The following is a 72,089-nucleotide window of genomic DNA, read 5'->3' as shown; positions in this document are numbered from 1 at the left end:
ATACCACCAGCCTCAGCGGACCCTGCTGCAGCGGCGGCCTTTTGACCGCAAATCAACGGGTGGCGTAGTCGACACTAAGAACACTAACAACATCTGTAAAGACTGCCACACACTGAGCTTGACACCCTGGGCACGGACCGGGTCGCCGCCACTCGGAGACTACAACCCCCATCTGATCCGGCTCCGGGTATTCCCCAAACAGCACTGGCCCAGGGGGCGCGTCAACTTTGGCATAGTCGGCAGGATAACGTGCCCGCAACAACCGGGTACTGCGTGCCTGAAGAAAAGTTCACCGTTACCTCAAAAAGAAGTCTCCCGCCGGTTCCGGAGGGTCCCCGCCAATGGACCCCATCACAGGTCGTTTCCCGCCGGTTGTCCGCCATTTGCAGCTTTTTGCCGCCATCCATGGAGTTTCCCGCCACTGGGAGACGATTCCCGCCATTTCCAAAGATTTCCCGCCTTGGAAGAGCGGACGCCATTATGGGCGTGCCAGAGGGTGGCAAAAGGCCACCTCCCATCGTGGGCCAGGTCGAAGAATGGCGCCAAAAGCAAAGCAGAAGCCGCGGCCGCGATCCCTGTGACGTCACGCGCCTCAACCCTGAGCGCGGCGAAGCAGGAAATACCATCGGCCTGGTCGCAAGGTCTAGTACCTCCGGGCGCCGCAATTCCAACAGCGCCCCCTACCTCCGCGGAGCCACCGGCCTTGGCGCAGGGCCGAGTACCCCCGGGCGCCGCCGTCCTTACGGTGCCCTTTACCTTTAGGGTGCCCCAAGCCTGGTCGCAAGGCCTGGTCGACCCGGGCGCCGCTACCATCAACGCGCCCTCAACATCTCGAGTGCCGCACCTGGGCGAAGATCTATTTGCCCAGCACACGTGCCCGGATGGGCAGCCCTTTGTATGGCCCCAGGAGTACTACCAACTGGAACTCCAAAGAGCAAGGCCCCTGTGCGAGCCCCTGATTCCGGCTCCGAAGCCCGTCAGGAGAACCCCGCTCCCGCTAGAAGAAGCACAATTCAAGTGGGACCCCACCGGAGGAGACCTCATGGGGTTCACTCAAGAAACGCGGGCAGCCGCAGCAGAGCGAGTGGAGTGCTGCCGCCAGCAGTTGGCAGCCTTCGAGCAAGAGGACCCGGAAGGGTCTGAAGACAAAGAAGGAGCAGGAGGACGCCGTCGTTAAAGTACGGTAAAGAGACTGTAAATAGTTACCCGTCGGGGTACAGTGAACTGTTGCTGCTTTAAATATGTCCCCGTTGGGACAAGAGTGAACTGTTAACCCGTGTGTCCCTTAATCCCACTGGCCGAGGACTGAGAGCGGCCATACCTCCCCTTGTATATAGTTGCGCTTTCTAAGGCGCCCCTTATTGGTTTTATAGGAAAGCCGTGTTTTTCTACAGGAGACTGTCGCACTTTACCCGGTCACAAGTTGCACCGTGGCCGGAGGAACAAGAAAGTCTACAAGAATGTTATTTATGAAAAGTTTTATATGACAGGTTTATTGCTGATGATATATATATAATGTTTTATATGTTTATGTTGTTATGAAAATTTGTATGTTTGTGGATGTTTTGTTCTCTTACAGCCCGAGGACGTGCTGTGATTTACCAGGGGGGAATGTAGCACCCTGAGGATTCGGCTGCTACAGGGGTATTGCACCTCAAGCCAGAGGTGTGATATTCCACTCCCGGGTAAGGATGGAGTGTGGAACTGAGCTCAGTTAGCTGCATACACTACATACATCCCATTTCCGAGGGACAGACCGATGGTACTCCCACTAGGTATATGTGCAGGTACGACAGTGTCTGTCCCTGGCTGGAGTGGGAGGGGGGTGAAACATCCCAGTAGTGTAGGGGCAGATAGGGGGAGCAGTCTGGGTAATGCTAGGAGCTCATTGGGTGCTGGTCACCTGAGATCACACATAGAGGGAGTATATAAGGTGGGCACCATCTTAGAACAGGGTCTTTTGTAGAGAGGTCCAGGAGAGCCTGCAGAGAGAAGAGAGAGAGGAGGAGAGAAGGACCCAGAGGGGAAGAAGAAGGAACCCCAAGAACCCAGAATTAGACCAGAAGGGTGAAGGGTTGGCACAAGGGTACCGGATCCCAAGCTGGCAGAGGCAAAGCACACCTTAGCCAGAGACCGGAGGTCGTGGGCAGGATCTGCCACGACCCTCACCAAGTCCACAAGGAAGGCACACCAGGTATAGGGTCAGGGAACCCCGAAGAGGTGCACCCACCAAGAGGCCCGAGGGAGCCGGACATAAGTGGACCCCTGGTGAGAAAGGCCAGTAGAAAGGAAAGTCAGAAAGGGAGCTCAGGACCACGCTCCAGAATTGCTTGGGGGTTGGCCGAGTCCAGGACCTGGTGGACGCAGCACGGCTCGGGCGGTCACTCAAGGCCAGAGTGACCAACAGAACAGCAGTAAGTAAAAACCCTGAACTGCACAGCCCGACTCTGAGTCTTCTTACCATCCACACTGCACCTCCACTACCACCATCCTCTACACCTGACCCCCTGAGGCTATACCCCTCCCGTTGGGGGTTATACTATCACAGCTGCACACATACCACCAGCCTCAGCGGACCCTGCTGCAGCGGCGGCCTTTTGACCGCAAATCAACGGGTGGCGTAGTCGACACTAAGAACACTAACAACATCTGTAAAGACTGCCACACACTGAGCTTGACACCCTGGGCACGGACCGGGTCGCCGCCACTCGGAGACTACAACCCCCATCTGATCCGGCTCCAGGTATTCCCCAAACAGCACTGGCCCAGGGGGCGCGTCACAACAATAATAACAATTATAATAATTATGATAACATTAATAAAGTGACAATAAGTCCCGTAACCTGGTGTCCATTTCACCGATGAAGGAACATGAGTAATGTGAGGGACCCGCCTGAAAACCCTCAACATAGGCCCTGGGCGTGGCTACAGGGCATAGGTGATCCAGGTGCTGGACCACGTCTTCGGCCACACCAAACGGGTTTTTGTTCTGTGGTCACTTAAGGGGCAGTCCAGGGAGTGCAACTATGTACAGGAACAGTTTTTGGGCTGCTCACAGTCCTCAGCCTACAAGTCTTTATACCCTGACGGGTAACTAAATAAACACATATATTTCAGTTTATACAATAAACATAAGTAGGCAAGACCCCACTGGGTAACTATTTACACTGCAGGTATTTCTAACTTATTCCTTGTACCTGGCAGGGATCTGGCCTTTTGTACTGCGTGTTGACCTACGTCGTAGTGGGGTGTTGTTGATGTCTGTGTTTGCACTGTCTGCTACCCTGTCAGATCTACGTGTGGGCAAATTATAGAACTGTCTTAACCTCTCGATGGGACTGGCAAGTACACTGGTTGCTGGGCCTACTGGCTCTGCTTCTACTGGTGATCCTTCTTCCGGGGATTCTTCCTGAGCAGGCTCTTCTGGGGCACCCACAGGTCTTACTTGCAGTGGAGAGTCTTCTGGCTGTTGGTAGAAGTGCATCACAGGTATTATTACGGCTCCATCCAGTTGAGGCCAATCTGCCGGGAAATCTCCTAAAACAGTATGGAGTACATCTTCTTTGGGTTCTTCAGTCACTATAAGAGGTACTTCTTCCTGTGGCTTCAATAGACCTGGGCACAGCTTCAAGTGGTCTCTTGAAACTGTTACAGCTGTCTTTCCTCCATCTTTACTGATTAGACAGGTTTTCCTATTGTCGAATCTGGAATTCAACACAGTGTAAGGCTCTCTTTCCCACTGGTCGTCAAGCTTGTGGTTTCTTCTCTTTCGCTTCAGCACAACTTCTCCAGGAGTCAAGGGTTCGGCTGGTGCACTCTTGTTGTACTGTGCTTCCTGCTTATCTCTCACCCTATTTAGACTGTCTTCGACACAGGCCTGTACTCTCTTGTACTGCTCCTGTCGGGTCGTGTCCCAGTCTTCAGTGGACATGTCTGCTTCCAGCTCTACCACTTCAAGCTCCAGGTCCATGGGCAACTTTTCGGGTCTTGCTCTCATGAGGTACGCTGGAGTACAATTGGTGGAACTCATAGGTATGTGATTGTACAGATCTACCAGGTCAGGTAGTTTGTCTGGCCACTGATTACTTTCTTCTAGAGGTAAGGTCTTCAGCAGGTCTATGACGATATTGTTCATCTTTTCACATAGACCATTTGTTTGAGGGTGGTACGGCGTAGTCCGAATCTTCTTACACCCGTACAGATGGCAAAACTCTTTGAACAGCTCGGCTTCAAAGGCAGGGCCTTGATCCGTCAGCACCTTATCCGGGTATCCATGGGACCTGCAGAAGAATGCTTGAAACGTCCTTGCTGCAGTTTCTGCCGTCAGATCCTTGACGGGGGCTACCACCAGGAACCGGGAGTAGTGATCCACCATGGTCAGGGCATAAGAGTAGCCTGACCTGCTGGGTGACAGCTTGACGTGATCCAGAGCGACAATCTCCAGGGGCTGGGTTGTCTTGATGGACTGCAAACGTGCTTTCTGGCTGCTGTAGTCTTTTCTTCTGAGGCTACAGGGTCCACAATCCTGGCACCACCTCTCTATGGAACTCCACATTCCAACCCAATAAAAACGACTCTTCAGGAGGGTTTCCAGCTTCTTCCGGCCGAAGTGCCCTGCCTGATCGTGGTAGGCCTCCAACACCATCTGGATGTCTGTCCTGGGCACTACGATTTGCCATACCATCTCATGGGTCCTAGGGTTGACGTACCTTCGGCACAGCTTCTCTCTATAGATGAACAGCCGGCTTCTCTCATTCCACAGTTGCTTGGCTTGTGGAGAAGCATCGTTCTCCAGGGAAGAACCTTCCTGGGTTATCAGTTCTTTGATACGGCTGACAACCGTGTCGCTGTCCTAGGTCTCCTTCCAACTGTGATCAGGTAAAGGGTTTAGTGTCTTACCACAATACCTCCTGGAGGTGCGCTGCTCGTGGACCATCCCATTTCTATGGAAGGCAGGTAGCTCAATCTCCTCCAGGTCATCCACTCCTTCTTCAGTGTCCGACTCGTGAGGCATTCTGGATAAGGCATCGGCGTTGGCATTCTTGCGGCCTGCCCGGTACTTGATGGTGAACTGATAGTTTGACAGTCGGGCCATCCAACGCTGTTCCATGGCTCCCAACTTGGCTGTCTCTAGATGTGTCAGGGGGTTGTTGTCAGTATAGGCCGTGAACTTAATGGAGGCCAGGTAGTGCTTGAATCGTTCAGTGATTGCCCAGACCAAGGCCAGGACCTCCAACTTGAAGGAGCTATAGTTTTCAGGATTCCTCTCGGTAGGACGGAGCTTCCTGCTGGCATAGGCAATCACCTTCTCTTTGCCATACTGCTTCTGGCTTAACACAGCTCCTAGTCCCTCGTTGCTGGCATCAGTGCACAGCAGGAAAGGTTGGCTGTAGTCAAGGTAGGCCAGGATTTCTTTGCCAGTCAGGATCTCTTTCATCACTGCAAAGGACTCAGCCTGCTCTTTACCCCACTGGAAGGGTTTTTTTTGCCTCTGTGGGACAGGAGATCTTGCAAAGGCGCTGCCTTCTTGGTGTAGTGCTTTACAAATCTTCGGTAATACCCGACCAGTCCCAGGAACTGACGTACCTCCTTGAGATTCTTCGGTTCCGGCCATTTCTGGATGGCAGTGACCTTCTCCGGGTCTGGTGCTACTCCTTCTGGGCTGACGATGTGCCCCAGGTACTGAACCTTCTGTTTGAGCAGGTGGCACTTGGAAGGCTTCAATTTCATCCCATACCGGGACAATGCTTCAAATACCTCCGCCAGGTGCTTCAAATGGTCCTCATATTATGTTTTATAATATGTTGTAAACTGCTAAGGAAACCTGCAACGTTTAAGTAATGTGCCTCCCATAAAGGGAAGAAAATTATCTTCTATGTGAATGCATTCTCAAAATTGCATGTCTAAAATGTGTTTTTACTCTGTTCCAGCCCGCGGGCGTGCTGTGTTTTACCAGGGGGGTATGTGGCGCCCCTGCGGGTTCAGTCACCACAGAGGTACTGCATCTCACCCAGAGGTGTGGTACACCACTCTCAGGTAAGGAAGGAGTACTGCCCGGGACCCTAACACCTGCATCCAACACTACACTACTACAGACCAGCAGGAGGGGCAAGATGCGTTGCTTCCCTGCTGAGCCCTGTCCCTGGCTGGAGTGGGGGGAACCAAAGTAGGGGGAACTATGTAGTGGGTGTGGGTGGAGGAAGAAGATCAGGGGAGCACTTGTTAGGGATAGTATAAAATGAGAAGCCATCTTGAAATGACAGATCAGTCTGAGAGGAGAAGTAGAGGGAGCAGGAGCTCTGTAGGAGTTCTGCTCAGGAGGAGGGCCTAGCCAGAGAGGCCCAAGACTGAGGGGAGAGAGAGAGGAGCAGGAAAGGCTCCAGGAACGTGGAAGGGACTCCAGGGGTACGGGTAGTGCTGGAGGCCACCCGTACGCCCGAATCTACCAGGAGGTGGAGGGGTCAGGTCACACAGAGGTGACCGGTCCCTAAACTAGCAGAGTTATTTAAGCCTCAACTAGGAAACCGGAGGCTGCAGTATTTCAGGTACAGCAGCCACAAGCCACATCTGTCTCACCAAGAAGGTGGCCATAGAGGACCCAGGGGACAGAGAAGACGTCGCCCGGCAAGGTCCGCGGTCACTGGATTGGGACACTAGGTGTGAGGTGCAGGAAGACGGCCAGAGGGAATACACGGAAGGGGGTCCCGTTACGTATTCCGGAGAGACCTGGGAGTTTGCTGAACCCCTCCCTGAGTAAGCACAGAGCGCCGTGGGAAGTTACTCTAGTACTGGTAACTGGAAGTCTAAGAAACCGTGAGTAAACCCTGAGGACTGCACCTTACTGTCTCTGTGATCATTACAGTTATATGAAAAAGTTTGGGCACCCCTATTAATCTTAAGCTTAATGTTTTATAAAAATTGGTGTTTTTGCAACAGCTATTTCAGTTTGATATATGTAATAACTGTTGGACACAGTAATGTTTCTGCCTTGAAATGAGGTTTATTGTACTAACAGAAAATGTGCAATCTGCATTCAAACAAAATTTGACAGGTGCATAAGTATGGGCACCTCACCAGAAAAGTGACATTAATATTTAGTAGATCCTCCTTTTGCAAAAATAACAGCCTCTAGTCGCTTCCTGTAGCTTTTAATGAGTTCCTGGATCCTGGATGAAGGTATTTTTGACTATTCCTCTTTACAAAACAATTCCAGTTCAGTTAAGTTTGATGGTCGCCGAGCATGGACAGCCCTCTTCAAATGAAGATGTTCAATGATATTCAGGTCTGGGGACTGGGATGGCCATTCCAGAACATTGTAATTGTTCCTCTGCATGAATGCCTGAGTAGATTTGGAGCGGTGTTTTGGATCATTGTCTTGCTGAAAGATCCATCCCCTGCGTAACTTCAACTTTATCACTGATTCTTGAACATTATTGTCAAGAATCTGCTGATACTGAGTGTGTTTCACCCTGGCCTGGATGCCACAAATATAATAAAGCTGTGTCTGAGAGCAAGGGGGAGGTCCTCTAGTCAAGGACCATTAGCATGCAGCACCTCCTGTCCCAGACCAGTAGGGGGATCAGGCTGCCCCTATAAAAGCTGGAGCTGTGGGCAGGGTTAGAGAGAACTGGACAACCTGTCTCTGGATTGAGAGGTGTCCCAGAGCAGGGACAGACAGTTGTGTTGCAGCCTAAGAGGCCGTGTGGCAGTAGGAGAGCCACGAGCCAGGGACAAAAGGCCAAGTGAGCCTGTCCTGGCAGATAAAGAAACTAATCTACCAGACTTTGGTGTCTGAGGCTGGGAGGATTCCAAGTCCTACAGCAGATAACTAGTCCGCAGGCGACTGTATGTTCCTTGGCCTAAGAAGCCCGGAGGCTCCGCCACAGCAGAAGGGACTAGCAAAGCCGTACCAGGCCGGGAGTAGAAAGGGACCCAAGTTGCAAGCCATACGGGCGAGAGGACACGGTGAGCTCGGGAACGTGGGCTGTTACACTGCAAGGAGGGAAATAGCCAGAAGGAGCACAGAGAGCACGGTAGGCCTACACCCTCACCCTGACCAGGGTCAGCTTCCCACTTGTTCTCAGACATCCAGGCCCCCTCCTAGCCGGACCTGTTTCTGGGTCATTTTACCTTTTCTAATAAAGACCCTGAACTGTTTAAGAGGCCTCCGTTTACTGGCTATCACGGTCGGAATCATCCCCTCCATCATCCATTATATATACTGCCCTGGGGCCATACTCCTCCCGTGGGGAGTTGAACTATTCAGTGCTGTACATTTATATCAGCCCCAGCCATCTGCACTGCAGCGGCGGTTAGCCCTGACCGCAATCCACGGGTGGCGTAGTCGGACATTACCTACAGCACATCATAGACTGCCACTGGTCTGACCACCCTGAGCCACGGGACCGGGTCGCCACTACTACTCCCAGCATTGCCCTGAAGCCCGGTCCTGAGTGCCCCATGGCCCAGGGGGCGAGTCAAGTGGAATCCATGGGTCCCTCAACTTTAACAAGATTCCCGATGCCGGCATTGGCCACACAGCCCCAAAGCATGATGAAACCTCCACCAAATTTTACTGTGGGTAGCAAGTGTTTTTCTTGGAATGCTGTGTTTTTTTGCCGTCATGCATAACGCCTTTTTGTATGACCAAACAACTCAATCTTGGTTTCATCAGTCCACAGGACCTTCTTCCAAAAAGAAATTGGCTTCTCCAAATGTGCTTTTGCATACCTCAGCCGACTCTGTTTGTGGCGTGCTTGTGTAAGGTGCCCCAGCGAGGTAGTCGTGGGCGAGCTGTAGCCCCCTCTCGCTATGGCACCCTACAGACAATACGTGTCCTCTCTCTGAAGTGTGGCTGTGTATGTAGTGCTCTTCACTTACTTCACGCCATCCGATCGCGGCTGTCTCCAGGCAATTTTCTTCTGGGACCAGGGCAGCAATAATTTCAGAGGACACGAGGTTCTTAACCAGAACTTGGACTTTACTTGGGGAAGAGGAATATTTACAGTATTTACAGTCAGATATAATGGATAAGGCCCGACAGGTAATCATCTCCCTCACAGGCGCCGTTAACTGCTTCAGCCCTGGTTCCCTCTTTAAGCGGAGCATCTCTGTGGCTATAATTCCTGTCCCTAGAGACTCCTCTGTATTAACAGTGAACGGATCCGATATCTCTCCCCCACGTCTTGGCTTGGAGTACTGTTTAGCTTCCTCTGCTGCCTGCAGACCAGAAGTGCCCCGTGTCCTCACTACGCTTTGGTGAGTTACTACGGCGAGCGAACAGGACTCGTGCTCTTGCGTGGGGAGAAATGCGCACTGGGATCTCACTGTCTGAGGGTTCGGAGCTCCCGTCTACCCTAGCAGCCACTATAGTAAGGCTGTCTCATCAGGTCGCAATCCCTTCTTGTACTACTCTATCACTTCCTGATTCAGGAAATTAAAACAGAGACTTTCCTAATATGCCCACCCTCAGTGAGCTGTCATCACAGAACCTTAACCCATCACTGTCTATAGCTCGGCTAGCAGACTCATCCTGACATCTGCACCCCGAACAGTGGCATCTTGTGGCTGTTTTCAGGTACTACAGCCCAGAAGGAACTATACCAGGAACAAGCTCTATATCTCTCTAGGCTTGATAAGGGCACTAAGTTCCCCCTCTGCTCTACCAACCGGACCACTAAAGCTAACCCCCTTAGCTTGGCCTACCACAGTTGGGGAGGTCTGTCTTCAGGAACTCTTCCTTTTACTCTCTCAGTCTCAAGGGAAGGCTACGCCCTTCCCCACTATTACATTCCCCGACACTTTAATGTTGGTCGTCCCTGACCACACTAGGCAATAAACATCAATCAACAGTTATAAAATTACATTACTAAATTTTACTAAAACATTCTTAGTAAGCGACTGGTCCTGAGGTCATCTTCTTGGATGGAAGACCGGCCCTTCTCGGTTAAGGGCCCTGGAACAGCAATTCAGGACAGTCCACTATCAACTTTTTCAGAGGCACCGGTCCTTCTTGGTAAGGACCCTGGAAACGAAGTGTCCATGTCCACATTTTTAAATCAGGTCAACTCTTCAATAGCCCTTAATCCCCTCCTGGGGCTACATTCTGAGGCACACCGTCACAGGTAACACCCTGTGAGTCTCTTTTCTTCTTGGCCCTAGCGGGGGTCACCGGTTCTTCCCGCTAGGCCGCAAGTCTCTTAGATTCGGAGGATATCCATCCTCAAGGTGTGCCTCAGCAATTTAAATTCCAGCAGAAAAAGGCGCAACAAGCGCAGCAAAAAGAAAACAAAAATAAAAACAAAAAGAGCAGCTCTCCCGGGCACGCAACTTTTGGGTGCTGCTTAAGGCCTTCCTGGCCTAGGAGGTAGGGGAACAGTCCTCCATTTTTTTTTTTTGTTTCAACTGAAGTCAACATGGGGCACTTCGCCCCCACTGGGTAACAGTCCCAAACTACAGAAAGGACCACCACCGATGGGTCCTAGTAGGAGAAGAAGTGAAAGGTCAACGGACCTTTTAGCCCACTTAGCTCACTTCTTCCGGGCCTCCCTCTGTTCCCTCATGAAGGCGGCCCATGCTGCAGATGAAGGTGGCTTCCTCCACTTCCACGGCTGATCGGGGTATCTGCTAGGCCCGGGGTCCTCGTCCGAGGACGTAGCACTGCCACAGTCGACCTGGGTAGGGCCGTAGCTGGTGACAGAAAAATGATGGACCTCCTGGCTAACACCAGCCTGAGTCTCTCTAGCAGCCCCCTGCTCAACTGCCTCAGCCCCTCCTGGGTGTTGTGGTGCCGACTCCTTCTCTGGCACCTAACTAAGGAAATCGGCTTCCTTGCTGCTGGCGACATCCTCCTCCTCGTCGCTCACAATATCTCCCCACTGCCGCCTCCCAGGCTCCTCTGTCGGTGGAGTACTGGCCTTAGGTGGGGGCAGAAAGCCTTTAGGGGCTTCCCTAGCCCAGCGTTGCTTAGCCTCTCTTTTGGCCCTCCTCTCGAAGACCTGTCGGTCCTTCTCTAGGACGTCTTCCCATTTATATGGGCGGGTGACCGCAGCCGCATACCACCCGTTTTGGCACTCACATTTTACAAAGTGCACGATGTCCCCCACGTGCAGGTTGTGTAAACGGTCAGGCAGATAGTCCCGTTTTACCGCCTCGTGGGACACGAACACCTCGTGCCCGGTCCATTCTTCTTCCAGAAACCCGTACCCCTCATGGATACGGAATTCTATGACCCGCCCCCGGGTCTGAGCTTCCTCCACTGACTCCCTTCTTGCCGCGTTGGACCCCTCCAGCCAGCCTCTCAGGAAGGTATCGGTCCATCGCCGCTGTTCTCGCGCGGTCATTGGGGGGTCCCGGGTAGCCCACTTAGGACTCCTGGGCTCGGCGTACCACTCTGCCGAGGGGGAATGTAGGGCCTCCAAGGCCAACGACCAAAAATTCTCCCGCGGGGCCTTTCTTTTAGGGGGCTTCCCTTCCGCACCGTCCCCTGAAGGCCTGGGGGCCTCTGTTGCCACGGAAACTACTGGGGCAGGTACCGCAGACGTGACCGGCCGCTGGGGCATGGACCGCTCACCTTCTGTAAGCTTCGCTGCAGCTATTGCTCCGGCCCCACCTGGATGTTCTCCTCCCTCAGCCGAGGGGGACGTTTCCTCCGGCATCCGGCTCCAGCACCACATGTGAAGCTTGTGGACTAGCAGGCCCAGCTCCGGATCAGGCCTAGTGGCCCACTGAACAGCCACTGGGGGTAAAGGCAGCGGATCGCGGGCAGCGCCCGCCGGCGGACGACTTCCAGCCGCGGCCCCTGGTGTAGTGATCTTCAGGGGTTCCTCCTCACCGCTTGCCTCGCGCACGTTGTCAGGCTCTGGGGCTGCCATCCTCTCAGGACGTCTGCTGCCGCACCTCCTTCTCCTTACGTGCCGGACAGAAAATGTCGCCGGTCGCTTACCGGTGACGCGCGTCCTGCGCGTCCAGCTCCGCCTCTTCCTGGGCCGGACCTCTGACGCGACCGCCGCGTCACTCGTCACTCTCGGCCGCTCCGCCTTCAGCCGCGCCCCCTCTCTGCGCGCGCTGATACTCACGGGGCCGGACTTCACTTTGCGCCGCGCCCTCTTCCTCACTGGACGTCCCATCCTGGGGCGCATCTTCACCGCTGGGCCCATCCCTCTTCGGGCCGGAACTCGTAGGGGCTGGACATCTTTTCGCGCTCTCCAGCGCCGTCCACTCCCACGATGGGCGGTTCTTCTCCCAGACTTTACCGCCGTCGTCACCATCTTGGAATCCATGCTTCGGGCCGCCATCTTGGGCCGCATGCCTTCCAACACTTTCTCCTCAGTGTTCTGTGTCGGCTCTTCCCCGCTTTCTTCATGCGAGGAGCTCGCATCCTGCCGACTACGCCAAATGTAAGGTGCCCCAGCGAGGTAGTCGTGGGCGAGCTGTAGCCCCCTCTCGCTATGGCACCCTACAGACAATACGTGTCCTCTCTCTGAAGTGTGGCTGTGTATGTAGTGCTCTTCACTTACTTCACGCCATCCGATCGCGGCTGTCTCCAGGCAATTTTCTTCTGGGACCAGGGCAGCAATAATTTCAGAGGACACGAGGTTCTTAACCAGAACTTGGACTTTACTTGGGGAAGAGGAATATTTACAGTATTTACAGTCAGATATAATGGATAAGGCCCGACAGGTAATCATCTCCCTCACAGGCGCCGTTAACTGCTTCAGCCCTGGTTCCCTCTTTAAGCGGAGCATCTCTGTGGCTATAATTCCTGGCCCTAGAGACTCCTCTGTATTAACAGTGAACAGATCCGATATCTCTCCCCCACGTCTTGGCTTGGAGTACTGTTTAGCTTCCTCTGCTGCCTGCAGACCAGAAGTGCCCCGTGTCCTCACTACGCTTTGGTGAGTTTCTACGGCGAGCGAACAGGACTCGTGCTCTTGCGTGGGGAGAACTGCGCACTGGGATCTCACTGTCTGAGGGTTCGGAGCTCCCGTCTACCCTAGCAGCCACTATAGTAAGGCTGTCTCATCAGGTCGCAATCCCTTCTTGTACTACTCTATCACTTCCTGATTCAGGAAATTAAAACATAGACTTTCCTAATATGCCCACCCTCAGTGAGCTGTCATCACAGAACCTTAATCCATCACTGTCTATAGCTCGGCTAGCAGACTCATCCTGACATCTGCACCCCGAACAGTGGCATCTTGTGGCTGTTTTCAGGTACTACAGCCCAGAAGGAACTATACCAGGAACAAGCTCTATATCTCTCTAGGCTTGATAAGGGCACTAAGTTCCCCCTCTGCTCTACCAACCGGACCACTAAAGCTAACCCCCTTAGCTTGGCCTACCACAGTTGGGGAGGTCTGTCTTCAGGAACTCTTCCTTTTACTCTCTCAGTCTCAAGGGAAGGCTACGCCCTTCCCCACTATTACACTTGCAGAAACAGCTTCTTTCGCATCACTCTCCCATACAGCTTCTCCTTGTGCAAAGTGCGTTGTATAGTTGACCAATGCACAGTGATACCATCTGCAGCAAGTTGATGCTGCGGCTCTCTGGAGGTGGTCTGAGGATTGTCCTTGACTGATCTCACGATTCTTCTTCTCTGCCTTTCTGATGTTTTTCTTGGCCTGCCACTTCTGGCCTTAACAAGAACTGTCCCTGTGTTCTTCCATTTCCTTACTATGTTCCTCACAGTGGAAACTGACAGGTTAAATCTCTGAGACAGCTTTCTGTATCCTTCCCCTGAACAACTATGTTGAATAATCTTTGTTTTCAGATCATTTGACAGTTGTTTTGAGGAGCCCATGATGCCACTCTTCAGAGGAGATTCAAACAGGAGAACAAATTGCAAGTGGCCACTTTAAGTAGCTTTTCTCATGATTGCATACACCTGGCTATGAAGTTCAAAGCTCAATGAGGTTACAAAACTGTATCTGCGCCATCCTCTGCACTACACCATAACAGCAACAACTACACTCCCCTGGAGCTACGCTCTGCCTGTGGAGAGCTGAACCAACTCTGCTGCATTCACATCAGCTCCAGAGGACCTGCTCCGCAGCGGCGGCTCCATATAGCCGCATACCACAGGTGGTGTCACGAACATTTCATAAAAACTATAATCCCCTTTTATTGACCACCCTGGGTCACGGACCGGGTCACCGCCACTGTGACATCCCCTGCACCGACTGGACCGGCACCGAGTACCCCGCGGCCCAGGGGGCGCGTCACTTATGCTTCGTATACCCCTTTCACATGTAAAGCTCCATGGAATAAATGGCACTATAATAATAAATAATATTAATAATATGGTATAAATATTGCCTCAGGCGCACCATGTCATCCGCACACCGCTGACGCCTGGAGGGATTAATGCCACTTCTGTCTGGGAGGTGGTCACGGAAATCCATTAGAAGAAGTTTGTGGAGGTTGTTCACAGCCTCCAATCTTTGTTTCCTTGGCTGTGCAGACACTTCTTTACTTGAGAAGATAATGATCTGCAGAGTTACTCAAGGCACAAAAGAAATGTGGATCTTAAAGTGAAAACTGAGAGGAAGCTGGAGAGGTTAGAAAGCAGGCGATGATGAAGAGGCGAGGTGCAGACCTTCAGAGTGCAGAGGACAATGCGTGGTTAATGTCTCTTCCTAAACTAATAATGGAATAGGTTCACTTACTTTCTGTATGATATTGATAGTGATACCACAGATGTGTGTGGGCACAGAAAGTAGATGAGGTGGCAGACCAAATTCTGAACTGAAAAGCTAAGGCCACCAGTGACGTCACTAGAGAGGATGATATCACAGCGCCGATCACTGGTTACAGAGAATCTTAAGCATATTGAGAATTAGAATAGAAACCATAAGGGGCGGTGTACCCCCACAGCACCAGGCACAAGAAACACCAGCCCGACCCAGAGAAACACGGCACTGTCTCCATGGAAATCTTGGTGGCCGGCATTCATCAAGCTGCTTCATGCTCAGATGTATTTAGGATTATCCCAGGATTGTGGAGACCACAAAGTTCTTGTGATGTGAATATTCCTCCTGTGAATGTTATTAAAGAGGTGTCATAATCATATAACAGTGACGTCTTGTCTGATGGGAACCATTCATGGCCTCAGTGATTATCAGATTTGCTGTTTCTCTTCTCCATAATCCTCTCACAGGGGAGAAGTGACCTTACAGCCCCAAGAAGATCTGATTCTTTCAGCCTTTAATCAGAAAGCTCCGAGAACAAAACCTAAATGATGAGCGTGCTAATCCCATCACCATGTTTGTGAGGTGGCGGCGACCTGAGTGTAACACATAGACACCATGACACTGAGGACACACTATCTCAGACAGGGGCCTGGACTGCTCTGTAAGCATAACCTGGATGATTACTTCTTTCCAAAAACATAGCAAGACAACTTGGTGTTGGGTGAAGAAAGGTTAGCTTAGTCATGGAACCCTTCCCTCCATCTCAACCAGAGGAGGGTAACGGCTCCAAGAAACAAATGGAGGACTGTTGTCAGAAGCTGCAGGTGGGCACTGACTCCACTCCCTCACACCAAAAACAGGGAGTCCACCAGGTGGTTCAGGAGTACGAAAGAGTCTTTAGCAAACACCCGCTAGACTTTGGGCGAGTAAAGGGGGTAGAACACCACATCCCCACGGGAGACCATGCACCCATAAAGGAAAGATACCGGCCTGTACCCCCTGCACACTATCAGAATGCCAGGGGAATGTTGCGAGAAATGAAGGAGGCTGGGGTAATCAGGGACAGCTGTAGCCCCTGGGCAGCTCCACTAGTTCTTGTGAAAAAGAAAGATGGCACCATGAGAATGTGTGTAGATTACAGGAAGGTCAACCATATCACACACAAAGATGCGTATCCGTTACCTAGGATAGAGGAATCTTTAGCTGCATTAAAATCTGCTAACTTCTTCTCCACTTTGGATCTTACTAGCGGGTATTGGAAGGTTCCTGTAGCAGAGGCAGACAAGGAGAAGACCGCGTTCACCACCCCGATGGGTCTCAGCAAATTCAACTGCATGCCGTTCGGGCTCTGCAATGCACCAGGAACCTTCCCGCGGTTGATGGAGTGCTGTCTGGGGCACAGGAATTTCGAGACTGTCCTGCTATACCTGGACGATGTCATCGTGTATTCCAAAACATATGAGGACCATCTGAAGCACCTGGCAGAGGTGTTTGATGCCCTGGCAGGCTACGGCCTAAAGGTGAAACCCTCCAAGTGTCATCTACTGAAACCAAAGGTACAGTACCTGGGACACATGGTGAGTGCTGACTGAGTAGCTCCAGACCCCGATAAGATCACGGTGATTAAGGACTGGCCAAGACCCTCCAGCATAAAGGAATTGCGGCACTTCCTCGGGTTGGTAGGCTACTACCGAAGATTCATCCCCGGGTTCACCAAAATGGCAGCCCCTATGCAAGACCTCCTGTTGGGTCAGTCAAAGACCAAGAATCAGAAGCCGCCCTTCAGGTAGGACAAGCTGGAAGAGGAGTCTTTCTGCCAGCTGAAGATGGCCCTCATGGGGGATGAGATCCTGGCTTACCCTGATTACGGCCAACCTTTCATCCTCCACACGGACGCCAGTAACGTGGGGCTGGGAGCCGTACTATCCCAGATCCAGCAGGGCAGAGAGCGGGTAATTGCTTACGCCAGCCGAAAACTACGGCCCACAGAAAGAAACCCTGAGAATTATAGCTCCTTCAAGCTAGAGTTCCTGGCAGTGGTGTGTGCAGTGACGGAACGTTTCAAACATTACCTTGCCTCTGCCAAGTTCACTGTGTACACGGACAACAACCCGCTGACGCACCTGGACACTGCAAGACTTGGTGCCCTGGAGCAAAGATGGATGGCCCGGCTGTCCAACTATGAATTTATCATCAAATACCGGGCGGGACGCACAAATACCAACGCAGACGCCCTGTCCAGGATGCCAAACTTGCCGGACGGAGGGGAAGATCCAGAAGAACTGGAAGAAATTGAACTCCCTGCGTTCCACCGTCATGGGATTACCCAGTATTCCCACTGTGTAAGGGACAAGCACTCTGCCACGTTCAATCCCTTACCCCACTACAGCTGGGCGGAGACGCAAGACAGTGACCCAGCCGTCCGCCTGGTAAAAGAGATGCTGACACAGGCTGATGCCCGCCTTGACCCAGACGCTCCGGAAGAGACCAAACAGCTGTGGAAGGAGAAGAGTAAACTGTTTCTCTACAAGGGGAAGCTGTGCCGGAGAATTGTCAACTCCCGGACACATGAGCTGACCTGGCAGGTAGTGGTCCCGAGACGGGACGCGGCTATGGTCCTGGAGGCATACCACGACGGAGCAGGGCACTTTGGATGGAAGAAGTTGGAGTTCCTGTTGCGTGAACGGTTCTTCTGGGTAGGCATGAGAGGGACCATTGAGAGATGGTGCAGAGACTGCGGCCCGTGCAACCTGAGAAGGAAGGACCGTGCCAGCCAGAAGACTCCCCTGCAGCCCATCATCACCAAGCAGCCACTAGAACTGGTAGCCCTGGACCATGTGAAGCTGGCTCCAAGTAGGTACGGGTACGTCTATGCCCTCACCATCGTAGACCACTACTCCAGGTTCCTGGTGGTGATCCCTGTCAAGGACTTGACGGCTCAGACAGCAGCTAGAGCCTTCCAGCAGCACTTCTGCCGTCCACACGGGTATCCGGAGCAAGTGTTGACTGACCAAGGTCCAGCCTTCGAAGCGGAGGTCTTCCAGGAGTTCTGCAACCTGTATGGCTGCAAGAAGATAAGGACAATGCCCTATCACCCCCAAACCAACGGATTGTGCGAGAAGATGAACCAGGTGGTGATAGACTTTCTGAAAACGTTGCCCCTGGAAGAACGCAGTCTGTGGCCTGAAAAACTGCCTGATCTGGTGGACTTGTATTACCACATCCCAGTAAATTCCACCAACTGCACCCCGGCTTACCTAATGAGAGCAAGACCTGGTAAGCTGCCTATTGACCTGGATATGGGAGTCCTGACACCCGAGGACACCTCGCCAGAGGCAGACTGGGATACAGAACGGCAGCAGCAGTACCGGAAAGTGCAGGAGAGTGTTGAGAGAAGTCTGTCTCAAGCAAGAGAAAGGTAAGAGAGGACTTACAACCAGCATGCTCCCGCTGTTCCCCTGGCACCCGGAGAGCAGGTCTTGAAGAGGAAGAGGCGGCTCCATAAGTTGGATGACCAGTGGGAGAAAGACCCGTACACAGTACTGCCCTCAAGCCATGAAAATCCGAAAGTATGCATTATCAGTAAGGATGGAGGAGAGACCACAGCCACTGTCGCCAGGGACCACTTGAAGAAGTGTCCCGAGCAGCTGCAAAGCACTGATGAAGACCAAGATAGCCCTCAACCCGCAGAGGAAAGGGAAGAAATGGTCAGTACAGTGCTCGGAGAATTTCCCCGGTCCTGGACACAAATTAACGCTATTGTGGTACCCGTCCTTACCTTTCTCCAGCCAGCCCCTCAAGGGCCTACAGAAGAGCAAGTAGTGTTGGAAGAGCAACCGGCCCCGGAGGCAGAAGATTCCATACCAGCAGCCCAGGAGAATCAACCCTCTGCTAGTAGTGAGCCTGCCGTGCCCATGGTAAGCCAAAGAGTACGCAGAAAGCTGCCCAACCTACCCATAACATCTCCAAACACCTGTAGTGCAGACACTAGCGAGCCCACTACACAAGTACGTAGGTCCACCAGGAGCACTAGAGGTCAGATGCCCGCTCGCTGGAGAATCTAAAAAGTGATATATACCTGTACATTGCAAATGTTGAAATGTTTAATGTTTGTTGCCTGCATAATAATTGTGTTTTTCTAGTTACCCGACAGGGTCATGGACTGACAGGTTATGGACAATGAATAACCGGAACTGTACCTTGTAAATAGTTGCACCTGTTAAGTGCCCCTTTTTGTCCAGACCACAGAACAAAAACCCGTGGAGGTGGCTGAAGACGTGGTCCAACTCTGGATCATCGATGCCCTGTAGCCACACCAGGGCCTACGTGGAGGGTTTGGGACCGGTCCCTCAAAGTGCATCTTGGGTGACATGGACACCTGGTTACGGAAGCGCCGTGACCTATAAAGACTAAACTTCTTGTATATATGTTGTGTTATTGCTTATACCCTGTTATGTTATGTTTTCATGAAAATGTGTTTAGTCCCGGAGTACTAAAATTCACTAGGGGGGAATGTGGCACCCCAGGGGTCTGGTTGCCACAGTGGTAGAAATACCATGTTTGAGAGAGAGCATGGGTTTTCCTAGTCAGGAGCACTTTAGCATGCAACACCTCCTGCCCCAGTCCAGGGAGGGGAGGAAACTGCCCTTTATAAACTGGGTCTGGGGTGGGGTTAGTTAGTCAGAAAAGAGTCAGAGTCTAGGAAGGGACAGAGCAGCAAGGAGCTCTGTAGGACACCGGAGCAGAGAGCCAGGGATTGGAGCTGATAGAGCTCATCCTGGCAGAAGATGCAGAGAACCGGACACCGGAGTCCGAGGCTGTGGGGATTATACATCCAGCAGCAGAAACCACACGGCAGGGGATTTCAGGTCCTCTGGCCATAGAAAGCCCGGAGGCTCAGTCACACGCAAGGGACCGGCAACGCCATCGAGGAGCGGAGGCTACCAAAGACCCCAAGTCACCAGCCATACGGGTGAGCACCACACGGTACACTCAGGGACATGGGCTACTACACGACTACAGCAGGGTAGCCAGGAAGAGTGCAGTCAGACGGGAAGGCCTATATCTCCACCTGGCCAGGGGGACTCTTGTCCGCTCACAGACTGACCAGGTCTCTAATGTTAGCCAGTACTCCCGGCAGGGCCTTCTTCAGTACCAACAGTAAAGACCCTGAACTGCACTGCACGGACTCTGAGTCATTTCTGCTGCGCCCATGCACCACGACCCTCACCATCTATACACGCTGCCCTGAGGCTATACTCCTCCCGTGGGGAGTTATACTACTCTTTGCTGCGCACCCAACATCAGCCTCAGTGGTCTGCCCGCAGCGGCGGTTCTTAGTGACCGCAATCCACGGGTGGCGTAGTCGGACAATTAAACATTGAAAACCAAATAAACAGATCCGCCACTGGTTTGACCACCCTGAGCCACGGGTCCGGGTCGCCGCCACGGAGACTGCAACCCCCAGCATTACACAGAGACCCGGCTCCGGGTATTCCCCCACACACGGCCCAGGGGGCGTGTCACTGTCATGTCCTTTAACCCTAGAACGCATGACCATAAAATCTACTTTTTCACATACCTGTGGCCTTTTAGGCCCGTGTGCAAATAACATGGAATAACTCAAACAAAAATGACAAACAACTATATACATGAGGAATACCTAGAGTTTCAAAATTCTAACTAAAGTAATCTTGTAGAAAATAGAAAACAATTAACAGGGCGGTCCTGTGAGGCCCCAGGTATGCGTTCTAGGGTTAATAAAATAAAACTTAAAGGACACGTCAGGGTCCCCCGGACTGCAGAGGCGCTGCAGCAGCTGAGTCCAGAGGAATGTTCAGCTAAGCACAGAGAAAGAAATGAACTAGAGTGTTAAGTGCACACACAAGTAGTAACTAACAAGGTATAATGCTGGGAGTTATCAACACTCCAGAAACAAAACTAATAAACTTCTGCACTGCAAGACACCGCTGTGCAGAGCAGGAAGGATTTGGCAGCATGAAACGCCTGAGCACTAGATGGCGGCGTATAGAGCTGCAGATAGCTGCAGGCCAGGAAAGGCCTGGCACCTAAGATCCTAAAGAGGAAGAGGATCTCTGCAGCACCCAACACATGGGTGTAAAAGCGGCAGTGTGACCACACATACAATGGTGGACCCTGGAATACTGGATCGGTAGCGAGGACGCCTCCGTGGCATGGACACCAACCGGTGAACCGACACGGTAGAGCGTGCTGCTCACAGCATTCCCCTAGCCCTAATTGATGACTAGGATGACTAGGGAGCACACAGCAGGAACCCTTGACAACGACTCTCACACACCGCATTTACTGCCAGAGACCTCACCCCAGGTTAGAAAGAGAGAGACTAGGCACCGGGACGGAGCCCACCGAGCCCTAAAATACACTAGAGACAGCCCCTGCCCCCCAAAACAACCAACCACGCTGTACCACACAGCAGGGGCATGGCTTAGCGGCACATGACTGCAAGGGGGCATGGCTTAGTGGCACATGATTGTAAGGAGGCGTGGCTTGGCTGCACATGACCACAAGGGCGTGGCTTCGAGGCACGTGAGCAGAAACGCAAAAACCACACTTAGAATCCCTAGAACGGAACCTAAATGCTGACAATTACTGACCAGCAGGAAAGGGCCTGGCTGGACGCCGAGAGAAAGCCCTTCTCCTGCGTACCGGCCTAACAGAGGCTGTCTCTAGGATCCAGCGGCTACCTCCCACTGGCTAATTAACATCCTTCCTGGGTGTATAAATACCTGCTATGTTTCAGAGGGAGGTGCTGGCGATATTCATTAGTACTTATGAAGGCTTTAGCAAGAGCAGTACTTCGTCCTCTCTGGAGCTTGAGGACGTGTGTACATTTGTCTGGATTCATCTAAAGCTAAGCAATTTTCCCGTTTGTGTACCCTTGTTGTCTGTAGTGTTTAGTGGAGATCGACTAGTGCTCATTTCCTTCCTTCCCTAGCATTAACCATATGCCAGAGAAAGACAGGGCAAGGCACGCGTGTGGCGATTGGTGAAGAGCCAATACAGGGACGTTAGGGGAGACAGGCTGAAGAGTTGTGGACAGCTCTGAAAAAGCAGGCTGATCTGTGGCTGACACCGCTGAACCTACAGCCAGGCATGGTCGTGTGTGACAATGGCCAGAACCTGGTGGCGGCTCTGAGGCGAGGCGAGCTCACACACGTACCATGCCTGGCCCATGTGCTTAACCTCATGGTCCAGCGGTTTCTCAAAAGCTACCCGGAGCTGCCGGATCTACTTGTCAAAGTATGCCACCTGTGTGCCCATTTTAGAAAGTCAGCTACAGCTTCTGCCGCCCTTGCCATGCTTCAGCAGCGTTTTCAGCTTCCGGCTCACAGACTGGTGTGTGATGTCCCCACGCGTTAGAACTCTACACTGCAGATGTTGGAAGGATTTGTGAGCAGAAGAGGGCAGTTGTTGAGTACCAGCATCAACAAGGCCATCAGTATTCAGTTCAGACTCCACACATAAGACCTCAGGAGTGGACATGGATGTCAGATATATGTACCATCCTCCAAAACTTTGAGGACTCCACCAAGATGGTGAGCGACGATGACGCCATAATTAGCATCACCATCCCGCTTCTCTGTGACGCGCCCCCAGGGCAGTGGGGTACTCGATGCCGGGCCTATAGATGCCGGGGGAGGGATATGTCACAGTGTCGGCGGCCCGGTCCGTGGCCCAGGGCGGTGAACAAAAAGGGGAGAAATATTTATATGGGATTTGTAGTTCTTAGGAAGTGTTCGTGACCCCACCTGTGGTTTCTGGTAATAGGTACCAGCGCTGCTTCAGACCTCTGGGGCGGTTGATAGGGCAGCTAGGTTGGAACGGCTCCCCACAGGTGGAGCGGGCCCCAGGGCAGTGTAGAATGGTAGGTGGTGATGCTGGGGCTTATAGTGCAGGAGAGATGGCGCAGCGGAAATAACTGACGGAGGCAGTGAAGTGCAGTCATCCGCGTTTACTCACAGTTCTGTTTAAGTTCCTCAGGTACACTGTACGGGTGTCAGCCTCCCGCGTCGCACTGCGTCTACCAGCCAAGGGGTTCAGCACTTTCTCAAGTATATCGTCAGCGCTTGATGGAACCCCTCTCTTGTATGTTCCTTTCTAGACCGACTTCCCGCGCTGGGTCTTCTCCCTCCTGCCCTGCACTTCCCCACACACAGTCCCGATCGGGTGCTCTGAAGTCCCTCTGGGCAACCTGGAGTTCCCGGACCTACTTGATGCCCTTCACGGTGACTAGGGTGAGACTGTGGCAACTGTACCATGAAAGTGCAGAAGCCTCCGGTTTTCCAGGCGAGACCTGGAGTAACACGGCTGGTCCAGGGACCGGTTCCCTTCCTGCGGCCTGATCCCTCTGACGCTTGGCAGATTCGGGCGTACGGGTGCCGTCCTGCACTCACCGTACCCCCTGGGATCCCTTATGTTACCGGAGCCTTTCTCCTCTGCTCCCCTCCTGGGCCTCTCTTACTAGGCCCCAGTCATGGAGCAGAGCTCCTAAAGAGACTCTGCTCCCCTCCTTTCTCTCACTGAATCCACTCTGACTAGCTAACTCCTCTAAGATGGCTTCCCTTTATATACACCTATAAAATTGCTCCCCTAAACTGCTTCCTCCACCCACACCCACTACTGGTTCCCCCTCTCTTTGGTTCCCCCCACTCCAGCCAGGGACAGGGCATGAGAAGAAGTGCATAATGCCCTTCCAGCCGGCCTGGAGTAGTGTAGTGTTGAATGTGGGTGTTGGGGTCCCGGGCAGCACTCCCTCCTTACCTGAGAGAAGGAGACACCACACCTCTGGGTGAGGTGCAGTACCTCTGTGGCAACTGAACCCTCAGGGGCGCCACACTCCCCCCGGGTAAAACACAGCACGTCCGCGGGCTGGAACTGACCAAAACACGGTATTTTAAACATACAAAATTTTTAGATGCATCACTTAGAAGATTATAAAACTTTTTTTCTTCCCTTTAAGGGAGGCACATTCCTTAAACGTTACAGGTTAACATTATCAAGAACAATAAAAAACTTTTCACTTGAATATACATATTTTCTCATGTACAGCATTTTCAACATTTTTCAAGCAAATTGTAGTGAGATCCCAAACAGGGTGTCCATCTCACTGGTAAAGGTGCAAATCGAGCAGCATGAGGGACCCGTCCGAAAACCCTCAACGTAGGCCCTGGGCGTGGCTGCAGGGCATAGGTGATCCAGGTGCTGGACCACGTCTTCGGCCACGCCAAACGGGTTTTTGTTCTGAGGTTGCTTGGTTGCAAATATAAAACCGATAGGGGGCACTTTAATAAGTGCAACTATTTACAGGGGAAAGTTTTTGGCTGCTCACAGTCCTCAGCCTGCAGTCTGTATACCCTCACGGGTAACCAAATGCACACATAATTTTTCAGTTCTCACACTAATAACTGGTTGTACCCTTACGGGTAACTATTTTACACAATGTTCAGTTCCACTCACTTTTGCTTAGTGATGGTATTCCCGCCGGGGGTACTCCTGATTTTTGCTGGCTGACCCAGCTGGGTCATCACCCATGAACTGCGGGGGCATGTCCTCTTCCTCCTCGACCACGCGGTATACCTGGAGGGCATACCACCCGCGTTCCCCGTGGTGCCTAGTATAGGTGACACGGTCACCGGGGTACAAATTCCGGTCGGGGTGGCCCTCTCCCAGATGGGGCTCAACATCCCGCCGGTTGATGAATATGTCTCTGCTGAAGTGGGGATCGCAGATGAAGCCCCACCCAGCCCCCAAGTCAAATTTGACGACCAGTCCCTCTTCACGGGGACTAGGACGGGCAGATTCCGCTTGCCGGACTTGGGCTTTTGCGGCCTTGTTCCGGGCCTCCAACCGCTCGCAGCGCGCCCGCCGGGTGCGGCGCTCCTTTTCCAGTTGTAGGAGATACTGTCTACAGAACTACTCTCTTGCCAGCGCTTGGGCTTGGGTCTCCTGTGGGAACCCCATCAGGTCCTCCCCCTGGTTGTCCCACCTATACTCTTCTCCTCCTGGGCAGGCAACCGGGGGCGCTGGTGTCGGTGTAAGTGGGGGTCGTTGCTGGTCCTCCACTTTAGCGGACCAGTCATAGGTGGCGTGCCCGTACACCCGCGCGGGTGCAGGGGCTGGCGGTTCCGGGAGCGTGTCGAGCAGCAGGTCCGTGTGGTTGGTGCCTGGGATCAAAGATTCCGGGAGGGAGCTGAGCGGCCGGTTCACAGAGTCGGCGCCTGGGGTGGGCGATGCCTGGCTCAGGAGTTGCTCCAAGGCGTACGTGGCTGGGGACGGCGGGCCCTGCAGGAGGCCCAGGAGCAGGTCGGCGCTTTCAGCGCCCGGGACAGGGGAACTTTTCCTACCTGCTCCTGTGCTGCACACAGCCTCCTGGTGCTCATCTGGCTCCGCCTGGGCTGGGGTGCCGCTGATGGTACACGACTCTGGCTGTCGCCGAGCTGCTATCTTCGCCAGCAGCTCCTTCTTCCACCTGGCGACCGCTGCTTGCTGGGCCCATTCCACCTGCTGGCTCAGCTCCTGGATTTCGTTCTGGAGGAATTCAGCATCCTCCAGGGATAGCTTGACGTTTGTTCCCTCCAGGGTGAGGGGGGTCGCCAGCTCTTGCAGGCCAGAGGCGGAGGTCTGGTCCTGACCTCCTTCCATTCTGGCTGCCGGGTGCGGTCTGTCTAGACTGGTTAAGACTAGTATTGAGCGAGCATGCTCGACACTGCTCGGTACTCGCCCGAGCATCACGCTACTCGGTATGTTCGGCGAGCACCGAGCATTTCTGGGTTACTCGGGCGGGAGCTCGGGTCTCCGCCCTGCACGTTTGGCACTCTTTACAGAGCCAATGAACATGCAGGGATTGCCAGCCAGTCACTGTAATGCCGCAGCCATGTTGTTTGTGGGCATTACAGTGATTGGCTGGCTGCACAGCGTCACCTCGAGTATTTAAAACCGGGCGCCGCCATCTTGGACACAGTTGCTCCGGATCAGACAGTGTAGGGACAGCGCTGCTGATTTAGTGAGAGATATATCCTGCGAAATAGTTAGTGTAGGGTCTGTAAAGGCTGCCAGATCAAACAAACAGTCCTTCTCAGGACTAATATCCATCCCAGATATCAGGCAGGCAGGCAGGTAGGCTGTATAGGAGACGCAGTGGTTATACTAGCAAACGCTGCATTACAGTCCTGTGTGCTCCTGTTGCTGAAATTGCTGGACTTAGCTCCAGGTCTCGGGGCCCAGGAAAAATCCTTTTTTTTTCATCTAAATCCTCTTTTTTTTTCCTCCTTCACACTGTACAAATACCCATCTTATTAACCTTTTGGTGTCCCCCCACCCCACCCCCCAAAAAAAAAGTGTGTCTCTGATTTTTCAGACACAAATATATCTGTTGAAAATAGTCTGGTGTAGGCTAGAGAAATACAAGTGTGGTTTTGCAGTTCCACAGTTCAAACCTCTGTATTATCCACTTTTGGGCCATTTGTATCTAAAAAAAACAGTTTGAGTGTGTCGCTCACTGTTCAGCCGCAAATATATATATTTAAAAAAGTCTTGTATACACCAGTAAATTATAACTGTGGTTTTGCTGTTCCACGGAAAAAAATCTCTATTATCCTGCTTTTGGCATTTTTTGCCGTAAAAAAAAATAATAGTGTCTCCTGATTATTCAGACACAAATATATCTGTTGAAAATAGTCTGGTATACACCAGTAAATTATAACTGTGGTTTTGCTGTTCCCCGGTAAAAAATCTCTATTATCCTGCTTTTGGCATTTTTTGCTGTAAAGAAAAACAGTAGTGTCTCCTGATTGTTCAGACACAAATATATCTGTTGAAAATAGTCTGGTGTAGGCCCGAGAAATACAAGTGTGGTTTTGCAGTTCCATGGGTCAAATCTCTGTATTATCCTGCTTTTTTGCATTTTTTGCTGTAAAGAAAAGCAGTAGTGTCTCCTGATTGTTCAGACACAAATATATCTGTTGAAAATAGTCTGGTGTAGGCCCGAGAAATACAAGTGTGGTTTTGCAGTTCCACGGGTCAAATCTCTGCATTATCCTGCTTTTTTTGCATTTTTTGCTGTAAAGAAAAACAGTAGTGTCTCCTGATTGTTCAGACACAAATATATCTGTTGAAAATAGTCTGGTGTAGGCCCGAGAAATACAAGTGTGGTTTTGCAGTTCCACGGGTCAAATCTCTGTATTATCCTGCTTTTGGCATTTTTTGCCGTAAAGAAAAACAGTAGTAGTGTCTCCTGATTGTTCAGACACAAATATATCTGTTGAAAATAGTCTGGTATACACCAGTAAATTATAACTGTGGTTTTGCTGTTCCCCGGTAAAAAATCTCTATTATCCTGCTTTTGGCATTTTTTGCCGTAAAAAAAAATAATAGTGTCTCCTGATTGTTCAGACCCAAATATATCTGTTGAAAATAGTCTGGTATACACCAGTAAATTATAACTGTGGTTTTGCTGTTCCAGGGTAAAAAATCTCTATTATCCTGCTTTTGGCATTTTTTGCCGTAAAAAAAAAAGAATAGTGTCTCCCTGATTTTTCAGACACAAATATATCTGTTGAAAATAGTCTGGTGTAGGCCCGAGAAATACAAGTGTGGTTTTGCAGTTCCACGGGTCAAATCTCTGTATTATCCTGCTTTTTTGCATTTTTTGCTGTAAAGAAAAACAGTAGTGTCTCCTGATTGTTCAGACACAAACATATCTGTTGAAAATAGTCTGGTGTAGGCCCGAGAAATACTAGTGTGGTTTTGCAGTTCCACGGGTCAAATCTCTGTATTATCCACTTTTGGGCCATTTTTACCTAAAAAAAACAGTTTGAGTGTGTCGCTCACTGTTCAGCCGCAAATATATCTATTTAAAATTTTATGGTGTACCCCAGTAAACAATAACTGTGGTTTTGCCATTCCACGGTAAAAAATCTCTATTATTCAGCTTTCGGTATTTTTTCCTTAAGAAAAACAGTAATAGTTTCTCCCTGATTGTTCAGATTGTTTAAAAGAGTCGGGTGTAGGCCAGAGAAATAGAACTGTGCTTTTCCTCTTCCACAGTTCTAATCTACTTTTTATTACCCTTTTACCATTGATAGTGAGAGTGTAAGCTATTTTACTTCCTTTACAATGGGCAAGGCGCGTGGCAAGGGACGTGGAACTGGACGTTCTGGTGATGGTGCATGCAGAGGACGGGGCCGTGGCCAAGGTGAAAATGTGCGACAACCAACAGCCACATCTTCTCGCTCCCACATCTTGACCGAATTACTAGGGAAGCACAGAGCAACACCAGTATTGCGAACTGATCAGTGTGAACAGGTTATTAATTGGATAGCAGATAATACTTCCAGTTACCTGGGCACCACCACCTCCGGTCAATCTTCCACACGGTCAACTCTTAGTAGCCGTGAGTCTCGATCGCATACTCCTCCTCACCCTGATGCTCCTTCCTCCCACATTCCGAGTGTCGTCAGACAGCAACTGATCCCACACTTGGACACTCTGAAGAGCTGTTCACTGGTCCATTTCCAGATTTGTGCCCCTCGCCTGCTCCGCTTGAAGTGGTGGAAGAGGAGATCCCATTTAGCGATGCCCAAATATTTGAACAGCCATGGCCACAGGAAGTCGATGCTGCCAATTTGTCACAAGAGGTGGACGATGACGAGACACAATTGCCAGGAAGTGAGGAGGAGGATCGTGGTGCACAAGTGGAAGAGGAGGAGGTGGTGGATGATCTAGTAACTGACCCAACGTGGCAGGAGGACATGCAGAGCGAGGCCAGCAGCACACAGGGTGAGGGAGGCAGAGTACCCCAACAGGCAGGAAGAAGCAGTGTGGTGGCCGCACACAGAAGGCGGGCAACAGTTCCCCGTAACACCAACACGAGGGACGTTGCCAGTACAACCTGTAGGTCTTCCAGAGTCTGGAATTTTTTTAAAGACTCTGTTGATAACCCCAAAAAGGCCTTTTGTACCACCTGCCATGCCAGCATCAGCAGGGGTGACAAAACTACCAGCCTGACCACCACCAGCATGATCAGGCACATGGCAGCAAAGCACCCGACTTTGTGGGGCGAAACCCAGGGTCCACGACCAGTGTCAGCGGGTGTCACCACTGCTTCTTCCGCTGTAGTGCGTGCAATAGAACCTCCTGTTGTGTGTGCAAGGCAATCTCCTGTCCATACTGCATGCAAAGATGCCCCCTCCTCTCAGTCTTCACTTGTTATGGCAGTTTCTCAAGAAACAGCATCAACGTCCACGTCCACGTCCCGCCGCAGCGTCCAATTGTCCATATCCCAGACCTTTGAACGAAAGCGGAAATTCGCAGCTAACGCCCCACAGGCCACAGTCCTAAATTCGCACATTTCACGACTGCTTGCGTTGGAAATGCTGCCTTTTAGGCTGGTGGAGACGGAATCCTTCCGCAACCTTATGGCGGTGGCCGTCCCTCGGTACTCGGTCCCCAGCCGACACTATTTTGCCCGGTGTGCCATCCCCGCACTACACAAGCATGTGTCCAAAAACATCTGCCGTGCCCTCAACAACGCAGTTACTGGGAGAGTCCACCTGACAACGGACACGTGGACAAGTGCTTGTGGCCAAGGACGGTACATCTCCCTGACGGCACACTGGGTAAACATAGTGGAAGCCGGGACCCAGTCGGACCTTGGGACGAAACACATTCTTCCCACACCGAGGATTGCGGACCCTATGTCAGTCAGAGTTGCCCCCACAGTGTACTGCTTCTGAGCATTATCCTCCTCCTCCTCATTTTCAGCCTCCATCTGAGATATCAACACATCAGTTACAAGCTGGAAGCACTGCAGTACTGCCTCCGCCAAGTGGCAACAGGCTGTGCTGAAACTCATAAGCTTAGGTGATAAACCTCACACTGCTTGTGAGTTGTGGACAGCTGTGAAAGAGCAGGCAGATCTGTGGCTGAGACCGCTGAACCTACATCCAGGCATGGTCGTGTGTGACAATGGCCGTAACCTGGTGGCGGCTCTGAGGCGAGGCGAGATCACACACGTACCATGCCTGGCTCATGTGCTTAACCTCGTGGTTCAGCAGTTTCTTAAATCGCACCCTGAGTTGCCAGATCTGCTTGTCAAAGTACGCCGCCTGTCAGCTCATTTTCGCAAGTTGGCTACAGCTTCCGCCGCCCTTGCTGTGTTGCAGCAGCGTTTGCAGCTTCCGTCCTACCGACTGGTGTGTGATGTCCCCACACATTGGAACTCTACCCACCACATGTTGCAAAGGATTTGTGAGCAGAAGAGAGCAGTTGTAGAGTACCAGCTGCAACAAGGCCGTCGATATTCAGGTCAGACTCCACACATAAGACCTCAGGAGTGGACCTGGATGTCTAACATATGTACCATTTTGACAAACTTTGAGGAGTCCACCAAGATGGTGAGTGGCGTCAGCATTCCACTTGTCTGTCTTTTGCAACGCTCTCTGCAGAGAATTAAAGAGGAGGCATTGCAGCCAGAGTATGATGAGATGGATCAAGAAGCCGTAGCGGTCGATTACACACAGCCCAGCCTCATCTCATCCCAATGTGCATTGGGGGACACTGAGGGAGAGGAGGAGGAGGAGGAAGAACAGGAGCTTGTATCATGCGCTGTAGATGGTAGTACCTGTACAACTGTCATACCGTCGGTTAAGCGTGGGTGGCCTGAGGACAGGGGGGAGGAGGAGGAGGAGAGCATGGTCAGTCGTCATCTTGGTGAGAACATGGAAGTCTTGCCCGTTACCAGTCTGGCACGCATGGCTGACTTTATGTTACACTGCCTTAACCGTGACCCTCGCGTTGTCAAAATGTTGGGTGACAGTCATTACTGGTTGGTGACACTTTTAGACCCCCGCTACAAGGAGAACTTTCACTCTCTTATTCCTGAGGTGGAGAGGTCTACAAAAATGTGCCAGTACCAGAAGGCCCTTGCTGCAGAACTGTTAAAAAAATTCCCATCTGAACACGCTAGCGGCAGAGGTCACAGTTCATTGACCAACCAAGGCGTACAAGCGAGAGAGAGGCAACTCCAATCCAGCAGAGGCAGGGCAACACTGTCAACGGGACAGTTTTCTGAGACCCGCCCAGCTTACAGGCCCTGAGGCGTGGGGTACTCTCATAAGGAGTGGAAAGTTTCAAAAGATGGTGAGGGAGTACCTTGCCCACCTTACCAGCGTCCTCCGTGATTCCTCTGTGCCTTTTAATTATTGGGTATCCAAGCTGGACACTTGGAATGAACTCGCCTTGGAGGTCCTGGCCTGCCCTGCCGCTAGCGTGTTATCGGAGCGTGTTTTTAGTGCCGCTGGGGGAATTATAACTGATAAGCGCACTCGCCTGTCAACTGACAATGCTGACAAGCTGACCCTTATCAAAATGAACAAGGGCTGCATCGGGCCAGACTTCTCATCACCACCAAATGACAGCAGAGTAACATAAAGTCAAATCCACTGTGTTATTTCGTGAGGTGTATTCACATGCACCGCTTCACACCCACAAATGGGTATACTCTTCCTCATTTCGGCTGTTTTATGTTCTTCTCCTTATCCTCAGCCTCCACTACCACTATACCACAAGGGTGACCGTGGTCCGTGTTGCCATTATTGAAAGTTCCTCCGTCCTTATTTTTGTCAGCTTTTGCTTGGAAGGCATAAGCAAAGACTGTGGGAGACCCACTCCCCAATAATGGGAATAATATTTTTAAGATGCTGTACTGTATGGCTCTTGTAAGGGGCATTAAAAGCATCTTGTTAAGCTACTGGGACCTCCACCACTTTTCCGAGGGGCATTAAAATCGTCTTGTTAAGCTACTGGGACCTCCACCACTTTTCCGAGGGGCACTAAAACCGTCTTGTTAAGCTACTGGAACCTCCACATCTCTTCTGAGGGGCATTAAAAGCATCTTGTTAAGCTACTGTGACCTCCACCACTTTTCCAAGGGGCATTAAAAGCGTCTTGTTAAGCTACTGGGACCTCCACCACTTTTCCGAGGGGCATTAAAAGCGTCTTGTTAAGCTACTGGGACCTCCACCACTATTCCGAGGGGCATTAAAACCATCTTGTTAAGCTACTGGGACCTCCACGTCTCTTCTGAGGGGCATTAAAAGCGTCTTGTTAAGCTACTGGGACCTCCACCACTTTTCCGAGGGACATTAAAAGCGTCTTGTTAAGCTACTGGGACCTACATCACTTTTCCGAGGGGCATTAAACCCGTCTTGTTAAGCTACTGGGACCTCCACGTCTCTTCTGAGGGGCATTAAAAGCGTCTTGTTAAGCTACTGGGACCTCCACCACTTTTCCGAGGGGCACTAAAACCGTCTTGTTAAGCTACTGGAACCTCCACATCTCTTCTGAGGGGCATTAAAAGCATCTTGTTAAGCTACTGTGACCTCCACCACTTTTCCAAGGGGCATTAAAAGCGTCTTGTTAAGCTACTGGGACCTCCACCACTTTTCCGAGGGGCATTAAAAGCGTCTTGTTAAGCTACTGGGACCTCCACCACTATTCCGAGGGGCATTAAAACCATCTTGTTAAGCTACTGGGACCTCCACGTCTCTTCTGAGGGGCATTAAAAGCGTCTTGTTAAGCTACTGGGACCTCCACCACTTTTCCGAGGGGCATTAAAAGCGTCTTGTTAAGCTACTGGGACCTACATCACTTTTCCGAGGGGCATTAAACCCGTCTTGTTAAGCTACTGGGACCTCCACGTCTCTTCTGAGGGGCATTAAAAGCGTCTTGTTAAGCTACTGTGACCTCCACCACTTTTCCGAGGGGCATTAAAAGCGTCTTGTTAAGCTACTGGGACCTCCACCACTTTTCCGAGGGGCATTAAAATCATCTTGTTAAACCACTCTGAACTCCACAGCTCTTCCAAGGGGCATTGAAATGTTGTTTTTAATTAACTGTAACTTCTACGACTCTTTGAACGGGCATTGCATTTCCTCCTAATTTTTGGCATCTTTTGCTTGGAAGGCATAAGCAAATACTATGGGAGACCCACTCCCCAATAATGGGAATAATGTTTGTAATATGCTGTACTGCATGGCTCTTGTAAGGGGCATTGCAAGTTCCTCCGTCCTAATTTTTGGCAGCTTTTGCTTGGAAGGCATAAGCAAAGACTATGGGAGACCCACTCCCCAATAATGGGAATAATGTTTGTAATATGCTGTACTGCATGGCTCTTGTAAGGGGCATTGCAAGTTCCTCTGTCCTAATTTTTGGCAGCTTTTGCTTGGAAGGCATAAGCAAAGACTATGGGAGACACACTCCCCAATAATGGGAATAATGTTTTTAAGATGCTGAACAGTATGGCTCTTGTAAGGGGCATTAAAACCGTCTTGTTAAGCTACTGCGACCTCCACGTCTCTTCAAAGGGGCATTAAAAGCGTCTTCTTAAGCCACTCTGAACTCCACAGCTCTTCCAAGGAGCATTGAAATGTTGTTTTTAATTACCTCTAACCTCCACGACTCTTCCAACGGGCATTGCATTTCCTCCTAATTTTTGTCAGCTTTTGCTTTTCAATGCAAAGGCGAAAACTAAGGAAGACCCACTCCCCAATAATGGGTAGAAGGTTTTTAGTACGCTGTAATCCACGTCTGTTTCAAGGGGCATTGCAGTTCCTTATAATTTTGGGAAAGCCTTCCATTCACTGCTTAGGCCAACAGTGTACAGGAGACCGAGTTGCTATAAATGGAAAAAACGGTTTAGTTAAGGCCCTCTGACCTCCATGTCATTTCCAAGGGGCATTGGAGTGCCTCAAAATTTTTGGTAGGCATTGCACTCACTGTATGCCCTATAACTATGTAGCCGAACCACTCCTTTTGCTACAGAAACATATCCTGCAAGACATATGTGGTTGACTGTCCTGATATTGATGTGAATGGTCCCTGTTCCTCCTGCTCTTTCTCCTTTGCCACTGCCTCATCCATCATTTATCACCTGAAGCTTTGTTTTAACGGGAGTCATAGAATTGGGATAGTAGCAGGAAAACATCCAGCAATCCTCGGAGGAGGTAGGATATGCGCCAAAACGCTGACCACCTCAGGCCTAGCCGCTACTACATACATGCGCTTGCATTCCAAGAAAACAAAGCAGATGCTAACTTGTATCATCATCATCATGGTCCTCACCTTGGCACTCTCAACTCCCCTGATGGAGAAGCCAGGGCCCACCGGAGGAGTCTGGTTCTCTGGTGGGCTCATCCAATGCTGCCCTAAAGCAGGCCGGGCTAAGAAAAGTGTTTGGGGGGATGTTCCAAGGAGAAATAGGGGTGGTTGGGGATCGTTTAAGGACACCCGACTGCCCCCAGGCGGCTGGGGACCGTGTGTGGACACCTGGCCGTGGGGCGGCTGAGGACCGAGTATGGACACCCTGCCACCCCCTGGCGGCTGGGGACCAAGTGTGGACACCTGGCCGCCGGGCGGCTGGGGACTGAGTATGGATTCCAGGCCGCCAACGCAGCCATGACGTGGTGGCCAGATTCCGCCTTCACATGAATAAAAGGCCCAATTTCAAGTGCAAGCAAGCAAGCAGTATGGTATTGCAGACTGGGGGTGGGTGGGTGGGTGGCAGGCTGCATACTTGCGCTTGCATTGCAAGGAATGGGAGAGGTACAATTGAACACTGCCCTGGGACAAGGACTTGAACGGGGAGAGTTGCAAGTCTGCAACGACAGGTGCAGGGTGGGAGGCATCTTCGCATGTACCATGAACAGGGGTTTGGCATGCACACACTACAGCGGAATAGGCTTTCCTTCCCACTAAATGCACTGGGGAGGGCACAGGTAATGTTTTGGTATGCACGCTTAATCTTATGTATAAGGCACACCGGGACAAATAGGGGCGGCTGGGGACTGAGTATGGATACCTCGCTGCCGAAGCAGCCATGAGGTAGTAGTCAGCTTCGGCCTCCTCCAAACTAAAAGGCCCCATTTCAAGTGCAAGCTAGCAGTATGGCATTGCAGCCTGGGGGTGGGTGGGTGGCAGGCTGCACATTTACGCTTGCATTCCAAGAAAACAAAGCAGATGCTAACTTCTATTATCATCATCATGTTCTTCACCTTGGCACTCTCAACTCCCCTGATGGAGAAGCCAGGGCCCACCGGAGGAGTCTGGTTCTCTGGTGGGCTCGTCCAATGCTGCCCTAAAGCAAGCCGGGCTAAGAAAAGTGTGTGGGGGGATGTTCCAAGGAGAAATAGGGGCGGCTGGGGATGGTTTATGGATACCCGGCTGCCCCCAGGCGGCTGGGGACAGAGTGTGGATACCCGGCCGCCGGGCGGCTGGGGACTGAGTATGGATTCCAGGCCGCCAACGCAGCCATGACGTGGTGGCCAGATTCCGCCTCCACATGCCTAAAAGGCCCAATTTCAAGTGCAAGCAAGCAAGCAGTATGGTATTGCAGCCTGGGGGTGGGTGGGTGGCAGGCTGCACACTTACGCTTGCATTCCAAGAAAACAAAGCAGATGCTTACTTGTATCATCATCATCATGGTCCTCACCTTGGCACTCTCAACTCCCCTGATGGAGAAGCCAGGGCCCACCGGAGGAGTCTGGTTCTCTGGTGGGCTCGTCCAATGCTGCCCTAAAGCAGGCCGGGCTAAGAAAAGTGTGTGGGGGGATGTTCCAAGGAGAAATAGGGGCGGCTGGGGACCGTTTATGGACACCCGGCTGCCCCCAGGCGGCTGGGGGCCGTGTGTGGACACCCGGCCGCAGGGCGGCTGGGGACCGAGTATGGACACCCGGCCGCCCCCTGGCGGCTGGGGACCGAGTGTGGACACCCGGCCGCCTGGCAGCTGGGGACTGAGTATGGATTCCAGGCTGCCAACGCAGCCATGACGTGGTGGCCAGATTCCGCCTCCACATGCCTAAAAGGCCCAATTTCAAGTGCAAGCAAGCAGTATGGTATTGCAGCCTGGGGGCGGGTGGGTGGCTGGCTGCATATTTGCGCTTGCATTGCAAGGAATGGGGGAGGTACAATTGAACACTGCCCTGGGACAAGAACTTGCACGGGGATAGTTGCAAGTCTGCATCTTCTGATGCGGCAAGGATTACTTCTGATGGGCACACTTTTAGGCAGTGACCTGGGTGTCAGAGATGCTTCCAGGGGTCTTCCCCATGCTGTTCCCATGTCTTTTCAGCACTGCATGCATGTGTCACACAGCACATGGCCAGATAAGGTTGTAAAATGTTAAAATGACATTTCCCGGTGAATGCATTTGTCACGGTTGAAAGCAATATAAAAGTGCAAAAACGCATAAAAATTGCTACTTGGGAACATAGCCCAAGTTGTGGAGGAGTATTTTTTTTTGGCTTAATACCTCTGACCACGTTGTTGACAGCAGTGACCTGGGGGTTAGAAATGCTTCCTGGGGCGATCCCCATGCTGTCCCCATGTCATTTGAGCACTGTCACTATCGTTTTGGGCACTTGTTAGGCTTTTAAAAGACTGCTGGGGGTGCCGCCGCAAAAATGCTCGGGTCTCCCATAGACTAACATTGGGCTCGTTGCTCGGGTCGAGCACCCGAGTATCACGGTGAGCTCGGCCCGAGCTTCGAGCACCCGAGCATTTTAGTGCTCGCTCAACACTAGTTAAGACCACACCTTGTCTCCATTTCTTCTCTCCTCCTCCCCTCCCTTTTCGTGGGCGGTTCCATGGCAGCCTGCTGTCGGTCACTCCCAGGGACGTTCTCTCCGCCTTGACGGACACATCTATGCGGACGGTCACAGTTGCAAGGGGCGGGTTGTGCTTTTGGCGCCATCTGGGACCCGGCCCACGATGGGAGGTTCCATATTGTTGTCTTTGATCACGCACATAATGGCGCCCGTTCTTCTGCGGCGGGCGCCACATTCAATGTGGAAAAACAGTTCTTTAGGCACACAATACCCAGTTAACGGGCTGGTCACGTATCCTGTTCGTGATGCCAGAGATGACTCGCCCCCAGGGCCGTGGGGTACTTGGTGCCGGGCCTATAGATGCTGGGGGAGGGATATGTCACAGTGGCGGCGGCCCGGTCCGTGGCCCAGGGCGGTCAACAAAAAGGGGAGAAATATTTATATGGGATTTGTAGTTCTTACGAAGTGTTTGTGATGCCACCTGTGGTTTCTGGTAATAGGTACCAGCGCTGCTTCAGACCTCTGGGGCGGTTGATAGGGCAGCTGGGTTGGAACGGCTCCCCACAGGTGGAGCGGGCCTCAGGGCAGTGTAGTAGGGATGGTGGTGATGCTGGGGCTTGTAGTGCAGGAGAGATGGCGCAGCGGAAATAACTGACGGAGGCAGTGGAGTGCAGTCATCCGAGTTTACTCACAGTTCTGTTTAAGTTCCTCAGGTACACTGTACGGGTGTCAGCCTCCCGCGTCGCACTGCGTCTACCAGCCAAGGGGTTCAGCACTTTCTCAAGTATATCGGGAGCGCTTGACGGAACCCCGCTCTTGTATGTTCCTTTCTAGACCGACTTCTGCGCTGGGTCTTCTCCCTCCTGCCCTGCACTTCCCCACACACTGTCCCGATCGGGTGCTCTGAAGTCCCTCTGGGCAACCTGGTGTTCCTGGGCCTACTTGATGCCCTTCACAGTGACTAGGGTGAACCATCTAAGGGATTGCTGAACCCCTGCCTGGTGAACGCAGCACGACGTGGGAGGTTGTAGTCCAGAACCTGTAACCTGAGGAACTTAAGAACTGTGAGTAAACTTGGAAGACTGCACCCCACTGTCTCTGTGATTACTGTCTGCGCCATCACCCATGCACTACAACGCCCAGCATCACCTATAATATCTACACTGCCCTGGAGCTAAGCTCTACCTGTGGAGAGCCACACCAGCTTTGCTGCACTAACATCAGCTCCAGAGGACCGGCTCCGCAGCGGCGGCTCCCTTTAGCTGCATACCACAGGTGGCATCACGAACTATATATATAAAAACTTTATTAATCCCCTGTAAATATCCCTTTTTATTGACCGCCCTGGGTCACGGACCGGGTCACCGCCCCTGTGACATCTCCCCTAGCAACGACCGGCCCGCCACCAAGTACCCCACGGGGCGCGTCATATTTGGCGTCACAAACAGGATATGAACCCACCCGTTATCAACGGGTATTGTGCGCCTAGAGACTGTGTTTTATACTGAATGTGGCGCCCGCCCCAGAAGAACAGGCGCCATTATGTGCGAACCAAAAGACAACAAGAGACCGCCTCCCATCGTGGGCCGGGTTCCAGAATGGCGCCAAAAATGGAGCACGCCCCAAGCAGCAGTGACCATGAACGTGGATGTGTCCATCAAGGTGGGGGAGCTGCCCCCAGGTGTGGCCGACAGCAAGCAGCCGTGGGACCGCCCCAGAAAGGGGAGAGGAAAAAAAAAGACCACACCCGGCAGACAAGATGGAAGGAGGTGAGCCTGGTACTCCGGCCTGCGGCCTGCAGCAAGACGAGACACCTCTTACCTTGGGAGAGGTGGTCAGTAAGCTGTCCCTGGAGGACGCGGAGTTCCTCCACTCCAAGATGTGCGAGCTAAGTTGGCTGGTGGGAGAGGCCCAGCAAATAGCCATCGCCAGCTGGAAGAGAGAGGTGCTGGAAAAGATGAGAGCGAGACGGCAGCAAGCACGGGAGTCCACCGGCAGAGCGCCGGCCCCGGCGGAGCCTAACCAGGACCAGGAGGTGGAGAGCAGCCCAGGAGCGGCCGCGGGAGCAGGTAGGAAGAGTTTCCTTGTCCCGGGTGCCGACCGCGCAGACTCGCTCCTGGACCCCCTGGCGGCGCCTCCATACCCGGGCGCGTACGCTCCCAACTTACTCCAAAGCCCAGAGTCTACTACACCGGGTGCCTGCTCCGCCGACCAGCAACTCGAGCCCCTGGCGGAATCTCTGTACCTGGGCGCCTGCTCCGCCGACCAGCTCCGCGATCCCCTGGCGGAATCCCAATACCACCCAGGCGCCTGCTCAGCTGACCTGCTCCTGGGCCCCCTACCGGAGCCACCAGCCCCCGCACCTGAGTGGGCATACGGAAGCCCCACTTATGACTGGTCTGCCAGGAATGAGGACCAGCGGGGACTCCCTTTGACGCCGACTCCTGCACCCCCGGTCGCCTGCCCAGGAGGAGAGGAGTTCCGGTGGGACGACCGGGAAGGGGACCTCATGGGGTTCCGCGGGAGACGCAGGCCCAGGCCCTCCGGAGGAAAGAGCACTGCAGGAGGGAGCTCCTGCAGTTGGAAAAGGAGCGATATGACCGGCAGGTGCGGTGGGAGCATATGGAGGCCAGAAACATGGCGGCCAAGGCCCGGGCCTGCCAGGTAAAGTCCACCACACCCAGTCTCCGTCTGGAGGGGATAGTGGTCAAATTTGACTTGGACGCTGGGTGGGGCTTTGTACGGGAGCCCCACACTGATAGAGACGTATTTGTTAACCAGCAGGATGTAGAACCCCACCTCCAACAGGGGCATCCTGGCCAGGACCTATACCCCAGCGACTACGTTACCTACACACGCCACAAGGGCGAACGCGGGTGGTATGCCCTCCAGGTGTACCGGGTGGCAAGAAGAAGAGACATGCCCCCGCAGTCCCAGGCTGCAGACCCGGCTCGGTCAGCCTGTAAAAATCAGGAATTTCCTACCCGGAGGGAACCTCATTACTGAACTGTTTGCTCTAAAAGCTGCACTGTATATAGTTACCTGGAAAGGTATGGCAGAGACACTGCAAGTTTGACAGATTTATGTGTGTGTTTATTTGATTACCTGGTAAGTGTACCAGAACTGACAGGCTGAGGACTGTGAGCAGCCAAGAACTGACCTTGTAAATAGTTGCACTTCTTAAAGTGCCCCTTATTGGTTTTATGTAACAACTAATGACCTCAGAACAAAAACCTGTTTGGCGTGGCCGAAGACGTGGTCCAACACCTGGATCATCTATGCCCTGCAGCCACGCCCAGGGCCTACATTGAGGGTTTTCGGACATGTCCCTCAAGCTCATGTTTGCTAAATTGCACCTTGTTAAGAAGAATGGACACCCGGTTGCAGATCGCGCTGTAACCTGTTGAAAAATGTTTTATATGGAAAATGTTTTATATGCGTGTGCGCGCGAATCCCTGACAATACTCTGTGAATCGCGGACACGCAGTGGTGTAGGTCTAATTGGCCGCGAGCTTGGCATTGTTCAAAGTTCATGAAGGACTTGACTGTGTTAGAGCTGTTTCCTATCATGGCGGCAATCGAAATTTGGGGCGACGTTTTGGCATACAGATGATTTTGCTTTTGGTTCGACAACCTAGCAGTTGTCAATGCGATAGATTCACTATCATCTTCTTCGCTCCCAGTGTAAACAGTTCTTAGACATTTTGTGCTTTGGCGCCTTAAGCAGAATGTGTAATTCAGGGCTAGACATGGCCGAGGATAGACTATAAAGTGGCGGCTGCTCCATCTAGTTTCAAGATCGATCTTTCCTGGGAATTCCATCCAAGGGCAGAGCAGGCAGGTTTGAGTTGCCCGGATCAATTATGGACTGTCGGAGCAGCAAGTTGGCGAGATTAGTTCAGGCTACAGTGGCGAAATCGGCGTGGCAGAGTCATATGGCAGCATGGAGCGAGTGGCTGAATTTGGCCGGGGTCAGCTTTCCTACAAACGATCAGGTTCACTTAGAAGTTACGTTATCGATGTTGAATGTTTGGAGAGCCAAAGGCTTGTCTGGTATTAGTGTTCAAAAGAGATTGACAGGAGTACCCTTCATGTTGAAACTTTAGGGTTTCAGGGATGTAACTAAAGAGTTTGTTTCGACAAATTGTAAAGGGTTGGAAAAAGGAGAGGAAGTCACAGGATACGAGGCGGCCAGCGTCGTTAATATTGTTGACGCTAATCGTCAGTAGTTTAAGGGAGGTCACACATAGTTCATTTGAGACATGTCTTTTCAGCAGCCTTTTCTTTTGCCTTTTTGCAGCATTACGCATCGGTGAATTACTTGCTCCAAGCGAGCGGGCTTATGGTGGCCTCGGGTCAACTGATGTCTTTATACTGAATGGGTGTCTGCAGTTCTGCAGTCGTAGACCAAAAACAGAGCAAGAGGGTAGAGGGTTCTGGCTTACAATTAAATCTTTCAGATGTCCATTTTGCCCAGTTCAGGCCGTTGATCAGTACATGTCTAGGTGACCAGAGTTCAGACAGTTCCTAGTTCATGAATCTGGTGCGTCCTTGACATTATATCAGTTTGAGGCTATAGTCAAAGCATGTTTGAGGCACATGGGTGTCGATGAGAAGCAGTTCGGGATGCTCTCCTTTCGGATAGGTGCAGCTACGGAAGCCAATGCTTGGGTATGGGGAAGGAAGATATTAAGAAGCTGGGCAGGTGGAGATCCTCGTGTTTTCATACATTTGTAAGACCAGAATTGTTGTGAATAATAGATTGGTTGCTTAGTTTTGTGTTATATGGTTTATTGTCTCATAAATGGCGACACCTCACGTTTGGATCATTGGATATCCATTTATATACTGGGCCGGGATGTGAGCGTATGTTCGCCCGCAGGACGGAATTTAGGTCAATCAGATGTTATGATTCATTGGGAAGGCCATAGAGGTCTGCGCTAGTTTCAGACATTAGGTCAGATTGAAACAATAGCAAAAATCCAATAGTTTTGGGCATGCATGCACAATGACATGGGGAAGGTTAAACTGGCGGCACTTATCAGTTTGATAAAGGCAGATTGTTCTATGTTTAGGAATTTGTTTATGCAGAGGTGAATTTTAGTGTGGTCGGAGGTGGTTGCGCGGCAGGCGTGGCGGGGAGCCCGGGACTTGGTGGCATTGGAGAGGGTTCAGAGACTCCTTAACATGTGGGAGCTTTGCTTTGTATGTTCAACCGGAGGGGTGGCGATTCGGCACCGCATGCTAGAGGGCGACAATAAGGATCTATTGTTAGCCGATGACGTCCACCATAATGAGATCGGCAACGATATATTGTTAACAGGCATACAAGAAAGAGAAGAAAAAGCTATGGCGTTGTTGGGTGGAGGGACGAAGAGGTTTTTCGGCCTCCTCCTGTGGTGGATAATTTTGACCCTTGAGTATACATGCTCACTGTATCTACAGTGACAGGCATGTTGGGTTTCGGATAAAAGGGAAATACAGGTCAAAAAATGTTTGGTTGTTTACAATTATAATTAATAAATTGTGACCATTATCATAGAATCATAGAATCATAGAATGGTAGAGTTAGAAGGGACCTCCTGGGTCATCTGGTCCAACCCTCTGCTCAAAGCAGGATTCACTAGATCATCTCAGACAGATGTCTGTCCAGCCTCTGTTTGAAGACGTCCATTGAAGGGGAACTCACCACCTCTCGTGGCAGCCTGTTCCACTCATTAATCACCCTAACTGTCAAAAAGTTTTTTCTAATATCTAATCTGTGTCTCCTCCCATTCAGTTTCATCCCATTGCTTCTAGTCTTTCCTTGTGCAAATGAGAATAAAGATGATCCTTCTACAATGTGACAGCCCTTGACATATTTGTAGACAGCTATTAAGTCTCCTCTCAGTCTTCTTTTTTGCAAGCTAAACATTCCCAAATCCTGCAACCGTTCCTCATAGGACATGGTTTGCAGACCAGTCACCATTCTGGTCGCTCTTCTCTGAACTTGCTCCAGTTTGTCTATGTCTTTTTTTAAAATGTGGTGCCCAAAACTGTACACAGTATTCCAGATGAGGTCTGACCAAAGAGGAGTAAAGACCGATAATGACTTCACGTGATCTAGACTGTATGCTTCTGTTAATACATCCCAGAATTGTATTTGCCTTTTTGCTGCTGCATCACACTGTTGACTCATGTTCAGTCTATGATCTATTAGTATACCTAAGTCTTTTTCACATGTACTGTTGCTTAGCTCTATTCCTCCCATTCTGTATATGCTTTTTTCATTTTTATTGCCCAGATGTAGGACTTTGCATTTTTCCCTGTTAAAAACCATTCTGTTGGTTGCTGCCCACTGCTCCAGTTTATTTAGGTCTTTTTGAATCCTCTCTCTCTCTTCTCTAGTATTAGCTATCCCTCCTAGCTTTGTGTCATCAGCAAATTTAATCAGTTTACCCTCAATTCCTTCATCTAAATCATTGATAAAGATGTTGAACAATACAGGTCCCAGGACAGAGCCCTGTGGTACCCCACTTGAGACATTCATCCAGCTGGATGTGAAGCCATTTACAACCACCCTTTGAGTCCGATCACTAAGCCAGTTATGAATCCACCTAACAGTTGCCTGGTCCATTGCATACTTGGTCATTTTTTCAATAAGGATGGTGTGAGATACTTTGTCAAATGCTTTGCTGAAGTCAAGATATACTATATCTACAGCATTTCCCTGATCCACCCAGTCAGTGATTCTGTCATAGAAGGAAATTAAGTTAGTCTGACATGACTTGTTAGTTACAAACCCATGCTCACTCTGGTTAATCACTTCATTCTTATCCATGTACTTACATACATGTTGTTTAATAATTTGTTCAAACATCTTTCCTGGTATAGAAGTCAGACTCACCGGCCTATAGTTCCCTGGGTCCACCTTCTTCCCCTTTTTGAAGATAGAAACAACATTTGCTCTTCTCCAGTCTTCTGGGACTTCTCCTGTTCTCCAAGAATTTTCAAAGATTATGGAGAGTGGTTCTAAAATTTCTTCTACGATCTCCTTCAGTACTCTGGGGTGTAATTCATCTGGACCTGGAGACTTGAACTCATTTATGTTAGCTAAATATTCCCTCACAATCTTTCTGTTTACAGATAACTTGGATTCTTCTATTCCTTTAAAAGGACAGTGAAGATCAGTTGATGTTACATTTCCTTTCTGAGAGAAAACAGATGCAAAATAGGAGTTAAAAAGTTCGGCCTTCTCAACATCCTCTCTTACCATTTCTCCATTTTCATCCTGTAAAAATCCTATAGCATCTTTGACTTTTCTTTTACTTTTGACATACCCCCAAAATCCTTTTTTATTGCTTTTGACATCTCTTGCAAGCCTTAATTCATTGTCAGCTTTAGTTAACCTGACTTCTATACCAGGAAAGATCTTTGAACAAATTATTAAACAACATGTATGTAAGTACCTGGATAAGAATGAAGTGATTAACCAGAGTCAGCATGGGTTTGTAACTAACAAGTCATGTCAGACTAACTTAATTTCCTTCTATGACAGAATCACTGACTGGGTGGATCAGGGAAATGCTGTAGATATAGTATATCTTGACTTCAGCAAAGCATTTGACAAAGTATCTCACACCATCCTTATTGAAAAAATGACCAAGTATGCAATGGACCAGGCAACTGTTAGGTGGATTCATAACTGGCTTAGTGATCGGACCCAAAGGGTGGTTGTAAATGGCTTCACATCCAGCTGGATGAATGTCTCAAGTGGGGTACCACAGGGCTCTGTCCTGGGACCTGTATTGTTCAACATCTTTATCAATGATTTAGATGAAGGAATTGAGGGTAAACTGATTAAATTTGCTGATGACACAAAGCTAGGAGGGATAGCTAATACTAGAGAAGAGAGAGAGAGGATTCAAAAAGACCTAAATAAACTGGAGCAGTGGGCAGCAACCAACAGAATGGTTTTTAACAGGGAAAAATGCAAAGTACTACATCTGGGCAATAAAAATGAAAAAAGCATATACAGAATGGGAGGAATAGAGCTAAGCAACAGTACATGTGAAAAAGACTTAGGTATACTAATAGATCATAGACTGAACATGAGTCAACAGTGTGATGCAGCAGCAAAAAAGGCAAATACAATTCTGGGATGTATTAACAGAAGCATACAGTCTAGATCACGTGAAGTCATTATCGGTCTTTACTCCTCTTTGGTCAGACCTCATCTGGAATACTGTGTACAGTTTTGGGCACCACATTTTAAAAAAGACATATGACGCGCCCCTGGGCCTGCTGTGTCGCGCAGCGTCTCGCGCACGGGGGCTTACCCGGAACCGGATCAGATGAGGGTTGTAGTCTCCGAGTGGCGGGGACCCGGTCCGTGCCCAGGGAGTCAGACTCAGTGTGTGGCAGTCTTGATAGATGTTATTTGAGTGTCGACTACGCCACCCGTTGATTTGCAGCTATGGAGCTGCCGCTGCAGGGCAGACCGCTGAGGCCGGTGTAGAATTGTGCAGCGTGATAGTATAACCCCCAACGGGAGGGGTATGGCTTCAGGGCAGCCGACGTGGAAGATGGGGGTAGCAGGAACCACTCAGAGACGGTGCGGTGTAATTCAGGGTCTTTACTGGTAACAACGATAGACCCTCCCGGAGTACTTGCTAGCGAACGGGGCCTGGTCAGTCCTTGAGCAGATGGGATCTCCCCTGGCCAGGCGGAGTTGTAGGCCTCCCAAACTGACTGTACTCTTCTGGCTACCTTGCTAGAAGCGGATATAAGTAGCCCACGTCCCTGAGTGTACCGTGTGGTGCTCACCCGTATGGCCGGTGACTCGGGGCCTTCTATTGGCTTCCGCTCCACGATGGCGGTGCTGGTCCCACACGTGTGACCATGCCTTCGGGTTTCTGGGCCTGAGGACCTGAAATCCCCTGCCGGTCGGCTTCTGCTGCTGGGTAAGAGTTAGTCCCCACAGCCTCGGACGCCGGGTCCGGTAAGAAAGCTTCTCAGTCAGGGCGAGCTCTGCAGCTGCCAGCCCCTGACTCGTAGTAGTATTGCTCCCACTGAGCTCCTGCTGTTTCTTCCTATGACTGTTTCTTGTCTCTACTCTCCTTGACTCCTAACCCTGCTTCAGCCCCGGGTTTATATAGGGGAAGTTCTTCCCCTCCCAAGACTGGGCAGGAGGTGTGGCATGCACAGGATCCCTGACCAAAGGACCTCCCACCTGCTCTCAGACGTAATATCTCTATCACTGTGGCAACCAGACCCCTGGGGTGTCACATTCCCCCCTAGTGAAATTTAGTACTCCGGGACTAAACATATTTTTAGAAAAACATAACAAGGTATAACAATAACAATACAATAAGAAAAACACATAAGATGGTTACGGCGTGTCCGCAACCGGGTGCAGTCTTTGAAGAAAAGCAAGGTGTCCATTTCACCAAAACAGGGAGACGTAACCAGGTAGGGGGTCTGTCCTACCCCGAGTCCTTAACAGTCTTTAGTCCGTCCTGGGTTACGCTCCAACTATGTACACAGGATTCCCGGTAAATCCACCAAGGACTCCTACAAATAACTAGAAACACAAAATTATACACAAGCAACAAATACACAGGTAAACATAAATAAAACAATTTATACACTTCAAATCCTCCACCGTGCGGGTAACTGGCCTCTAGTGGCCCTAGTGGACCTACGGAGCTGACTGCCTAGCCCTGAACTACAGGGTGTAGGAGCTGTCAAGGGTAAACTGGGCAGCTGTCTACCGGCTCTTTGGCTCACTAGGGATATGGCAGGCTCACTGCAAGCAGAGGGTTGATCCTCCTGGTCTGCGGGTGTGGGGTCTTCTGCCTCCTGGACCGGCTGTTCTTCCAGCTCTACCTGTTGCTCCGTAGGTGCTTGGGATGCTGGTTGGAGGAAGGTGAGTACGGGTACCACAACTGCACCATTGACTTGAGTCCAAGACCGAGGGAAGTCCCCGAGCACAGTACTAACCATATCTTCCCTTTCCTCTACGGGTCGATGGTCTTCTTGTTCCTCTTCAGGGTTCCTCAGTTGTTCGGGACACTTCTTCAGGTGGTCCCGGGATACAATAGCTGTGGTTTCCCCTCCGTCTTTACTGATGGTACAAACCTTCGGGTTCTCGTGGCTTGAGGGCAGTACGGTGTACGGGTCCTTTTCCCACTGGTCGTCCAACTTGTGGAGCCGTCTCTTCCTCTTCAAGACCTGCTCTCCGGGTACCAGGGGAACAGCGGGAGCATACTGGTTGTAAGTTTTCTCTTGTCTTTCCCTAGCCTGACAGAGACTTCGCTCCACGCTCTCCTGTATTCTCCGGTACTGCTGCTGCCTCTCTGTGTCCCAGTCTGTTTCTGGTGAAGTGTCCTCGGGTGTCAGGACTCCCATTTCCAGGTCAACAGGTAACTTACCAGGTCTTGCCCTCATTAGGTAAGCCGGGGTACAGTTGGTGGAACCTACCGGGATGTGGTTGTATAGGTCCACCAGATCGGGCAACTTCTCAGGCCACAGACTGCGTTCTTCCAGGGGCAACGTTTTTAAAAGATCCATTACCACCTGGTTCATTTTCTCACAAAGTCCATTAGTTTGCGGATGGTAGGGTGTCGTCCTTATCTTCCGGCAGCCATACAGATTGCAGAATTCCTGGAAGACCTCCGCTTCAAAGGCAGGTCCCTGGTCCGTCAGCACTTGGTCCGGGTACCCGTGTGGACGGCAAAAGTGCTGCTGGAAGGCTCTAGCTGCTGTTTGAGCCGTTAAGTCCTTGACGGGGACGACAACCAAGAACCGGGAGTAATGATCCACGATGGTTAACGCGTAGACGTAGCCACTTCTGCTTGGGGTCAGTTTTACATGATCCAAGGCTACCAGTTCCAACGGTTGCCGGGTGACGATGGACTGCAGGGGAGTCTTCTGGCTGGCACGGTCCTTCCTTCTCAGGTTGCACGGGCCACAGTCTCTGCACCACTTCTCAATGGTTCCCCTCATGCCTAACCAGTGGAATCGCTCGCGCAGCAGGAACTCCAGCTTCTTCCACCCGAAGTGTCCAGCTCCATCGTGGTATGCCTCCATCACCATGGCTGCGTCTCTTCGTGGCACCACTACTTGCCAGAGTAGTTCATGCGTCCGGGAGTTAACCATTCTGCGGCACAACTTCCCCTTGTAAAGCAACAGTCGACTCTTCTCTGCCCATAGTTGTTTGGCTTCCTCCGGAGAGTCTGGTTCAAGGCAAGCCTCCGGGCGAGTCAGCATCTCCTTCACCAGTCGGACGGCAGGGTCGCTGTCTTGCGTTTCCGCCCAGTTGTAGTGAGGTAAGGGGTTCAACGTAGCAGCCTGCTTACTCCTTACCCGGTGGGAATACTGGATAGTCCCATGACGGTGGAACGCAGGGAGTTCAACTTCTTCCAGTCCCTCCGGATCTTCTCCTTCGTCCGGCAGGTTGGGCATCCTGGACAGGGCATCCGCGTTGGTATTGGAGCGTCCGGCCCGGTATTTGATTGTGAACTCGTAGTTGGACAGACGGGCCATCCACCTCTGCTCCAGGGCACCGAGTCTTGCCGTGTCCAGGTGTGTCAACGGGTTGTTATCCGTGTACACGGTGAACCGGGAAGAAGCGAGGTAATGCTTAAAGCGCTCGGTGACTGCCCATACTACGGCCAGGAACTCTAGCTTAAATGAGCTGTAATTCTCGGGGTTCCTTTCGGTGGGTCGCAGTTTTCGGCTGGCGTAGGCGATTACTCGTTCCTTCCCCTGCTGGATCTGGGACAGTACGGCTCCTAGCCCGATGTTACCGTCGGTGTAGAGGATAAAGGGCTGGCTATAATCCGGGTACGCCAGGATTTCGTCCCCCATGAGGGCCATCTTCAGCTGGCGGAAGGACTCTTCTTCCAGCTCCTCCCATTTGAAGGGCGGCTTCTGGTTCTTGGCCTTCCAGGACTGGCCTATCAGGAGGTCCTGCATAGGTGCTGCCTTTTTGGTGAAACCGGGAATAAACCTTCCAACCCGAGGAACTGCCGCACTTCTTTTACGCTGGAGGGGCTTGGCCATTCCTTAATTGCGGTGATCTTATCAGGGTCGGGAGCCACTCCGTCAGCGCTCACCACGTGTCCCAGGTACTGCACCTTTGGTTTCAGGAGGTGACACTTGGAGGGTTTCACCTTTAGGCCGTAACTCGCCAGAGCTTCGAACACTTCCGCCAGGTGTTTCAGGTGGTCCTCATACGTCTTGGAATATACGATGACATCGTCCAGGTACAACAAGACCGTCTCGAAGTTTCTGTGGCCCAGACAACACTCCATTAGTCGTTGGAAGGTTCCCGGTGCGTTGCAGAGTCCGAACGGCATGCAGGTGAACTCGCTAAGTCCCATCGGGGTGGTGAATGCGGTCTTCTCCCGGTCCGCCTCTGCTACAGGAACCTGCCAGTACCCGCTAGTGAGATCCAAGGTAGAGAAGAAGTTAGCAGATCTTAAAGCAGCCAATGACTCCTCTATCCTTGGTAAGGGGTACGCATCCTTGTGTGTGATACGGTTGATTTTCCGGTAATCTACACACATCCTCATGGTGTTGTCTTTTTTTCTGACTAAGACTAGTGGAGCTGCCCAGGGGCTACAGCTATCCCTGATCACCCCAGCCTCCTTCATGTCTCTAAGCATCCCCTTGGCGTGTTGGTAGTGGGCAGGGGGTACGGGTCGATACCTCTCTTTTATAGGAGGATGGTCTCCCGTGGGGATGTGGTGTTCTACCCCCTTGACTCGCCCGAAGTCTAACGGGTGTTTACTGAACACTCTCTCGTACTCCTGAACCACCCGATAGACTCCTTGTTTCTGGTGTGAGGGAGTGGAGTCAGTACCCAGATGTAGTTGCTGACACCAGTCCTCCATGTTTTTCTTAGAGCCGTTACCTTCCTCCGGGTGAGATGGAGGCAAGGGTTCCACAGATTGTATAGAATTTTGGTTAATGGTATATAATTTGGCTAGCGTGGCATACCGGGGCAGGTACACTTCCCTCTCCCCGATATTTATTATGCGAACGGGCACCCTCCCATGGCGTACATCAACCACCCCCCGTGCTGTCAAAATGGTGGGCCTACTGTCTGAGTAAACTGGTTCTACCATTGCCTGGTAATCCCTACCTCTCAGACCAATAGCTGTCCGGCACCAAATCATCATTTCACTTTTTGGGGGCATGGCAATAGGAAAAGGGTCACACATTCTTACGCTACCAATCTCACCGCCGGAGAGTTCCACCTGTTGCCGTCGCATCAGTGCCCGGATCTCTTTCTGGAGCACCCGCTGCTCGCCGGAGCTGGCGTTCTTGGCAACCTGCTGTAAAAGGAAAATCACCTCTGCAAGACAATTTTCAATTACATTAGTTCCTAGAGTTATTTTTGGGTGACTCTCATGTTTGTCAATATCTACAATGATCAGTCCCTGTGCTGCCAGTTCGACTCTACCGATTTTGATGGTCACCTCTTTAAATCCGATCTGTGGCACGGGCTGGCCATTGCTGGCGATGATACTCAAGTCGTCGTCAGGGTAGCGGGTAATATCCGAGTCATTCCAGTACTGCTTAAAGAGCACGTACGGGATGGTGGTGACCTGCGACCCGGTGTCCAGTAGGGCACTCATGGGAATGCCATCCAGTACCACCGGCAAGACTGGACGTCCTCCCACATATCTGTCGCGCCAGTTCGATGGGCCTGGTGATCTTTTTCCTGGGGGTTGGCCCTCTACCCCAGGTTGTGCCCGTTTAAAGAACAGTACCTTGCCATATGTCCGGGTTGATTGCAGCGGCGGCAGATGGGTCGTCCGTCCTCGCTGTATCAGTCACTGGGTCTTCCTCTGGCCGGTGGGGTCCTCCTTGGTCGACGCCACGGGATGTCCTCCGGTCCGGATGCCAGCTGGATCTTCCCTGGGGTGGAAACCTGTAAAGACTGCACAGTTCGGGTTAGCGCAGCAATGCTCTTAGCTATCTCTTGGACCTGATGGTGTAGGTCTGGAGCCGGGTCATTGTCCAAAGCCTGCGCATCAGCTCCCACAGGCCCTGCCGACAAGGGCGCCGCCTCCTGGTGGTAAGTAATAGCTGGGCGCCTGTGGGTCATAACGCCACCCGGTGCCGGTTCTCGGAGCACCCGGATGGCTCTGTCCTTGAACTGTGCAAAGCCCAGATGGGGATCCTGTAAGGCCATCGCCCGCAACTGGGTTCGGTGGGCATTACAATACAGTCCCTCTATAAATTGTTCAGTCAACAGCCTGTCCTCGTTTCCCACTCCATCAGGGTCGGTCTGCTTAATGGCCCTCAGGGCCTCTTGTAGGTTTAGTGCATAGTCCCTTATACTCTCATGCGCTCGCTGCTTGCGCCCGTAGAATCTAAGCTTAATCTCGGCTGAGGTGCGGGTATCAAAGGTATCCTTCAGCCGGGTTAGTATCCCTGCGACAGTCTTCCTCCCAGGTGGCCAGGATTTTACTTCCCTTTTAGCTGCCCCGGTTAGTTGGGCCACCAGGATGCTCACTTTTTGCTCTTCTGTGAGGGGGTACACCTGGAAGAGGCTATCCAGCTTTTCTCTAAAGTCATGCAGGGTATGTGACTCCCCTGAGTACTGGGGTAGCCAAGCTGCTCCCGGGATATAGGGCATGGTGAAGGGCATAACTGCAGCAGCGGTGGCGCTGGCGGGGGTTGAGGCAGTGAAGCTCTCCTCCATATCCGACATCTTCCTCCCCCCTAGTGGACCGTGGCCTACCTTGCGATGATCCTGTTCCGTAGGCCGCGGCTCCGCAGTAGATCGTCAGGGTTGAGGACCTTCCGTCGCGCTCCGGTGACGTCGGCGTCTGCTGGGCTCCTTCCAGGACCTTACGCAACGTCCGGACGTGAGGCGGGGCTTCAGTTCTCGTGCGCTTTCGAAGTCCACGCCCCTCTTCTTCCCGCGCGGCGTCCTCAAGATGGCGTCCAATGGCGGGAAAACTCCACGGATGGCGGGAAGAAGGCCGAAGATGGCGCCGGATGGCGGGAAAACTTCGCGGATGGCGGGAAGAAGGCAGAAGATGGCGCCGGATGGCGGGAAACCTCACCACTGGTAAGTTTGAACAGTCTTTGCTTTTCAGGCACGCAGTACCCGGTGGTTGCGGGCACGAAATCCTGCCGACTACGCCAAAGTTGACGCGCCCCTGGGCCTGCTGTGTCGCGCAGCGTCTCGCGCACGGGGGCTTACCCGGAACCGGATCAGATGAGGGTTGTAGTCTCCGAGTGGCGGGGACCCGGTCCGTGCCCAGGGAGTCAGACTCAGTGTGTGGCAGTCTTGATAGATGTTATTTGAGTGTCGACTACGCCACCCGTTGATTTGCAGCTATGGAGCTGCCGCTGCAGGGCAGACCGCTGAGGCCGGTGTAGAATTGTGCAGCGTGATAGTATAACCCCCAACGGGAGGGGTATGGCTTCAGGGCAGCCGACGTGGAAGATGGGGGTAGCAGGAACCACTCAGAGACGGTGCGGTGTAATTCAGGGTCTTTACTGGTAACAACGATAGACCTTCCCGGAGTACTTGCTAGCGAACGGGGCCTGGTCAGTCCTTGAGCAGATGGGATCTCCCCTGGCCAGGCGGAGTTGTAGGCCTCCCAAACTGACTGTACTCTTCTGGCTACCTTGCTAGAAGCGGATATAAGTAGCCCACGTCCCTGAGTGTACCGTGTGGTGCTCACCCGTATGGCCGGTGACTCGGGGCCTTCTATTGGCTTCCGCTGCACGATGGCGGTGCTGGTCCCACACGTGTGACCGTGCCTTCGGGTTTCTGGGCCTGAGGACCTGAAATCCCCTGCCGGTCGGCTTCTGCTGCTGGGTAAGAGTTAGTCCCCACAGCCTCGGACGCCGGGTCCGGTAAGAAAGCTTCTCAGTCAGGGCGAGCTCTGCAGCTGCCAGCCCCTGACTCGTAGTAGTATTGCTCCCACTGAGCTCCTGCTGTTTCTTCCTATGACTGTTTCTTGTCTCTACTCTCCTTGACTCCTAACCCTGCTTCAGCCCCGGGTTTATATAGGGGAAGTTCTTCCCCTCCCAAGACTGGGCAGGAGGTGTGGCATGCACAGGATCCCTGACCAAAGGACCTCCCACCTGCTCTCAGACGTAATATCTCTATCACTGTGGCAACCAGACCCCTGGGGTGTCACACATAGACAAACTGGAGCAAGTTCAGAGAAGAGCGACCAGAATGGTGACTGGTCTGCAAACCATGTCCTATGAGGAACGGTTGCAGGATTTGGGAATGTTTAGCTTGCAAAAAAGAAGACTGAGAGGAGACTTAATAGCTGTCTACAAATATGTCAAGGGCTGTCACATTGTAGAAGGATCATCTTTATTCTCATTTGCACAAGGAAAGACTAGAAGCATTGGGATGAAACTAAATGGGAGGAGACACAGATTAGATATTAGAAAAAACTTTTTGACAGTTAGGGTGATTAATGAGTGGAACAGGCTGCCACGAGAGGTGGTGAGTTCCCCTTCAATGGACATCTTCAAACAGAGGCTGGACAGAAATCTGTCTGAGATGATTTAGTGAATCCTGCTTTGAGCATGGGGTTGGACCAGATGACCCAGGAGGTCCCTTCCAACTCTACTATTCTATGATTCTATGATTCTATGGCCTTTACAGAGTTTTGGTTAACGGTGAACAATTTGGCTAGAGTGGCATACCGGGGCAAGTATACTTCTCTTTCCCCAATGTTTAGGATGCGGACGGGTACCCTCCCATGGCGTACATCGACCACCCCTCGTGCTGTCAAAATGGTGGGCCTACTGTCTGAGTAGACGGGTTCTACCATGGCTTGGTAGTCCCTTCCTCTTAACCCGATTGCAGTCCGGCACCAGATCATCATCTCACTTTTTGGGGGCATGGCGATAGGGAACGGGTCACTCATCCTAACGCTACCAATCTCACCACCAGATAGTTCTACCTGTTGCCTTTTCATCAAGGCTCTGATCTCTTTTTGTAGGACACGCTGTTGGCTGGAGCTGGCGTTCATCGCAACCTGCTGTAATATGACAATTATCTCTGCAAGACAATTTTCAATAACATTAGTACCCAAGGTTATCTTAGGGTTGCTTTCACGACGGTCAATGTCCACAATGATCAGTCCTTGTGCTGGCAGTTCAACTTTACCAATTTTGAAAGTCACCTCCTTGAATCCCACTTATGGCACGGGCTGACCATTGCTGGCGATGATGCTCAAATCGTCATCTGGGTAGCGGGTAATATCTGAGTCATTCCAGTACTGCTTAAAAAGCACATAGGGAATGGTGGTTACCTGTGACCCGGTGTCCAGTAGTGCACTCATGGGAATGCCATCCAGCACGACCGGCAAGACCGGTCGTCCCCCTACGTACTTATCACGCCAGCTTGATGGGCCTAATGGTCTTATGCCTGGGGGTTGGCCCTCTGCCCCAGGTTGGGCCCGTTTAAATGACAGTACCTTGCCATATGTCCTGGTTAGTTGCAGCGGCGGCAGATGGGTTGTCCGTCCTGGTCGTAGCGTTCGCTGGGCCTTCCTCTGGACGATGGGATCCTCCTCTGTCGGTGCCAAGGGACGTCCTCCGGACTGGAAGCCAGCTGGATCTTTCCTGGAGGGGACACTTGTAAAGACTGCACAGTTCTGGTTAGCGCGGCAACACTTTTGGTCAGCTCTTGGACCTGATGGTGCAGGTCTGCAGCCGGGGCTTTGTCCAAAGCCTGTGCATCAGCTCCCACAGGCTCTGCAGACAAGGGCACCGCCTCCTGGAGATAGGTGATAGCAGAGTGCCTGTGGGTTACAGCGCCACCTGGTGCTGGTTCTCGGAGCACCCGGATGGCTCTGTCTTTAAACTGCGCAAAGTCCAAATCGGGGTTCTGCAAGGCCATTACATGAAACTGGGTTCGGTGGACGCTGGACTGTAGACCCTCAATGAACTGTTCAGTCAACAGCTTATCCTCATTCCGCACGCTGTCAGGGTCTGCCTGCTTAATGGCTCTCAGGGCCTCTTGCAAATTCAAAGCATAGTCCCGTATACTGTCTTGTGCCCGTTGTTTGCACCCATAAAATTTTAGCTTGATCTCTGCTGAGGTGCGGGTATCTAAAGAGTCCTTCAGACGGGCCAGTATTTCCTTTACAGTCCCCTTTTCCCTGGCTGACCAGGACTTCACTTCTCTTTGGGCCGCTCCGATTAACTGGCCTATCAGGATGCTCACTTTTTGTTCCTCGGACAGGGAGTATACTTTGAATAGGCTATTCAGTCTTTCTTTAAAGTCGTTCAGGGTATGCGACTCCCCTGAGTACTGGGGGAACCATGCCACTCCGGGGATATACGGCATTGTGAACGGCATCACTGCGGCAGCAGCCGCGCTGGCGGTGGGAGCTCCCTCCATTCCTGGTGTCTTCCTCCCCCCTAGTTAACCGTGGCCTACCTTCTGTTGCTTCTTCTCTGTAGGCAGCGGCTCCGCAGGCGATCGTCGGGGTCGAGAACCTTGCGTCGCGTGCTGATGATGTCGGCATCCGCTGGGCTCCTTCCAGGACCTTGTGCCACGTCAGTACGTAAGGCGGGGCTTCAGCTCTCGCGCGCTTTTGGCATCCATGCCCCTCTTCTTCCCGCACAGCGTCCCGAAAATGGCGCCCAATGGCGGGAAAATGGCTGCGGGTGGTGGGAAAACGGCTGCGGATGGCGGGAAACTTCACCACGGTAAGTATCACAGTCCTTTTTCAGGCACGCAGTACCCGGTGGATGCGGGCACGAAATACTGCCGACTACGCCAAAGTTGACGCGCCCCCTGGGCCGTGTGTGGGAGAATACCCAGAGCCGGGTCTCTGTGTAATGCTGGGGGTTGCAGTCTCCGTGGCGGCGACCAGGTCCCGTGGCTCAGGGTGGTCAAACCAGTGGCGGATCTGTTTATTTGGTTTTCATTGTTTAATTGTCCGACTACGCCACCCGTGGATTGCGGTCACTAAGAACCGCCACTGCGGGGCAGACCGCTGAGGCTGATGTTGTGTGCGCAGCAGAGAGTAGTATAACTCCCCACGGGAGGAGTATAGCCTCAGGGCAGCGTGTATAGATGGTGAGGGTCGTGGTGCATGGGCGCAGCAGAAATGACTCAGAGTCCGTGCAGTGCAGTTCAGGGTCTTTACTGTTGGTACTGAAGAAGGCCCTGCCGGGAGTACTGGCTAACATTAGAGGCCTGGTCAGTCTGTGAGCGAACAAGAGTCCCCCTGGCCAGGTGAAGTTGTAGGCCTTCCCGTCTGACTGCACTCTTCCTGGCTACCTTGCTGTAGTCATGTAGTAGCCCATGTCCCTGAGTGTACCGTGTGGTGCTCACCCGTATGGCTGGTGACTTGGGGCCTTTGGCAGCCTCCACTCCTCGATGGCGGTGCCGGTCCCTTGCGTGTGACTGAGCCTCCGGGCTGTCTATGGCCAGAGGACCTGAAATCCCCTGCCGTGTGGTTTCTGCTGCTGGATGTATAATCCCCACAGCCTCGGACTCCGGTGTCCGGTTCTCTGCGTCTTCTGCCAGGATGAGCTCTATCAGCTCCAATCCCTGGCTCTCTGCTCCGGTGTCCTACAGAGCTCCTTGCTGCTCTGTCCCTTCCTAGACTCTGACTCTTCTCTGACTAACTAACCCCACCCCAGACCCAGTTTATAAAGGGCAGGTTCCTCCCCTCCCTGGACTGGGGCAGGAGGTGTTGCATGCTAAAGTGCTCCTGACTAGGAAAACCCATGCTCGCTCTCAGACATGGTATTTCTACCACTGTGGCAACCAGACCCCTGGGGTGCCACACCAGCGAACCATTAGACTAGGCCAGGGTCTGGCTGAGTATGACGGCTACTGCACAGAGTCAGAATGGCTCATCCTCGATGCAACGCCATATCCAGCAGCTGGAGTCTCGGTTGCAACGAGTAAAAAAATGTGCGCCGACTCTGGACATTCCAACTCTGACCGCTCAGGCTGTGGGCCAGACGGTAGCCGCCCTAATACCCTCCCCTGTCCCAACTCCTCGCCTAGCGCTTCCAAGTAAGTTTTCTGGGAGCGCTCGGACCTCTCAGGGGTTTCTCAATCAATGTGTGGTGCACTTCGAGTTACAACCGCAGGTGTATCCCACTGATAGGTCTAGCGTGGGATTTATATTTTCGTTGCTCACAGAGCGGGCTACTCCACTCTGGGAACGGTCGGATCCAGTTGTGCAGACTGTAGCCGGTTTCACAACAGCCCTCAAACAGGTCTTTTTGGGTCCTGAGGTCACCAATGACACTGCCATGCGTATTCTCGCTATTAGTCAGGCTACGTCGTCCATAAGCGACTATGCGGTGCGTTTCCGCACCCTAGCAGCTGAGTTGGATTGGCCAGACAAAGCTCTGATTCCCATTTTCTGGAGAGGTCTGGCCTCCCATGTAAAAGATGCGTTGGCTACCCGAGAGGTGCCAGTAACGATTGAGGCATTGATTAATCTCGCTACCAGAATTGACCTTCAGTTTGCCGAGAGACAACTGGAGGTGACTGCTGAGAAGCTACGGGAGCGTTCTGCTCCAACCTTCTCAGTGCCTCTGAGTGAGGGTTCGGGCAATTTCGACCCCTCTGTGCTCATGGAGGTGTCACGCACAGAGGGTCTTTGTCTTCCCAAACAGTCAATAAAATCCGGCCTATTGTCCCACACCCCTCGGGGGTCTGGGCGATGCGCCAGTCGCTCTCCACATGTTAAACGGGGAGTTCTAGTGTCTGTTGGAGGCGAGTCACTAGAAAATGAATTTGTTTCCTCCAAAATTCTGTTGCCTTCCTCAGTCATTCTCCATCAGAAGACTGTGGAGATAGGAGCTTATGTGGACTCGGGAGCAGTGGCAAACTTTATGTCTGCGTTTTTCGCTCAGAGCCACTCAGTTCCATTAATTTTACTTCCTAATCCAGTTAAAATCCGAGTAGTTAACGGATTTGTTCTGCCTAGGGAGGTTACCCATCGTACTGAGGCTATACAGCTCCAGATAGGAGCTAGCCATTACGAATCTATTTCTTTCCTGGTGATGGAGGAGGGAGTGGATTCGGTACTTTTGGGCCTGCTCTGGCTCCGGAGGCATTCCCCCCATCTGGACTGGTCGACTGGTCAGGTTATCCAGTGGAGCTCTTCCTGCCAGGGGAATTGTATTCGTCCGGCGCTTCCGGTTTCTCGTTCTGAGCTACCTCCGGAGCTGTCAGTGTTACCCATTCAATACGCGGAGTATGCAGATGTGTTCTCTAGAAAAGCTGCAGAGACTCTACCACCTCACCGGGTGTATGATTAAGCCATAAATTTACTACCAGGTTCAGAACCCCCAAGAGGCAGGGTATATCCTTTGTCGGTCACTGAGACAAAAGCAATGTCAGAATACATTGTAGATAATCTGGCAAGGGGGTTTATCCGTAAATCTAATCCATGGGCAGATGCTCTGTCTCGCTCTTTTGACCCCCTGGGTGAAGAGTCGAATCCGTGGCTTATTGTCCCATCCGAGAGTTTACTCTCTGTGAACCCTGTCATCTTGCAGGGACTTCCGTCTGGGAGGACCTTTGTGCCAGAGTCTCGTAGGCAAGAGGTTCTCCATTGAGGTCTCTCCTCCAAGATTGGAGGGCACTTTGGGGACAAACGGACCAAAGAGCTAATTTCTCGGTCCTATTGGTGGCCCAAGATGTCTACTGATAGCTCCCATTTTGTCCCCGCCTGCGTCTCTGGTGCGCGAAATAAGCCGTCCTTCCCACTGTGGAGGATTGGGCAACGAATGCCAGGGATATCTGGGATCAGACTCAGGAGTCTTTTCGTGCTTCTAAGGAGCGTATGAGGGTCACGGCCGATAGGCATCGGTGTCCTGCTCCAAGTTATGCTCCTGGGCACTTGGTGTGGCTTTCTGCACGCAATATTCGCCTCCGAGTGGTTTCGACTAAATTTGCTCCCCGGTATTTGGGGCCATTTAAAATCTTGGCTAAAGTGAATGATGCTGCTTATCGGCTGAAATTGCAGGCCACTTGGCGAATTTCTAACACTTTCCATGTTTCTTTACTCAAACCGGTTACTCTCAATGAATTCTCTGGTTCCTTTCCAGCTGAATTGGAATCTGCACAGGATGACTTTGAGGTAAATGAAATCATTGCTTCTAAGGTGGTTAGGGGCAAGAAGTTTTATTTGGTGGCCTGGTGGGATTATGGTCCGGAGGATAGGACTTGGGAGCCAGTAGACAATATCAACGCTCCGGATCTTATTGCCGCTTTTGAGCATATCCAGAATTCCGGGGGGGGGAGCCCTAGAGAGGGGGGTAATGTTAGGCCGGTACGCAGGAGAAGGGCTTTCTCGCGGCATCCGGCCAGGCCCTTTCCTGCTGGTCAGTAATTGTCAGCATTTAGGTTCCGTTCTAGGGATTCTAAGTGTGGTTTCTGCGTTTCAGCTCATGTGCCGCTAAGCCACGTCTCCTGCTGTCTGGTACAGCGTGGTTGGTTGTCTTGGAGGGCTGGGGCTGTCTCTAGTGTATTTTAGGGCTCGGTGGGCTCCGTCCCGGTGCCTAGTCTCTCTCTTTCTAACCTGGGGTGAAGTCTCTGGCAGTAAATGCGGTGTGTGAGAGTCGTTGTCAAGGGTTCCTGCTGTGTGCTCCCTAGTCATCCTAGCCATCAATTAGGGCTAGGGGAATGCTGTGAGCAGCACGCTCTACCGTGTCGGTTCACCGGTTGGTGTCCATGCCACGGAGGCGTCCTCGCTACCGATCCAGTATTCCAGGGTCCGCCATTGTATGTGTGGTCACACTGCCGCTTTTACACCCATGTGTTGGGTGCTGCAGAGATCCTCTTCCTCTTTAGGATCTTAGGTGCCAGGCCTTTCCTGGCCTGCAGCTATCTGCAGCTCTATACGCCGCCATCTAGTGCTCGGGCGTTTCATGCTGCCAAATCCTTCCTGCTCTGCACAGCGGTGTCTTGCAGTGCAGAAGTTTATTAGTTTTGTTTCTGGAGTGTTGATAACTCCCAGCATTATACCTTGTTAGTTACGACTTGTGTGTGCACTTAACACACTAGTTCATTTCTTTCTCTGTGCTTAGCTGAACATTTCTCTGGACTCAGCTGCTGCAGCGCCTCTGCAGTCCGGTGGACCCCAACGTGTCCTTTAAGTTTTATTTTATTTTATTAAAGGACACGCCAGCGTAACAGCCTCTAAGAAGATGTCTGTAATGTCAAAAGTAGAGATCTCCTGCAACCAACTGCAGGGCGACTGTCTGTCACCTCTGACACACCCGTGACAGCAACATCCACTGCTGCTTGTTTCTGTAAAACACCCATGGAGTCAAAATCGTCACTACACCTGTAGATAGACTCACAAAGGGGTATAATTTACAAAATGGGGTCAATTGAGGGGGATTCTGCTCTTCTAGCATGTAGGGGCTCCGTATTTGTGTAGTAAAGTGCAATAAAAGAGGATTCTTAAAGGATGTGTCAGAGATGAGGGAAGGTTGCCATCTGCTGGCCAGAAGAAATAAAGCGGAACCAAGTTATGCCAGAAGAGTTAGAGGGGGAAAAGATTCAGATGCTGCACCTGATCAGGTGACCTCTAGGAAGGATTTTCTGGATATAAAAGCCCAGCGTGCCAAGACGCAGGGAGATTTGGCGCCGGGCTGCAGAGTGCAGCAGACGTGTTCCAGAGGGACTGCAGATCCCAGCACGGCAGGCCCCAGCCAGAGGCCTGTGCTGCATCAGAGTCAGACGCCGCTTGAGAAGTTCTGGACTCCTCACAGGAGCGCCCTGAGCCCTGAACGTGTGGCCCAGAGTCAGGACCTGCGCCCCACACAGAGTAAGTTCCTGGGACCCGACACCGCCTGTCAAGAGCCGACATCTGGATCCCCGCACCCCAAGCATGAGAGACTACCATCAATGGTCAAGACGAGAAGAGCTGAGAGAGGACTGCGACAGGAGAGACGCGCCAGCAACAGTGGAGGAATCGCACAAGTGAACAGGGCCGTCACTTCCAATTTCAACTCACGGTACCAGGGACAGTTGGGATTAGGATTTCAGGTTGGGAGGGGGCCATTTGGTGGGTGGGAGGCTAAACGGGAGTTGATTGACTTTATCCGGAAGAGACTTGCGGCCTAGCGGGAATAACCGGTGACCCCCACTAGAGCCATACAAAGAGAACTCACGTGGTGACTCCCACGACTGGGTGCATCACATTTATGCAGAGAACTTGACCCTTATTCACTGAAACTGTTTCTCATTGTTAATCCAAGTTGTTGTTTATTATCCCTGTTACTAACCCTAACTTTTATACATATAAAGTGGTTTTAGCAATCCCTGACTGTTCCGGTACCTACTTTACATATGGAGTTCGCAAATTATTCTAGGAAAATCTGCGCTCCAGGAGGCAAAAAGCGCTTTGTCCCTCCCGAGTCTCGCCGTGGGGCTAAGCAGTACTGTACAGCCACATATGGGGTATTTCTTTCTACATTCAGCAGAAATTGTGGGACATATTTTGGTGCCGTTTTTACCCATTGCCCCGTGTGAAAATGTAAAATCTGGGGCTAAAACAAAATTTTCGTGGTAAAAATGTAATTATTTTTTCTTCACTGCCCATTGGTATAAAATTATGTGACCCACCTGTGGTGTCAATATGATCACTGCACCCCTAGATGAATTCATTTGGAGGTGTAGTTTGTAAAATGGGGTCACTTATGTGGGGGTTCAGCTGATCTGGCACCTCAGGGGCTATACTAATATGACATGGCACCATCAAACCAGTCCAGCCGAATCTGAACTCCAATTTGGCGCTACATCCCTTCTGAGCTTTGCACTGTGCCTCAAAAGTAGTTTTTGACCTCCTACGGGGTATCTACGTACTCAAGAGAAATTGCACAACAAATCTTGGGGTCCATTTTCTCCTGATACCCTTGTGAAAATGCAAAATTTTGTGCTAAAAATCATTCTTGCAGGAAATTTTTTATTTTCACTGTTCAATGTTGTAAACTTCTGTGAAGCACGTGGGGGTTCAAGGTGTTCACCACACATCTAGATAAGTTCCCTGTGGGGTATAGTTTCCAAAATGGTGTCACTTGTGGGGGGTTTCCACTGTTTAGTCACATCAGGGGCTCTCCAAACGCAACATGGCATTTGCTAATTATTCAAGCAAATTTTACATTCAAAAAGTCAAATGGCGTTCCTTTAGTTCCAAGCCATTCTCTGCACCCAAACAGTAGTCTTCCTCCACATATTGGGTATCTGCATACTCAGGAGAAACTGCACTACAAATTTTGTGGTGCAATTTTTCCTGTTACCCTAGTGGAAATGCAAAATTTGGGGCTAAAATAAAACATTTTTATGGAAAAATGTGATTTCTTTATTCTCACAGCTCAACGTTATAAACTTCTGTGAAGCACTTGGGGGTTCAAAGTGCTCACCATTCATCTAGATAAGTTCCCTGAGGGTTCTAGTTTCCAAAATGGTGTCACTCGTGAGGGGTTTCCACTGTTTAGGCACAGCAGGGGCTTTCCAAATGTGACATGGTGTCCATTTATTATGCCAGAAAATTTTACATTCAAAAAGTCAAATGGCGCTCCTTCTCTACCGAACACTGCCGTGCGCCCAAACAGTGGTTTTCCCCCACATACAGTACAGACCAAAAGTTTGGACACACCTTCTCATTTAAAGATTTTTCTGTATTTTCATGACTATGAAAATTGTACATTCACACTGAAGGCATCAAAACTATGAATTAACACATGTGGAATTATATACTTAACAAAAAAGTGTGAAACAACTGAAAATATGTCTTATATTCTAGGTTCTTCAAAGTAGCCACCTTTTGCTTTGATGACTGCTTTGCACACTCTTGGCATTCTCTTGATGAGCTTCAAGAGGTAGTCACCGGAAATGGTTTTCACTTCACAGGTGTGCCCTGTCAGGTTTAATAAGTGGGATTTCTTGCCTTATAAATGGGGTTGGGACCATCAGTTGTGTTGTGCAGAAGTCAGGTGGATACACAGCTGATAGTCCTACTGAATAGACTGTTAGAATTTGTATTATGGCAAGAAAAAAGCAGCTAAGTAAAGAAAAACGAGTGGCCATCATTACTTTAAGAAATGAAGGTCAGTCAGTGCGAAAAATTTGGGCAAACTTTGAAAGTGTCCCAAAGTGCAGTTGCAAAAACCATCAAGCGCTACAAAGAAACTGGCTCACATGAGGACCGCCCCAGAAAAGGAAGATGAAGAGTCACCTCTGCTTCTGAGGATCAGTTTATCCGAGTCACCAGCCTCAGAAATCGCAGGTTAACAGCAGCTCAGATTAGAGGCCAGGTCAATGCCACACAGAGTTCTAGCAGCAGACACATCTCTACAACAACTGTTAAGAGGAGACTTTGTGCAGCAGGCCTTCATGGTAAAATAGCTGCTAGTAAACCACTGCTAAGGACAGGCAACAAGCAGAAGAGACTTGTTTGGGCTAAAGAACACAAGGAATGGACATTAGACCAGTGGAAATCTGTGCTTTGGTCTGATGAGTCCAAATTTGAGATCTTTGGTTCCAACCACCGTGTCTTTGTGCAACGCAGAAAAGGTGAACGGATGGACTCTACATGCCTGGTTCCCACCGTGAAGCATGGAGGAGGAGGTGTGATGGTGTGGGGGTGCTTTGCTGGTGACACTGTTGGGGATTTATTCAAAATTAAAGGCATACTGAACCAGCATGGCTACCACACCATCTTGCAGCGGCATGCTATTCCATCCGGTTTGCGTTTAGTTGGACTATCATTTATTTTTCAACAGGACAATGACCCCAAACACACCTCCAGGCTGTGTAAGAGCTATTTGACCAAGCAGGAGAGTGATGGGGTGCTACGCCAGATGACCTGGCCTCCACAGTCACCAGACCTGAACCCAATCGAGATGGTTTGGGGTGAGCTGGACCGCAGAGTGAAGGCAAAAGGGCCAACAAGTGCTAAGCATCTCTGGGAACTCCTTCAAGATTGTTGGAAGACCAATTCCGGTGACTACCTCTTGAAGCTCATCAAGACAATGCCAAGAGTGTGCAAAGCAGTCATCAAAGCAAAAGGTGGCTACTGTGAAGAACCTAGAATATAAGACATATTTTCAGTTGTTTCACACTTTTTTGTTAAGTATACAATTCTACATGTGTTAATTCATAGTTTTGATGCCTTCAGTGTGAATGTACAATTTTCATAATCATGAAAATACAGAAAAATCTTTAAATGAGAAGGTGTATCCAAACTTTTGGTCTGTACTGTATTTGGTATTGGTGTGCTCAGGAGAAGTTGCACTACAAATTCTGAGGTCCATTTTATCCTGTTACTCTTGTGAAAGAAAAAAAAACTTGGATCTAAAGTAAATTTTTTGTAAAAAAAAGTTAAATGTTTATTTTTACCTTTCACGTTCCAAAAATTCCAGTGAAGCACCTCAATGGTTAATAAACTTCTTGAATGTGGTTTTGAGCACCTTGAGGCGTGCAGTTTTAAGAAGGTGTTACTTTTTCTGTCATATAGACCCCTCAAAGTCACTTCAAATGTAATGTGGTCCCTAAAAAATACCACTATCATTTAGTACAATATGTCATGAAAAACAATCTCAGAATCAGGGGGATCCGTTGAAGCTCTAGAGTAATTACCTCATAAAGTGACACTGGTCAGAATTAAAAAAACAATTGGCCTGGTCAGGAAGGTGTAAACAAGCGTCGGGGTGAAAGGGTTAATGGCGCCAAGGAAGTGGCCATGAATACTAACCCCCACCGAGGCTAATAATATCAGCTCTCAGGCGCCCCAGAAAAGGCGCATCCGTAAGATACACCAAATCTGGTGCTTAGCCTCCGCTCTTCACTATACACATTACGGGGGGATGCTGGGAGATTCTCATTACGAGAGGGAATTCTGGGGGATTCTCCTTACAAGAGGGAATGCTGGGGGATTCTCATTACAAGAGGGAATGCTGGGGGATTCTCATTACGAGAGGGAATGCTGGGGGATTCTCATTACGAGAGGGAATGTTGCGGGATTCTCATTACAAGAGGGAATGCTGGGGGATTCTCATTACAAGAGGGAATGCTGGGGGATTCTCATTACGAGAGGGAATGTTGCGGGATTCTCATTACAAGAGGGAATGCTGGGGGATTCTCATTACAAGAGGGAATGCTGGGGGATTCTCATTACGAGAGGGAATGCTGGGGGATTCTCATTACGAGACAGAATGTTGGGGGATTCTCATTACAAGAGGGAATGCTGGGGGATTCTCATTACGGACGGAATGTTGGGGGATTCTCATTACAAGAGGGAATGCTGGGGGATTCTCATTACGAGACAGAATGTTGGGGGATTCTCATTACAAGAGGGAATGTTGGGGGATTCTCATTACGAGAGGGAATGCTGGGGGATTCGCCTTACAAGAGGGAATGCTGGGAGATTCTCATTACGAGAGGGAATGCTGGGGGATTGTCATTACGAGAGTGAATGCTGGGGGATTCTCATTACAAGAGGGCATGCTGGGGGATTCTCATTACGAGAGGGAATGCTGGGGGATTCTCATTACGGTAGGTGGACTGCTGTGGGATTCTCATTACGAGAGGGAGTGCTGGGGGATTCTAATTAAGGGGTATGCTGGGGGATTCTCATTTCGAGAGGGAATGCTGGGGGATTCTCATTACGAGAGGGAATGCTGGGGGATTCTCATTACGAGACAGAATGTTGGGGGATTCTCATTACAAGAGGGAATGCTGGGGGATTCTCATTACGGGAAGGAATGCTGGGGGATTCTCATTACGAGAGGGAATGCTGGGGGATTCTCATTACGGGGATGCTGGGGTATTCTCATTACAGGAATGAATGCTGGGGGATTCTCATTACGGAGATGCTGGGGGATTCTCATTACGGGGATGCTGGGGGATTCTCATTACGGGGATGCTGGGGGATTCTCATTACGAGAGGATGCTGGGGGATTCTCATTACGATAGGGAATGCTGGGGGATTCTTATTACGAGAGGGAATGCTGGGAGATTCTCATTACAAGAGGGAATGCTGGGGGATTCTCATTACGAGAGGATGCTGGGGGATTCTCATTACGATAGGGAATGCTGGGGGATTCTTATTACGAGAGGGAATGCTGGGAGATTCTCATTACGAGAGGGAATGCTGGGGGATTCTCATTACGAGAGGATGCTGGGGGATTCTCATTACGATAGGGAATGCTGGGAGATTCTCATTACGAGAGGGAATGCTGGGGGATTCTCATTACGAGAGGATGCTGGGGGATTCTCATTACGATAGGGAATGCTGGGGGATTCTTATTACGAGAGGGAATGCTGGGGGATTCTCATTACGAGAGGATGCTGGGAGATTCTCATTATGGGAGGGAATGCTGGGAGATTCTCATTACGGGAGGGAATGCTGGGGGATTCTCATTACGGGAGGGAATGCTGGGGGATTCTCATTACGGGAATGCTGGGGGATTCTCATTACGGTAGGGAATGCTGGGAGATTCTCATTACGGTAGGGAATGCTGGGAGATTCTCATTACGGTAGGGAATGCTGGGGGATTCTCATTACTGGAGGGAATGCTGGGGGATTCTCATTACTGGAGGGAATGCTGGGGGATTCTCATTTGTGGAGTGTGGTGGAATATTAGGTATTTTCCTCATAAAACTTTTGCTCTAATCATTTCTTCATCAGTGGAAATCTTGTCTATAATTTATATCCCAATCTGGATTTTTCGGCCTATACCCTTCTTAGACTTTCCATGTCCCAGTTTTAGAAGATTAATAGCTTTACATCCCCGGGGCCAGGGGCAGACCTACCGCCTGTGCATATGCTCCGGGGGGGGCCCATGGCCAGATTTCCCTCTTGATATGCGGTGGGCAGGGAGCGATCCCTGCAGCTCCGCTGCTGACAGGAGGAAAATGGCAACGGAGCTTCAGGGATCCATCCTCACCTCTGCTTCCTGGCTGCCCGGCACTTCCTCCCCGACACAGGTCCTGATGACGTCATCATGCAGCGCCGGCCTGTGTGTTAGACTAAGTGCCCACGATGCAGATTCTGCATCTCCCTGGCAGAATAAACGTATGCGGATTTTACATGCGGATTTTACATGTGTTTTTCCTGCCAGGGACAAGCATAATTGAAGCGTTTTGCACATGCGATTTCTGCATGCGGGTTGTCAAGCGCTTTCCAAGTTATTTTAGCATCACTTAGAAAGTGCTTGACAACTTGGTCACACTATATAAATCCATGCAACCGTCAACCGGCATATATAGTGTGACCGTAAAAGAATGGTAAAAAATTAAAAATAAATATTATACTTACCTTCTGATGGCCCCGGTCTCCTTATCCGATGCGTCCGGTCTTCCCGGTGTCTCGCGGTTGTGTAAAAGGACCTGCCATGACGTCATTTAGTCATGTGATGGGTCAACCGACCGCTGACGTCAGCGTCATGGCAGGTCCTTTTAGACCATCGCAAGCTGCGGGGAAGCCAGGACGGATCGCTATGGAGACCCGGGGCCTTCAGAAGGTGAGTATAATGTATATTTTTTATTTTAAATTCTTTTTTTTACCGGTTCTATGGTACCCGGGTCTGGATGAGAGTCTCCTCTTCTCCTGACCCGGGTACCATCCGCACATTGAATCGCTTAATATCCGCATGTGCACATGTAGTGATGCAGATATTATGCGATTCAATGCAAGTCAATGGCGGCGAAAACGCTGCGCTTCCGCAAAATAATTGGTAGTGCTGCGGATTTTTCTCCAATTATAATCCGCAGCGGATATTTCGGCAGCATGTGCATAGTACATGTGGATTTTCTTTGGGGAACATTGCAGGCCTTCCACTAAGCTTTTTTTAAGGGTTTCTGCAGCGGAATTGCTGCTGCGGAAATGCTTAAAAATCGCATAATGGGCACACAGCCTCAGGGAGAAAGTTACCAGAGACGAGGCGGATGCTGCAGGAGAGCGAGCTGAGGTAAGTTGTGTTTTTAATTTTTTTAACTGAACCTGGGGAAGCTGGGGAGAGAAACAATAGAATGAAGGGGGCTGGGGAGAGCAATGAGAGGAGGCTGGGGAGAGCAATCATAGAATCATAAAATGGTAGAGTTGGAAGGGACCTCCTGGGTCATCTGGTCCAACCCCCTGCTCAAAGCAGGATTCACTAAATCATCTCATGTCTGTCCAGCCTCTGTTTGAAGACGTCCATTGAAGGGGAACTCACCACCTCTCGTGGCAGCCTGTTCCACTCATTAATCACCCTAACTGTCAAAAAGTTTTTTTCTAATATCTAATCTGTGTCTCCTCCCATTTAGTTTCATCCCATTGCTTCTAGTCTTTCCTTGTGCAAATGAGAATAAAGATGATCCTTCTACAATGTGACAGCCCTTGAGATATTTGTAGACAGCTATTAAGTCTCCTCTCAGTCTTCTTTTTTGCAAGCTAAACATTCCCAAATCCTGTAACCGTTCCTCATAGGACATGGTTTGCAGACCAGTCACCATTCTGGTCGCTCTTCTCTGTACTTGCTCCAGTTTGTCGATGTCTTTTTTAAAATGTGGCGCCCAAAACTGGCCACAGTATTCCTGATGAGGTCTGACCAAAGAGGAGTAAAGACCGATAATGACTTCACGTGATCTAGACTCTATGCTTCTGTTAATACATCCCAGAATTGTATTTGCCTTTTTTGCTGCTGCATCACACTGTTGACTCATGTTCAGTCTATGATCTATTAGTATACCTAAGTCTTTTTCACAAGTACTGTTGCTTAGCTCTATTCCTCCCATTCTGTATATGCTTTTTTAATTTTTATTGCCCAGATGTAGGACTTTGCATTTCTCCCTGTTATAAACCATTCTATTAGTTGCTGCCCACTGCTCCAGTTTATTTAGGTCTTTTTGAATCCTCTCTCTCTCTTCTCTAGTATTAGCTATCCCTCCTAGCTTTGTGTCATCAGCAAATTTAATCAGTTTACCCTCAATTCCTTCATCTAAATCATTGATAAAGATGTTGAACAATACAGGTCCCAGGACAGAGCCCTGTGGTACCCCACTTGAGACATTCATCCAGCTGGATGTGAAGCCATTTACGACCACTCTTTGAGTCCGATCACTAAGCCAGTTATGAATCCACCTAACAGTTGCCTTGTCCATTCCATACTTGGTAATTTTTTCAATAAGGATGGTGTGAGATACTTTGTTAAATGCTTTGCTGAAGTCAATATATACTATATCTACAGCATTTCCCTGATCCACCCAGTCAGTGATTCTGTCATAGAAGGAAATTAAGTTAGTCTGACATGACTCATTAGTTACAAACCCATGCTGACTCTGGTTAATCACTTCATTCTTACCCAGGTACTTACATACATGTTGTTTAATAATTTGCTCAAAGCTCTTTCCTGGTATAGAAGTCAGACTCACCGGCCTATAGTTCCCTGGGTCCACCTGCTTCCCCTTTTTGAAGATAGGAACAACATTTGCTCTTCTCCAGTCTTCTGGGACTTCTCCTGTTCTCCAAGAATTTTCAAAGATTATGGAGAGTGGTTCTAAAATTTCTTCTACGATCTCCTTCAGTACTCTGGGGTGTAATTCATCTGGACCTGGAGACTTGAACTCATTTATGGTAGCTAAATATTCCCTCACAATCTCTCTGTTTACAGATAACTTGGATTCTTCTATGAGAGGAGGTTGGGGAGAGCAGTGAGAGGAGGCTGGGGAGAGCAGTGAGAGGAGGCTGGGGAGAGTAGTGAGAGGAGGCTGGGGAGAGCAATGAGAGGAGGCTGGGGAGAGCAATGAGAGGAGGCTGGGGAGAGTAGTGAGAGGAGGCTGGGGAGAGCAATGAGAGGAGGCTGGGGAGAGCAGTGAGAGGAAGCTGGGGAGAGCAATGAGAGGAGGCTGGGGAGAGCAATGAGAGGAGGCTGGCGAGAGCAGTGAGAGGAGGCTGGGAAGAGCAGTGAGAGGAGGATGGGGAGAGCAATAAGATGATGCTGGGGAGAGAAGTGAGAGGAGGCTGGGGAGAGCAATGAGAGGAGGCTGGGGAGAGTAGTGAGAGGAGGCTGGGGAGAGCAAAGAGAGGAGGCTGGGGAGAGTAATGAGAGGAGGCTGGGGAGAGCAGTGAGAGGAGACTGGGGAGAGTAGTGAGAGGAGGCTGGGGAGAGCAATGAGAGGAGGCTGGAGAAAGCAGTGAGTGGAGGCTGGGGAGAGCAGTGAGAGGAGGCTGGGGAGAGCAGTGAGTGGAGGCTGCGGAGAGTAATGAGAGGAGGCTTGGGGGAGCAATGAGGGGAGGCTGGGGAGAGCAATGAGAGGAGGCTGGAGACAGCAATGACAAGAGGCTGGGGAGAGCAATGACAGGAGGCTGGGGAGAGCAATGAGGGGAGGCTGGGGAGAGCAATGATGGGAGGCTGGGAAGAGGAATGAGAGGAGGCTGGGGAGAGCGAGGCTGGTCAGAGCAATGAGGGGAGGCTGGTGAGAGCAATGATGGGAGGCTGGGGAGAGCAATGATGGGGAGAGCAATGATGAGGCTGTGGATGGGGAGAGCAATGATGGGATGGTGGGGAATGGGAGAGCAATGATGAGGATAGGGGTGCTGGGACAGAGCAATGATGGGGATACTGGGTGAGAGCAATGATGGAGGTGGTGGGAGAGAGCAATGACAGGTGTGCTGGGAGAGAGCAATGATGGGGCTGCTGGGAGAGAGCAATGATGGGGGTGCTGGGAGAATGCAATGATGGAGGTGCTGGGAGAGAGCAATGACGGAAGTGCTGGGAGAGAGCAATGATGGGGGTGCTGGGAGAGAGCAATGATGGGGGTGCTGGGAGAGAGCAATGACGGGAGTGCTGGGAGAGAGCAATGATGGAGGTGCTGGGAGAGAGCAATGATGGAGGTGCTGGGAGAGAGCAATGATGGAGGTGCTGGGAGAGAGCAATGACGGGGGTGCTGGGAGAGAGCAATGATGGAGGTGCTGGGAGAGAGCAATGACGGGGTTGCTGGGAGAGAGCAATGATGGGGTTGCTGGGAGAGAGCAATGATGGGGGTGCTGGGAGAGAGCAATGATGGGGTTCTGGGAGAGAGCAATGATGGGGATGCTGGGAGAGAGCAATGACGGGGTTGCTGGGAGAGAGCAATGACGGTGGTGCTGGGAGAGCAATGACGGGGTTGCTGGGAGAGAGCAATGATGGGGTGCTGGGAGAGAGCAATGATGGTGGTGCTGGGAGAGAGCAATGACGGTGGTGCTGGGAGAGAGCAATGACGGGATTGCTGGGAGAGAGCAATGATGGGGTGCTGGGAGAGAGCAATGATGGTGGTGCTGGGAGAGAGCAATGACGGGGTTGCTGGGACAGAGCAATGACGGGGTTGCTGGGAGAGAGCAATGATAGGGGTGCTGGGAGAGAGCAATGATAGGGGTGCTGGGAGAGAGCAATGACGGGGGTGCTGGGAGAGAGCAATGATGGAGGTGCTGGGAGAGAGCAATGATGGGGTTGCTGGGAGAGAGCAATGACGGGGTTGCTGGGAGAGAGCAATGATGGAGGTGCTGGGAGAGAGCAATGATGGGGATGCTGGGAGAGAGCAATGATAGGGGTGCTGGGAGAGAGCAATGACGGGGTTGCTGGGAGAGAGCAATGATGGAGGTGCTGGGAGAGAGCAATGATGGGGATGCTGGGAGAGAGCAATGATAGGGGTGCTGGGAGAGAGCAATGATGGGGATGCTGGGAGAGAGCAATGATAGGGGTGCTGGGAGAGAGCAATGACGGGGGTGCTGGGAGAGAGCAATGACGGGGGTGCTGGGAGAGAGCAATGACGGGGTTGCTGGGAGAGAGCAATGATGGGGTTGCTGGGAGAGAGCAATGACGGGGTTGCTGGGAGAGAGCAATGATGGAGGTGCTGGGAGAGAGCAATGATGGGGATGCTGGGAGAGAGCAATGATGGAGGTGCTGGGAGAGAGCCATGATGGGGATGCTGGGAGAGAGCAATGATGGAGGTGCTGGGAGAGAGCCATGATGGGGGTGCTGGGAGAGAGCAATGATGGAGGTGCTGGGAGAGAGCAATGATGGGGATGCTGGGAGAGAGCAATGATGGAGGTGCTGGGAGAGAGCCATGATGGGGGTGCTGGGAGAGAGCAATGATGGAGGTGCTGGGAGAGAGCCATGATGGGGATGCTGGGAGAGAGCAATGATGGAGGTGCTGGGAGAGAGCAATGATGGGGGTGCTGGGAGAGAGCAATGATGGAGGTGCTGGGAAAGAGCCATGATGGGGGTGCTGGGAGAGAGCAATGATGGAGGTGCTGGGAGAGAGCAATGATGGGGGTGCTGGGAGAGAGCCATGATGGGGGTGCTGGGAGAGAGCAATGATGGGGGTGCTGGGAGAGAGCAATGATGGGGGTGCTGGGAGAGAGCCATGATGGGGGTGCTGGGAGAGAGCAATGATGGAGGTGCTGGGAGAGAGCAATGATGGGGATGCTGGGAGAGAGCAATGATGGAGGTGCTGGGAGAGAGCCATGATGGGGATGCTGGGAGAGAGCAATGATGGAGGTGCTGGGAGAGAGCAATGATGGGGGTGCTGGGAGAGAGCAATGATGGAGGTGCTGGGAGAGAGCCATGATGGGGATGCTGGGAGAGAGCAATGATGGAGGTGCTGGGAGAGAGCAATGATGGGGATGCTGGGAGAGAGCAATGATGGGGGTGCTGGGAGAGAGCAATGATGGGGGTGTTGGGAGAGAGCAATGATGGGGGTGCTGGGAGAGCAATGATGGGGTTGCTGGGAGAGAGCAATGATGGGGGTGCTGGGAGAGCAATG

The sequence above is a fragment of the Phyllobates terribilis genome, unplaced genomic scaffold, assembly GCF_046119375.1.
Source record: "Phyllobates terribilis strain yellow unplaced genomic scaffold, ASM4611937v1 Scaffold_8__6_contigs__length_399053987, whole genome shotgun sequence".
In the NCBI taxonomy this organism is placed as follows: Eukaryota; Metazoa; Chordata; class Amphibia; order Anura; family Dendrobatidae; genus Phyllobates; species Phyllobates terribilis.
Note: the sequence above shows the minus strand (reverse complement) of the source record.